The following is a 72089-nucleotide window of genomic DNA, read 5'->3' on the forward strand; positions in this document are numbered from 1 at the left end:
TTCGAAATTAACAACCTAGGGTTTAGGAGTTACATACCTTTCAATTGTTATAGCAAACAATTGATAATCCTCTTGATCTTGATCTTGATCTTCTTGGAAGCTTAGCACCACAAATGTAATGCCTCTAATGGAATCACACCCAAGAACTAGCAAGAAGGAAACTTGGAGGAGAGAGGATGGAGAGAGTATGCAATTTCGGCCTTAGGGTTTCTTCCAAAGAAATCAGTGACCTCAAATGTGAGCTAGGAGGCTCCTTAAATAGCTGAAGGATCTAGGGTTTAGGGAAAAACCCTAGTTATCCTTTGCTTAGGGCCTAAGCAAGATCCAAAGGCCTTATTTGGACCCCTTGGACGAAATCTCTAGGGTTTCCCCTAAGAATTTCGTCCACCTCCTTCCAAGGGGGTTCTGGAACCTTCCACTCAACTATTAGTTAATTGCAAACTAGTCCCTGCACTTTATAATTAATTCTTTTAACCCCAAAATTAATTCTGATTAATTTCTGGCTATCTATTAATTAAACATAATGATTTCTAATTAATATATTAATCTTTTAACATATTAATAAATGATTTATATTAATTCATTAATCTTATAAATTAATATCTCTCATTTCATAATTTCCTTGTCCAGTTGCTAGGTTGAGGGCAACCCAAAAGGACTGTGCTGCTATCAATTCAAGTACATACCAATTATAGTTATGGGCTTAGACACCTAATCCAACAGTAACAACATTTGTCATCCCAGGTCTGTCGACCTGACTGTAGCTCAGTTTAGACGCCTGAAAGAATGACTCACAAATTGTCATCACTCTCCCCAAGAGACTCTGTTTATAAGCTCAGGACTTTTGCCCATACTTAGATAAGTACACAAAAAGAATGACTCACAAATTGTTTGTCGTATTACGAGTAATAACTGAGAATCCTTTTTGTTTATAACTTAACCTTGTAAAAATAGTTTTCGTTTGTCCCTTAACTATATTCGTTATAATTTGTAAGTTTGTTTCCGTTTTGTTATGAAAACTATTGTGTTCTAACATGTTTGTAAATGTATTGTTTCTCTGATCTAGAAAATAGAATGAATTGATTCCCTAAACTATACCTATTATAGTTTACTAGTAGGTTGGTATGTACTGTAAATGATTTGAAGAAAGACTCATTTGCCCAATGTATGCAACTGAGTTAAGTATGTACTATGAAAATGGGGTTTAATATTCATGTATATATTTAGCAAGTATAACTATGATTTAGCTGACAGTCGGACTAGTGATCCTACCCTAAGCACACAACCAAACAAGGAACAGGAGTCAATGTATTTAGCAATAGTCCTAAGTCCGTTAAAGCATACTTATACATAAATATATAAATGAATATGATTTAGATAATAAACAGCAATCTAAAATAGTTTAAAAGAGTTTTTGAAATGATTTTAACAACTTATAAAATCATAAGAAATCCTTTGTTTGTTTGTTTTCACATGTAAATGTTAACACAATATAAATTGTGTTCTACTTGTATTCCCCCCTTAAAAGCATTTAAAAAGGTAAATTATAGGGGTATGAACTCACCTTTTGTGGGTGATTCGTTTGAAGGTTCGATATAGGATGATATTTCCACGAGTTAGATCCCGAGACAAAACAAGTCCTAAAATGCATTTGACGTAGTATATATATGTATACAATTAGTGTATAGAATCATAAATACGTTAAGGAAATCGACTAATTTGTAAGTTTATCTTACAAATAAGAGTGTTAGAAGCCAAATGGAAGGCTGCAAGGAGTTCACGGCCCATCCTTGGAGTTTACAGACCAAGAAGATCTTGATGTTCTTGGGTTTGCGGTTGGATGTTCTTGAAGATATGAAGTAGATTCAAGGGTTTATGGCCCAAGGATCTTTGAGGAAATGAAGAACACTTGAAGATCCAAGCAAGATCCTAAGAAGATTCAAAGGATGAAGGATGATCCTTGAGAGAGAAAGAGTGTTTGCGGTTTAAGTTCTTGAGAGGGGAGGGGTGTGTTTTCGGCTGAAAGTGAAGAAGTGAGGAGGAGTTCACGGTCCGGCCCCTAAATAGGGTCAAAATTGATGGGAGATCTTTGTTGGAAACCACACCGAAGGGATAAGACCAAGTGTTCTCGGCCGTGAACCTCGTTTGCGGCTGCAAACCGTTTGCGGTCCGAGGGGTTACCGCCGAAGCGAGGGTTTGCGGCTACGAGGGTTTGCGGCTCGGATGAAGGTCCTCGGTTTTTAAGTGTTTTAAGTTTTAAATTTCTAAAACACTTTTAACTAAGTGTTTTAACATGAAAAGGCTATAAATCTAACCTTATGATTACATCAAAGCACAAGTTTGACTTTAGTTGACCAAATTTAAATTTTTACAAGATTTGGAATTACGGGTTGTTACATCATCCTTGTTAATGCAATGGATGTTGTTGCTTGTTTTACTATTGTACAATTGTTGTGATACTGAGCATGTCGTCCTCCGCCCCCGAACGTTTCCGTCGTTCCGGTTTGGGGGTGTGACAATTCTCACCCCTAATCCTCTCCAGCTTCCAATGTCCTGACGCATACCCTTTGCCTGGGCTTCCCTGATCAAGCCCACAAGTGGATAATCCACTGAAATCCTCATACATGTCACTGGAGTAGAAGATCCAGCTGACTTGCGGCTCAGAGCATCCGCAACCATATTCGCTTTACTTGGGTGGTAAAGGATCTCACAGTCGTGGTCCTTGACTACATCTAGCCATCTGTGATGTCTCATGTTCAGGTTTGGCTGATCCACGATGTGTCTCAAGCTCTTGTGGTTCGTGTAAATGGTACAGCGGACCCCATAGAGGTATTGTCTCCAAATCTTGAGAGCGAATACCACCACTCCCAACTCCAGATCATGAGTAAGGTATCTCGTCTCATGCGGCTTCAACTGTCGCGATGCATAGGCTATCACCCGTCCTCTCTGCATGAGGATCGCTCCCAGTCCTGTGATGGATGCATCACAGAACACTATAAAATCCTCAACTCCCTCTGAAAGAGTCAATACTGGAGCCTCGCATAGTCGTTGTCTGAGGGTCTCAAACGCCCTCTGCTGCTCGGGGCCCCACCAGAAATCCACCCCCTTCCTCGTCAGACGAGTGAGAGGTACTGTAATCTTGGATAAATCCTGTATGAATCTCTGGTATTACCCTGCCGATCCCAAAAAGCTCCTGATGTCTGAGGGAGATTTCGGAACCTCCCACTACATAACCGCCTCGATTTTGGCCGGATCGACCAAAATCCTCTCTTGGTTAACGAGGTGTCCAAGGAACTGAACCTCTCGTAACCAAAACTCGCACTTCGAGAACTTGGCATAAAGCTGTTCTCGTGTCAGAACTCCCAATAACTCCCGTAGATGCTCCTCATGCTGCTCTTGGGTCTTGGAGTACACCAAGATGTCATTTATGAACACTATGACCGAGCGATCGAGCATAGGTCTGCATACCCAATTCATCAGGTTCATAAATACTGCTGGCGCATTAGTGAGCCCAAACGGCATCACCACGAACTCGTAATGTCCATAACGAGTTCGGAACACGGTCTTCTCCACGTCCTCCTCCCTGACCCTAACCTAATGGTACCTAGACCTCAGGTCTATCTTGGAGAACCAAGATGCTCCCTGCAACTAATCGAAAATATCATCTATCCTCGGGAGTGGATAACGGTTTTTCACCATTAACTTGTTCAACTCCCGGTAATCAGTGAACATCCGGTGTGAACCATCCTTCTTCCTGACGAAGAGTATCGGCGCTCCCCACGGGGAACTACTCGGACGAATGAACTGCTTGCCCAACAGTTCCTGCAGCGGTGATGACAGCTCCTGCATCTCTGGTGGTGCCAAACAGTACGACGCCTTGGCGATAGGGGCCGCACCTGACACAAAGTCGATCCTGAACTCGACCTGCCTCTCCGGAGGCACTCCTGGTAACTCCTCCAGAAACACGTCGGCAAACTCTCTGACCACTGGAAACCTCTGATACCGAAACCTGATCCCTGACCCACGTATCCACCACATACGCTAGATAACCCGCACACCCGTATGAATGTAATGTCGAGCCCTGGAAGCCGAACAAAACCCTGATCCCAATCTGGTGCCCTCGCCATAAACAATCAGTTCTCCCCCACTTGGGGTTCGAACTACCACTCGCTGACCCTCACAGTCGATCATGGCACCGAAGCGACTAAGTCAGTCCATACCCACAATCACACATACGTCCCCCATGGGAATCGGAATCAGGTCTATCGGGAAAGATACTCCAAAGATCTCTAATACGCAACCCCGATAGACCGAAGAAGCGGAAATCCCGTGTTCATTGGCGATAGAGACTTGCAACGGAAACTCTAGCTCTCTTACTGGAAAACCAAACTCCCTACTAAATGTCTGAGAGACAAACGACCGACTCGCCCCCGAGTCAAATAATACCAAAGCAGGTAAGGAGTTCACTAAAAACGTACCTAACCACAGGTACAAACATATAAGCATAAAACATATATAGTCAGTAAGATAAGGGATATAAACATATCAGCAACCACATCTGGTGCTGCTCTGGCCTCCTCTGCTGTAAGCTGGAAGGCGCGTCCCTGGGCCCTCGGGGGCGCTACTCGACCCTGACTCCCATCAGTAATCCTCAATGTAGCCGGCACTAGAGCCTATGCCGGCCTGGCTGCGAGCTGTGGACAGTTGGTCTTCACGTGACCAACCCGATGACAGTGGTAGCAGATTCTCATATCCTGAACCGAGGCTAGCTGTCGACACTCCCTCGCAAAATGCCCCTCCTATCCGCATTTGCGGCACGCGCTGTTAAACCTGTAAACCCCCGAGTGACCCTTCCCGCACTTGCCACAAGTGCGACCTTGTTGTCCCCCTGATCTGGAATCAGCGGTCTTATACCGCTTTGGCGCCGGCTGTGACTGTGCTGGGGCCTGCCGCTGCTCCCTCAACTATAGCTCAATCTCCAACTCACACCGCCTAACGGCCTCCTGTAAATCTAGAAGCGTGTCACAACACCGGGTCGCCACAAACTGTCGCATATCAGTCTTGAGCATGCTCGAATAACGTGTAATACGGGCCTGCTCAGAAGCAAACTCTGGGCAGAACATCGCCCTCTCAGTAAACATGCGGGTGATCTCCGTCACTGTCTCCCGATCCTGTTTCAAATTCAGAAACTCCCGAGCCAACCGTTCCCGCTCGACTCACGGAATGTAGCGAGCGCGGAAAATATCCCCGAACTTCTCCCAAGTAACAGTAGCTCTCTGATCATCCGAATACGACCAGGTCACCAACCTCCACCAGTCCTTTGCCCCAGTCCTCAGCAGGTTCAGGGCACACCTGACCTTTTGGTCAGTAGGACATGAACACGTGAAGAAACACCCCTCCACGTCAGACAGCCACCTCATGGCTTTGATGGGGTCCTTAGTCCCATTAAAAGTAGGGGGCTTTGTGTTGTCGAAGTCTTGATACTGAAAAGCCCGACCGACTCCCAACCCTGTCGCCGATACAGCTGTTGTGGCTGCTGTGGTAGCCGCCTCAGTGAGGGCTGCATATTGATCATCAAAATACTCCACCATAGCGGTCTTGATAGACCCAAACATCTCCGGCAACTGAGCCTGGAACATAGCAACAACCTCATCATGCAGAATCTCCCGGATCCTGTCGTCCATCTTGTCTGGCCTCATCTGGCCGATAGTCTCGGGCGCTGTCGGCACCTCCTGTCTGCCCTCTCCTGATCCTGACCCGGATCCAGTCACAAATCGTCGTGTAACCACCATGCTGAAAAGATACCAAAAGATATCAGATATCTCACATAACAATCCGGGAACCAACTCCCAACAAAACCCTAGGGGTTGTGACTTCCTTGCTACGCGTATGGGTCCTGTGTTTTCAGTAATACGGGCCCATACTACCTTCCACACCTACCCATATTTGTCTCAAGTATAATCATAACGCCCTAAAACTATACATAAGCATGGTATGCGCTCAGTCCTCACTCCTATAGGAAGGCTAAATATCTCATAACCGGCGGACTCATCCCAAACAACCCATCCATGAAACTTCCACCAACCCTGCAACACTTGTGTATGCTAGCCATACATAATGCTGGACCCTATAGACTTTCGAATACCTGATCCTACACTGAGCCCTTCATCAAACAAGAATAGGAAATAAGGCCAAACCAAACATTCTCAGGCTATAAGATCTTAATTATGTACAGCCGTAATGCATACACTAAGCAACTACAGTAATGATGTCAATTTCATACAAGGAAAACCCTAGGCTACCAAGCATCATATAATCAGACAATTCTATCATGCAATTCCTGAAGATCCCTAGCCTAGTACTAGCATGTTGTTCTAACATATCACAAAATCAAATAATCCGTAAGGTATTTTGAGGTCTATCCGCGAGCTCCGACTGCTCGTACACTTGCATCCTCCTTTATTATTTTGAAAACATTTTAAGAAAATCGTTTTAAAATCTTGTCCTCGGTTGGAGACTGGAGACACGCGAGTGTTTCCTCCAATTCACTCAAACCGAGGCTCCGATACCAACTTGTAACATCCATAAAAATCATGCCAAATTTAAACTTTTTAAAACATGTCAAAACCCATGATAATAGTATAATGTCAGAGTATCCCAGAATCAAATCATAAAATCATATATAGTGAGGAGCTGTACGATCACGCCTTCGCCTTCCCGCGATCATCAGAAGTACCTGAAACAATAATCGATAAATGTAAGCTCGAAGGCTTAGTGAGTTACCCCCAAAATACTAACGCCATAACACATATCCATAACATAATAACATAATAACGAACAACATGCATAACGAGCCATCAGCCTGACTGGACCGCCTCGCAGGCCTTCAACCTATCTGGACCGCTCTTTGAGCCTTAGGCACGTCTGGACCGCCTCACAGGGCCTACAGCCTATCCGGACCACTCGCCGGGCCTTCGGTCTGTCCAACATGCCCTCCTGGGCCTGTGGACTATCCGGAACACCCTAGGTATCTTGGCCTACAGCACGAAGCAGGACATGCCTCAACCTTTTTCCCCTAAGCCAACTAACGTGTGCACATACATATCATACGCTAGTTAGCAAGTACAGATAGTCATACAGATCTAACGGATCACTAATCATGGCAACCATCCTATAACCAGGATATCGATCTAACCGATCACTAACATAGCATCATCATATATACCAGGATACCGACCTAACCAGGTCACTAAGCATATCACCATCCTAACTACCAGGATGTAAATCAATAAGCATATCATGCAATAAACCCGGATACAAATCTGATAAGGGCCGACATTGGTGCCTTAGACCCTGTTGATATAGTAAGGATAACTCACCTTACAAGTATCTCGAATCGATAAAGTGAAACTCCCCCAAATGCAGCTCCAAGTCCAACACCTACAACCACCGGTGACTCCCTTCCATAAATTCCCAAATTACCAAAATACCCCCAGAGGTCAAACTGGTCAACCCTTGGTCCAAGTCAAAGTCAACATTTAAAGTCAACAGTCCATGTTGACCTTGATGGGTTTTAGGTAAAACAAATAAACTAGAAAAACAATTCCTAAGTTCACATGCAACCTACTTTGGATCTATGTTTTAACTATTGAACATACAACTTTGAATTGCAATACAAGAACCCTAGAGGAGAGAGGCTATTATCGAAAATAGTAAACTAGGGTTTAGGGTTTACATACCTTTCAATTGTTATAGCAAACAATTGATATTCCCTTGATCTTGATCTTGATCTTCTTGGAAGCTTTAGCACCACAAGTGTAATGCCTCTAATGGAGTCACACCCAAACTAGCAAGAAGGAAAGTAGAAGAGAGAGAGAGAGAGGGAGTATGCAAAATCTCGGCCTTAGGGTTTCTTCAAAAGAAAGAGTGACCAAAAACATGAACCAGGAGGCTCCTTATATAGCTGAGGGATCTAGGGTTTAAGGGAAACCCTAGTTATCCTTTGCTTAGGGCCTAAGCAAACCCAAGGGCCTTATCCAAGCCCCTATGGACGAAATTATTAGGGTTTCCCCTAAAGATTTCGTCCACCCTCTTCCAAGGGGGTTCTAGAGCCTTCCACTCAACTATTAGATAATTGCAAACTAGTCCCTGCACCTTATAATTAATTCTTTTAACCCCAAAATCAATTCTGATTAATTTCTGGCTAACAATTAATTAAACATAATGATTTCTAATTAATATATTAATCCATTAACATATTAATAAATCATTTATATATATATTAATTTATTAATCTTATAAATTAATATCTCTCCTTTCATAATTTCCTTGTCCAGTTGCTAGGTTGAGGGCAACCCAAAAGGACTGTGCTGCTGTCAATTCAAGTACATACCAATTATAGTTATGGGCTTAGACACCTAATCCAACAGTCTCCCACTTGGATAAGTCTGTAACTATAATTGCTAGTATGCCTTCTAAATTTGACCAGCAAATTGTAGCTTCCAAAAGCTGCTGCCGAACTCTGACCCAGTCAGTTACGTGTCCTAAGATAAGTGATCATATAACCCTTCGTTCTGCTTGATATCCCCAGACAAAAGACATGGAATGTAATCAATCTGTTTGTCCAGAATCTATGTTTCCCGATTCCTGATTTGTGATGATGTAGGACTTCTAATCGAACACATCAATTTAGTCCTGGCTGGGCCCAGCACATAAGTCAACACCAAATCATCGAGGGGCCCACAGATATCGCTTTTCCTGTTAGGGCAAAAGGAACGAATAAACGTTGACTCATATGCTTGTATCTTTTACTCATCAAATTATGCATGACAATACGTTTTATAACACCAAGTTACTGATGCGTTTTCGTATCACCAATGCACAACCGACTTGTAAATTACAACTCATATATCTTCGTTTCAAGATTATAAGATATTATCGTCTCAGTATTACTCGTGATGAATTCCATGAAGTAATACTCTGAGCGTGGGTTTATCCAATACTCAAATCTCAATTTCTGAGTACTCATGAACATTGCAGCAATTCTATTGCCATGTCTATCCTTAGACAATCTGCAATCCAATTCATGACAGTCTTAATTCACTACTTACTTCCAAGAGTACGAGCGACTGTGGAGTTTGAATAATCTCATTATTCAGGAAGTAAAACATGCAAAATATGAAACACAGTAATAAACAATTGACAAAAGGTAGTAGCCAAACTTATAAATAATACTTTATTATTTAATCACCAAAAGTCAATTACATTTACTTTGTTACAAGTTTCAAAAACTAATCTAACTACTAAAACTAATATCATCTTTCAGTCCTATGCTCCGAGCATGCTGAATATGCTTAGCCCTACTCAGACCCTTTGTGAGGGGATCTGCTGGGTTATCTTCAGATGACACCCTCTTTACTATAAGATGGCCTTCTTCAACTCTATGTCTAATGAAATGGTACTTTCTGTCGATATGTCTGGTCTTACCATGATCTCTCGGTTCCTTTGTCAAGGCAACCGCTCCTTCATTATCGCAGAAGAGTTCCATAGGCTCCTGGATGGTTGGAACAACTCCGAGATCCCCGATGAAGTTCCTCAACCAAGCTGCTTCTTTCGACGCTTCACTTGCTGCAATGTACTCTGATTCACAAGTAGAATCAGCCACCGTATTTTGCTTGGAACTCTTCCAAGTAACTGCTCCTCCATTCAGTAAAAATACCCAGCCCGACTGAGAACGGAAGTTATCTCTATCCGTCTGAAAGCTGGCATCACTGTAACCATCTACTCTCAAAGTATCACTGCCACCAAGCACAAGAACCCAGTCCTTTGTCCTTCGCAAATACTTGAGTATATTCTTAACTGCTATCCAATGAGCTCTACCTGGGTTTCCCTGATAGCGACTAACCATGCTCAAAGCAAATGCCACATCAGGGCGAGTACATGTCATAGCGTACATGATCGATCCGACAGCGGAAGCATAAGGTACACGACTCATGTCATCTATTTCAACATCTGTACTCGGGCATTGAGTCTTACTCAATTTGGTATTACTCTGGATAGGTAGCTCTCCCTTCTTGGAATTTTCCATACTAAACCTCTTTAGTACCTTATCCAAGTATGTGCTCTGACTAAGTCCAATTAGTCTCTTCTTTCTATCTCTCAATATTCTAATCCCAAGAATATAGGCAGCTTCTCCAAGGTCTTTCATTGCAAAACACTTTCCAAGCCAAGACTTAACCTCTTTCAAGGTTGGAACGTCGTTACCAATGAGTAATATGTCATCGACATATAACACCAGAAAAGTTACTATACTCCCACTAGCCTTGATATACACACAAAACTCATCTTCACTTCTAGAGAAACCAAACTCTTTGACTTTCTCATGGAAGCAAAGATTCCAACTGCGAGATGCTTGTTTCAATCCATAAATGGATTTCTCAAGCTTGCACACTCTATTGGGAAACTTTGCATCAACAAAACCCTCTGGCTGACTCATGTAAACATCTTCAGCCAACTTCCCATTAAGGAAAGCAGTTTTGACATCCATCTGCCAGATTTCATAATCATGAAAGGCAGCTATGGCGAGCAATATCCTAATAGATTTAATCTTAGCCACTGGCGAAAAAGTCTCATCATAGTCAACCCCTGGGGTTTGAGTAAAACCTTTTGCAACCAGTCGAGCCTTGAATGTATGCACATTCCCATCCATGTCTGTCTTCTTCTTGAAGATCCATTTGCACCCAACTGTCTTGCGACCTGGTGCACTATCAACCAAATTCCAAACTTGGTTGTCATACATGGACTTAATCTCGCTGTCCATTGCCTCTTTCCACTTGGAAGCCTCTGGGCCTGCCATTGCTTCCTTATAAGTGACTGGTTCATCTAAGTTTACCAGTGTTCTGTCACTTATGAATGTGTCACCATCTGAAGTAATATGAAAACCATACAACTCAGGTGGCACACTCACCTTAGTGGATCTTCTAAGAGGTAATGAGTTATCAATTGGTTCAACAGGAACTGTTTCCTCTGGTTGAGTGCTAGTGTCATCTAAGGTTCCTTCATTGGCTGACTCTTGAATTTCTTCAAGGTCAATAGTGCTCCCACTGTCCTCTTTGAATATGAGCTCTCTTTCAAGAAAGACTCCTCTTCGTGCTACAAAGACCACGTTCTCACTAGGCCTGTAGAACAAATATCCAAAAGACTGCTTTGGGTAACCAATGAAAACACATTTCTCACTTCTAGCTGCTAGCTTGTCGTGAGTCTCTCGTCTTACGAAAGCTTCACAACCCCAGACTTTAATATGTGCTAACGAGGGAACTTTCCCTGTCCACATTTCGTGAGGTGTTTTGGCAACCTTCTTTGTAGGGACAAGATTGAGGATGTGGGCGGCTGTCTCTAAGGCATACCCCCAGAAGTGAATAGGAAGCGAAGCCCGACTCATCATAGAACGAACCATGTCTAACAAGGTTCGATTGCGCCTCTCAGCTACACCATTTAACTGTGGTGTCCTAGGAGGAGTCAATTATGAGACTATCCCACATTCTTTCAGATAGTCGTTAAACTCGATACTAAGATACTCCCCGCCTCTATCGGATCTAAGTATCTTTATCTTTCTGCCCAATTGATTTTCGACTTCATGCTTAAACTCTTTGAACTTTTCAAAAGTTTCTGACTTATGCTTGATCAAGTAGATATATCCATATCTGCTATAATCGTCAGTGAAGGTCACATAGAATCGATTAGCATCTCTTGTAGTTGATCTGAAGGGTCCACACACATCTGTGTGTATGAGATCCAACAGACCTTCACCTCTTTCACATGACCCTGTGAATGGTGATTTTGTCATCTTTCCCAAAAGACAAGACTCACACATATCATCTGACTTTAGGTCAAATGATTCCAACACTCCATCCTTTTGGAGTTGGGCTATGCGTTTCTTGTTAATGTGTCCAAGACGACAATGCCACAAGCATGCCTTGTCTACACTATTAGACAAGTCAATATTAAGTACACTATTTCCTAGGCTATCAACACAAGTCACTGTTTCATACACACCATTACAAGGCAAAGCTTCAAACATAAAAACACCATTCTTATAAACAGAAATTGAACCATTCAAATCATTAAAAGAATATGTAAAACCTTGTCTGAACAATGCATGAAATGAAATAATGTTTCTCGTCATCTCAGACGAATAGCAACAATTTATTAAATCTAATCTAACATCATTACTAAGCAGAAGCTGATAAACTCCGATCTTGGTTACTGGTGAAGACTTTCTGTTTCCCATGATCAGGTTTATCCTTCCTCGCTCTATCTCCTCACTTTCCTTTAGACCCTGTAAATCAGAACAGATATGAAAACCACATCCTGTATCAAGGACCCATGAACGAGAAGATAATGAGTTATTAGCAGAAATAGTGTAAATACCTGTCGAAGATGGCTTCACTTTGCCATCCTTGATATCTTGCAGATACTGTGGGCAAGATCTCTTCCAATGCCCCTTTTGGTTGCAGTAAAAGCAAACTGCCTCTTTTGGATCAGAAACATGGGGAGTGGAACCATTGGGCTTAGCCTTTGGGCCATTACTAGATGACCCAGCTTGAGCCTTGCTCTTCCAGTTTTGCTTGGGAGGACCTTTCCTCTTTTTCCCCTTTCCCTGTCCAATAGCCAAAACAGGGGCACTAGCAGGTGTGGAGGGTATACTTTTACCTTTCATCCCTGCCTCAGCTGTCTGCAACAAGTTGTGCAATTGGGCCAAGGTCTGCTCAGTATTGTTCAAATGGTAAGTTAGAATAAACTGACCATAACATTCAGGAAGTGAGTTCAAGACCATGTCAATGGCCAATTCCTCATCAAAGTGAATATTGAGCTTGACCAAACGCTCTATGTAGCGTTGCATTATTTGCACATGTGACACAACTGACTCCCCATCTTTCATCTTGCAAGCCATGAGTGACTTGACTACTTCGAACTTTTCTTGACGAGCTCGCTTATGGTACTTTTCCATAAGGTCCTTGTTCATCTCGAAAGGCCAGTAGTCCTCATAGTACCTCTGCAGTTCTGGGGACATAGTTGCCACCATGATGCATGCCACTTTGGTAGCATCATCGTAATGTTTCTTGTAGGCAGCAAGATCTTCAGGAGTAGCTTCATTCTCATCAAGCTCTTTGAGCTCCTTTTCAAGAACATATTCTTTGTTCTCGAAACGAAGAGCCATCTTGATGTTGCGCATCCAATCGTTATAGTTTGAGCCATCCATAACGACTTTGGAGCATATATTGAGCAAAGAGAAGTTTTGGTTGGAGGAGGACGAAGCAGAAGTGTTTCCAGGAGTAGACATCTGAAAAGAAAGAAAGTTTTAGTTAGATTTCAAGATACCTTAATAGAATAACCCAAAGATATAATATCAAGGTTAGGATCCAACTATGAAGATTCACAACTTAGAAATGGGATGCCGAGATCCAAGTGCAAATTTCATAAAGGTAGGTGAATGACGATTCACCAATTCCACCATTAGACGAAACAACCGAAGTGAAATTCCTAATTCTTTTGAGATACATTGAAACTATTCAATGGCATGTTTTATTCTCAGATTATGCTCTTCTATTTGTGACTGGGATGCCGAGGATCACAAACAAGATGTGAATAACCATGCAAATGTGCTTGGTAACCTCATTGTCTTTATCATTAACTATTGATGTGCTGGTAAACCACACACGCTCCATCAAAATGACAATTATGAGATACCCATTACTACTCTTTATTAGTGCCTTTTAGTGTGCTGGTTAACCACACACGCTCCACTAACGACCAATAAAGCATAATGTGCAATTTCATGGATTAGCATACTTTTCACATTTTTCCTAAAGTAACTAGAGTTGGGATTTTGAAAATAATGTTCTAGTACTTTCTTTAATATCATTATACTTTTAATGAGAAGTAGTTGTCCTATCAAATCCGTTCTGCTAACGACCCTCCACTAATCAAGGAAGCGGTGGGTGAGAGTGGACACCCATTCAACTACCATTTTATAGGCAGTTTCCTTATACCCCCCTTATAGATTAGCTTCGTGAATGAGGCATACTAGCGATTTGACTGACCATATTCTTATACATATAATATTAAACCTTTAATTATAATATATAAGGTGTGTTTTAAAACCTTTTAAAACTTCAAGGGTTTATATAAATTTCGAAATTTAAGCTATTAAATTCAAATTTAAATAAACCAATTAACTAGATTTAATATTTATCTATTAATTAACTATCAATCAAATTATTAAATCTTGTAAGGATTATCTAATTAAATTAATCAATTAATTTAATCCTAATCCTTATCCCTCTAATTTCGAAAAATAGGGTAAGGATAATTATCCAATTAATCTAATTAAGTAACAATTATCCAAAAACAAGAAACCCTAGTTATCCTCTTAGCATATTTCGAAATTCATAAGGGAGGAGGCTAGGGTTTTCAAAACCCTAACCCTAATTTCGATTAGGGTTCTTTGGAGGCTAGGGTTTTCGAAAAAACCCTTTGATCCAAAACCCTAGAAATCGAAAAATTGGCCTTTAGGGTTTAATAGCTATAAACCCTAATTTGCAATTCAACAATTGTAGCAATTCAATTTAAAACAACAATGGCTCTGATACCACTGATGGGTTTTAGGTAAAACAAATAAACTAGAAAAACAATTCCTAAGTTCACATGCAACCTACTTTGGATCTATGTTTTAACTATTGAACATACAACTTTGAATTGCAATACAAGAACCCTAGAGGAGAGAGGCTATTATCGAAAATAGTAAACTAGGGTTTAGGGTTTACATACCTTTCAATTGTTATAGCAAACAATTGATATTCCCTTGATCTTGATCTTGATCTTCTTGGAAGCTTTAGCACCACAAGTGTAATGCCTCTAATGGAGTCACACCCAAACTAGCAAGAAGGAAAGTAGAAGAGAGAGAGAGAGGGAGTATGCAAAATCTCGGCCTTAGGGTTTCTTCAAAAGAAAGAGTGACCAAAAACATGAACCAGGAGGCTCCTTATATAGCTGAGGGATCTAGGGTTGAAGGGAAACCCTAGTTATCCTTTGCTTAGGGCCTAAGCAAACCCAAGGGCCTTATCCAAGCCCCTATGGACGAAATTATTAGGGTTTCCCCTAAAGATTTCGTCCACCCTCTTCCAAGGGGGTTCTAGAGCCTTCCACTCAACTATTAGATAATTGCAAACTAGTCCCTGCACCTTATAATTAATTCTTTTAACCCCAAAATCAATTCTGATTAATTTCTGGCTAACAATTAATTAAACATAATGATTTCTAATTAATATATTAATCCATTAACATATTAATAAATCATTTATATATATATTAATTTATTAATCTTATAAATTAATATCTCTCCTTTCATAATTTCCTTGTCCAGTTGCTAGGTTGAGGGCAACCCAAAAGGACTGTGCTGCTGTCAATTCAAGTACATACCAATTATAGTTATGGGCTTAGACACCTAATCCAACAGACCTAACTCGTCGAGTGCAGCTAGCAAGTCGTCGAGTTCCTTAAGGGTCCAGAAGGTCATAAAACCCTCACTGACTCGCCGAGTTTACTACCAACTCGTCGAGTCTATGTGTATCCAGAAGTCGGGGAAACCCTAACTGACTCGTCGAGTCCTCTACTGACTCGCCGAGTCCATGCAGAAACCAAACAACGGGAAAACCCTTCCCAACTCGTCGAGTTCCTTATCCGACTCGTCGAGTTCATACAGTCCATTTCTTATCCAGATGATTTTGAGCCAATCCAAAGCTCCAAATGGTAGATCTAGCCTCCTAGGGCCTAGTTATCACATAAAGTTGCAAACTTTACGTGCATGCAAGGTGTTGAAGGCTAAAATCAAACTAAAGAAGAGGTTCTAGGTGAGAAGAAGGCATTATCTTGCTAAAGGCTGGAACTTTATGACTATAAGGGGCTAAAGGAGTCCATATTTGAAGTTACAACTTCAGATTTTGTCCCAATCCGGAAATACCACCACAATACATCAAAAAGGGTTCTAAACCCATGAAACAAGAGATCTAGCTAATGGAGAGCCAAGGTAACAACTTGTTACCTTCAAAGTGATGCTAAGATGAAGTAGAACTCGGATCCACAGCCTCTCTTTGATCCAACTTCTTGTATTTCAAGCTCTTCCCACCACAATCCACCTTCCAAGCTTAATATCACACCAAAATGAAGTGTTAACAACGATTTAGGGTTTCTGGACTCACAAGGGTGCTGTAAGGGAGGCTAAGGAGGCAAGTGACCCTTAAATAGGGTGTAAAACCCCGGGAATTAGGGTTTCTCATTCCAGCTCCAACTCGTCGAGTCGGGTTCACCAACTCGTCGAGTTGGTTACTTAAGCCACGTTGCCAACCGCGTCCCTACTCGATGAGTCGAGGCACCAACTCGTCGAGTAGATCTTCTGAGATGGACATAAAATTGTAAAATTATATACCTGGGAGTCGGGGTGTTACAGAGTAAGGTCATCGTATAAGCCTCCTGATTGATGAAGATACCTTCCTGACTCTGTCTTATATTCAAACCAAGGAAAAAGGTAATCGGACCCATGGATCTCATCTCAAATTTCGGAACTCAGCAGTTAAGTTGGGGTAAGTTGATCGAAAAATGATGTCATCAACATAAATTTGGACGATCATAAAGTGGTCACCATCTTTCTTGCGAAAGAAGGTTGGGTCGACCGATCCTTGTTTAAATTTGGCATGTTTCAAAAAGCGAGTAAGAGTTTCGTACCAGGCCCCTGGAGCTTGCTTTAGACCGTAAACTGCTTTGTCTAGAATGTAACAGTGGTTTGGATACTTTTCGTTTATGAACCCTAGTGGTTGTTCCACATATATTGTTTCTTCTAGTTCCCCATTCAGAAAGGCACACTTTACATCCATCTGTTATACTTCAAAGTTCTTGTGTGCTGTGTATGCCAGAAATATGCGAACAGATTCCAACCTTGCAACTGGTTCGAAGGTTTCTTCGTAGTCAATCTGTAACGCCCGTAGATCCGGGCTAGTCAATTTAGAGACAATGAGCATCAAAAATGAGTTTTTGATGGGATATTATTAAGAAGTAATAATCTTAGCCAAGTGATAGTATATGTTACAAGGGTTTCGTATATATAAAGAACGCCGAAATCCTAGTTATAACGAAGAAGTTATGGCCTGTCGAAGTTTTTCGACAAAATCGGCACGGCACCGGGAGACGTAAATAGTAAATTTTCGATAGAGGAGTTTTTAGCCTTAGTACTCTAAACAAAAGTTGTAGTATACGTTAAACCGAGAACATACAAAAAAAGAACGCCCAAATCTGACTTCGTATGAGGAAGTTATGAATTTTCTAAGATTTGACATAGCAGTGCACGGCCCGAAACTCGAATTTTAGTTCGAGCGGTTTTTGGCTTACGCGACCTAAATAAGAGTTGAAGATCTCATTAATAGGAACTCAACGGTAAAAAGACAGACGAAAACGGAGTCTGTATGAAGGAGTTACGAATTGTTCGCGGTCATTTAACGGTCTAATCTCCTCCTATTATTAAATTCAATATCGGTCGAGATTTAGCCGACGGAGTCTAAATGAAAGTTGTAGATCTTGTTTTTACCTACGCGTGAAAAAAAAGAACGTCGAAAACGGATCTCGTTTGCGAAAGTTACGGGGTTTAGAAGTCGACAGGGTGTTGTGCGAAATCGGGTGACGTGGCTGATTATGGGCCAAGGCTTTCTCCCCAAGGCAAGCCACCAGAAGGTGACATGTAGCATGGACTCGACGAGTAGAGCTGTTTTCCAGCCTATAAATAGAGGTGTCGGGTTCCCTTATTCTTCACACCTTTCCAAACCATTCTTTCTCTCTCTAGACTCTCTCTCTAGCCCCCAACCCCCCCCCCCCCTTAAAGTCTAGGTAAACCCCCTAGCACCCGAAGGAAGCTCCGAGGCTCCCGGAGTCCCGAGAAAAGAGCCTTTCGGCTCAGAAATGCTGCTCCAGCGAAGCCCGGTTTTGAGAAAAACCCGATGTTTTGTCGAGGGAAATTGTTTTAAGAAGTAACGAACCGTTGTCCGAATTCAGAATCACCACCTTATCAGGTAAGTGCATAGTTACTTGCATCTTACACATAGATATGAAGTATTTTAATATAAATTACGTGCTATGTGTGCATATTGTCTGAATACTTGCTGTCTATGCTGAGTGAAAGATTTGTATACATGTTTAAATGATTTAAACTGTATATGTATTTTATATCTACAAAATGTGTTGGGTAAAACATGGGTAGATGAAATAGTTGTTGTTTGATAACACGATGAAAGACATCAATGTTGGCAGTGATCCAGTCATCTAGTGGAGTATAGATGACGACCACAGACTATACTAGACAGTCCAGTGGAACGCTAGCAGGCTCGTAACCTGTAGGTGTTTTTGAACTAGGTGCTCACTAGATATTTTTGAACTAAGTGTGTTCACTAGGTATTTTTGAACTAAGTGTGTTCACTAGGTATTTTGAACTGAGTGTGTTCACTAGTTATTTTTGAACTAAGTGTGTTCACTAGTTACTTTTGAACTAAGTGTTTACCAGATGTTTTGGACTACGTGTTCACCAGTTGTAATCTATAAACCTTGGTAACGATGGACTTCGTGCCAAATTACTTAGGATGATCCTTAGGAATAAATGAACGAGGAATATCTGATTCTTAGGGTAGATCCTTAAGAGTAAAGAAGATAATGGGGATGGGTAATTAGGTTGATTGTTTGATGTTTAAACATAATAACTATATTATTGTGGGTTGAAAACCCTATGTACTCACCAGGTTTCCAAACCTGACCCACTCAAGCTTATTTGTATCACAGGTGTCGATATGAAGCTACTTTACACTGAGAGATTTAAAAGAGATGTAGATCACTAGTGTAAATGAATGTAAGTTCTGTTTATGCTTATGTTTCTGTATTGACGATGACATCCTAATGTTTTGAAAATGAATGAAATACATTTCTTCGGAAATGATTTGATAACGTATTTATCATGTTTTTCTGGGAACAAATTCCGCAACATTTTTATTAAAAGAGGTACTCTGATTTTTATAAAGCATAAACAAAATCGGTCTTTTCTGGCCGTGAAAATGGGGATGTCACACAATCCCTTCTTCCTGACAATATCCCTTAACAACGAGTCGCACCTTGTTCCTTATTACATTTCCCTCTTTATCCATCTTGTTACGAAATACCCATTTTAGACCAACAACGGATGCATCCTTTGGAGTGGGGATAAGTCTCCAGACCTTGTTTCGTTCGAATTCATTGAGCTCCTCCTGCATTTCTTGCACCCAGTCAGAGTGATCAAGAGCAATTTGAACATTTTTAGGTTCAATTTTGGAGATAAACGAATTGAACATGCAATATTCCACTTTAGAGAACAATGCAGTTCACTTCGCCTGTTGTTGTGCTCTCGTAAGAACTCCTGAAGACGAATCTCCTATTACTTGAGTTTTTGGATGATCTTTTGTCCATTTGGTTAATGGAGGGTAATTGGGGTCATATGTTGGATCCAATTCAATATTCACTTCTTCAAACTCAGATTGAACATCCGAATTATCATTCACATTTTCATTCTCCCCCTCAAATGATGTATGTTCTTCTTCATTCGGAATGAGATTCTCCCCCTGGAGAGGACTTTCATAGGTTTCTGAAGGAGTTGAATGCTCCCCCCTGCAAAGGTGAATTAGGTGTATAGGTTGATGTGAAACCCTCCCCCTGTGGTGTAGCATTCGCACCGTGTGATTGAGACGAAATTTCAGATCCTTTTGGACTGGGAGGCTCTTGTTCCATATCTTTTGCAGCGTCATCAATAATCTTCTTTAGTTCGTCTTCCTTGTTGTCTGCTGCTCTAGATTCTGAGGAGATGGCCTTTTCTGGCTCGTCGAATAAGTTCATGAACTCCTCGTAGAGATTGGAGAGTGGAATTGCGACTGGATTCGTTTCGGGAAAGATCTCCTTTGATTGATTGTCATTCTTCTGAAACTTCTTCAAATAATTGTCATCGAATGTGACATAGTAGGTTTCTTCTATCTTTTTGGACTTTTTGTTGATAACTCTATATGCCTTAGAAGTTAGAGAATATCCCAAGAAAATACCTTCGTCAGCCTTCACATCAAATTTGTTCCTTTGCTCCTTAGAATTGAAGATAAAGCACCTGGAACCAAACACATGGAAGAACTTGACATTAGGTTTGCGATTATTGATAATCTCATAGGAAGTGACAGAAAATCGCTTAGTGAGGATTGAACGATTTTGGGTAAAGCAGGTTGTTCCAATAGCATCCGCCCAGAAATAAAGCGACAGATTTGCGAATGACAACATGGTTCTCGCAGCTTCGCACAACGAGCGATTTCGCCTTTCAACGACCCCGTTTTGTTGAGGAGTATTAGGAGCTAAAAAGTTGTGAGATACTCCTTTCGCAGTAAGAAATTCTTCAAACGCTTGGTTTTTGAATTCCAGACCATTATCGCTGCGAATGTTACGAACCAGCTTTCGCAGTTGTATTCCAATCTGCTTTATAAAATCCTTGAGTTTAGGAGTAGCTTCTAATTTCTGATTAAGAAAATGCACCCAGGTAAATCTGGAAAAATCATCAACAATTACGAGAATATATTTGTTACCACCAATGCTTTCAATTGCAGAAGGACCACAAAGGTCTATATGCAAGAGTTCAAATGGTTCTATGACTTTCGTATTCACAATTTTTGGATGACTCTTCCCGCTCTGCTTCCCCATTTCGCAGATTGCACACAAATGTTCTTTATCAAACTTCAGTAGTGGAAGTCCTCACACATGATCACCAAGAAGCAGCTTGTTGATGTATTTGAAATTGAGATGCGAGAGTCTCCTATGCCACAGCCAGCTATCATCAGTAGAAGCTTTCGTAAGTAGACATATGGTAGGCTTCCCTTTAATGGGATTCAGATTAACTGGATACATTTCACCTTCGCGCTTTGACTTTAGGAGCACTGATTTAGTCTTCTTTTCAATTATCTCAGATCCCTCGTCGTCGAATGAAACTTTCAATCCTGTACCCACCACCAGCTGCGAATCACTTATGAGGTTATGTTGTGTCACACCCCCAAACCAAGGATGGCGGAAACGTCCGGGGGTGGAGGACTTCATGTATAGTATCATAACAGCAATTGTAATAGTAATTCAAGCAAACACAACCAACATATATATAATTGAAAAAATATTACATCATTGTATGAATTACATGTTTACGAATCAATTACAATATGTTGATAAAATATGAAATAGTAGACGCCTTAGCGTCCCATCCTCAAAAGCACTTGATTACCTGTTTAATGATTTCCTGAGAATACAAGTTGTTTGAAAAAGTGTCAACACAAAGGTTGGTGAGTTCATAAGCTTTTCATTTGTAAAAGTAGTATTTGTGTTAGAAAAATCCAATATTTTCCTTAATGTGTAAATGTAGTCTTAAAACCCAAAGACCGAAATGTACAAGTAATTTGTCATATTTATAGTAAAACAATGCAAGTTTAAATCGACATAAACTCGTTAAATTTTAATGAAGTTCCCGTAAATTCCAATGTTTGTTAATACTTTATGTGAGTTTATTATAACCATACTATGACCAAGGTTGCCTAAAACGACGTTCTTCAGGCGTCGGAAATGTTATGACATTTGTCACCCCAGACCTATCGGTCTAACTGTTGCATGCAGTTTAGGTGTGGGTTTGTCAAACCCAATATAGATCTATACACAAGTATCACGCTCTCCCTCAAGGAGACTCTGGTTACAATACAGGACTTAATGGTAATTTGAAGTAATTGTCTCACAAAGTCATTAATGGAATTTCGTGTTATGAAAACTTGGTACCGTATGGCCGTACCTTGCTTAATGAAAATATCATTTGTATAAATGTACCCTTTTTAAATGTATGTGTTATGTAATGTATCATAAACTATACCTATTATAGTTTATCAACCAAGGGTAGTACGTGGTAATGTATGCAAACTATATTCAAAATAGTTTATTTAATGTTTGAATGTATCGATTGTACTTTGATTATAATCACTTGTTATTCTTTATATTTTATATGACCAAATCCATTTGTAAACTGATGTGTGTCTAAATATTAAGATAAAATGTCATATATTGCAGTAACATATAGTCACATAAAGATATACACCTTGCTCAACATGTTACAAGATGAAATGAAATTAACAGCAACTTTTCGTTAAAAACAGTTTCTGTTACCGTTCTTAGAAAATTTATAGAAAAATCATCACAGCTCTAAATCCAAATCCGCAAATTTTGAGAGTTTGGAATATGAGTCTAGTTTGTTCGTGAATTTTATCATGATTTTTAGTGATCTCTAACAGAGGTGAAAATGTTCATAATCACAGACTGGTCGGGGTTTGCCTCTGAAATGACAGGCAGTTTTGTAAAAATCACCATTAATTGTAGAAAAATCATTTGGAGGTGTGCAAGTAGTCATTTTAAAGCTAAGAGTTTGAACTACTTGCATCTGAAACAGTTTTGAAAACTAGAATTTTTAAGTTAGCCAAAACAGTCCGTGATTAACGTCCATCTTTTCTGATGCAATCTGTTAGAAAAAGTTTAATTGTGTTCTTGATGATTTTACTTGTATTCCCCCCTTAAAACTTAAGAAAAACATGTAAATGTATGGTATGAACTCACTTTATGTGGTTTCAGTGGATGAAAGTGAGAGAGAGGAAGTGTTCAACTCAAGAACACTAAGAAGATGTCTTGATGATTCGAAAATCTAACACCGAATAAGATGGAACTTGTGTAAGATATCAATGATTTGAGTAGAATGGAGTTTAATAATTATGTGAATGATGAAGATACTTACTAATTGAAGCAAGAAATCCCTGGAGAAAGCCTTGAAGTTCTTGAAGTTGAGAGAAAAGATGAGAGAATTTTGGAGAGTGTTCTTGGTTGCTAAGTGTAGAATGAAAGAGTTTTTATGGAGGATGAGGAGAGAGGATCAATCCTCCAGCTCTTAGAACGTGGGAAGAGCTGGAGATTGGTTGTAAAGGTCCACTAAGGAGACAAGGAGTAGTGGGAAAGAGTGGATGATCATAGAGTGAGGTGGTGGTGGCTTGCTTTTGTCATAAAATAAGGAAAAGCAAATATTCCCTCAATAATTAGTCCAACCACCAATTCTTTTAATACATTTTTATAAAAACCCTGGAGATTTATATATTTTGGGGCCTTAGTTTATAAAATAAAGTTTTGGGTGAAAATCCCACGTTAAAATAATGAAAAACGGAGTTAAAACGAAGTCGTAGTCGAAAAACCGGAAAAATTATGACACGCAAACATGCATGTCGTCTTCTTTTATGACAGGGGCTTCCTTGATACTCATTGCGTGTCCTAAACACGCGAGTCGTAAGTTTACGACAGACAAATGTGTGTCGTCTTCCTTTATGACAGGGACTTCGGTCCTGAAGCTTCAGTTTTGGGTCCTTAAGCCTATTTTACCCGTTTTTACCCCGTTTCAAGTGGTTTTTGACCCAGTTAAGGGTCGGGATGGCCCGAATGATTACAAAAAATTAAAGGAACTTTTGAGAGAGATTTGGGAGAGATTCGGGAGAGATTTGGGAGAGATTTTAATAGAGAGAGGTTGAGTGAAAGAGATTGTGAGAGGTTTCGTTTGTGATCTTTTTGAGTGTCCGGCTTCGCAACGAAAGGTCCATAAACCCCGTTAAGCCATGATTTAGTGTCTTACACAATCCCGATGATTGTGCAATAGTGTTTTATCGCTTTGGTTTGTTGTTTAGCATTGTTAAGGCTAAGGAAAATCAAACACATGAACTTTCCAAATGATGATTTCTCATTAAAATAGCGAATTGTATAGTGATTACATAACGTAAACCCTAGCATACAAGGGTTATTGGAGTTGACCGGTTTGACTTGTTGACTTTGAATTGACCAAAATTTGACGGTTGTCACATCATCCCCCCGTTAGAAGGAATTTCGTCCCGAAATTTTCATTTTGACTGGGATTTCAAGAGTTTGGGAAGAGATGTGGATACTTTTGTTTCATCTGATCCTCGCGTTCCCAGGTGAATTCGGGTCCTCGTTTAGCGTTCCAACGTACCTTCACGATGGGAATACGACTTTGTTTCGTTCGTTTGATTTCCCGGTCCATGATCTCCACAGGTTCTTCCACGAAGTTGAGGCTCTCATTGATCTCGATTTCCTCGAGTGGAATAATGAGAGTCTCATCGGATAGGCACTTTTTCAAGTTCGAGACGTGGAAGGTAGGATGCACATTACTAAGTTCGCGGGGTAGATTGAGTTTGTAAGCTACGGGGCCGATTCTAGCGAGAATCTCAAAAGGTCCTATGTATCTTGGATTCAGCTTCCCACGCTTTCCGAAGCGTATCAAGCCTTTCCAGGGTGAGACTTTCAAAAGGACTCGGTCTCCCACCTGGAATTCCAAGGGTTTCCTCCGCTTGTCCGCGTAGCTTTTCTGTCGGTCTCTTGAGGCTTTAAGTCGTGCTCGGATTTGTACGATCTTTTCGGTGGTTTCGCGGATGATTTCTGGACCGGTGAGAGTGCTATTAGAGACTTGCCCTCTAGCTAGCTGTGTATCCCCCACCTCAGCCCAACACAGGGGTGATCTGCATTTGCGACCGTAAAGAGCTTCGAATGGAGCGACTTTGATGCTAGTATGATAGCTGTTATTGTAGGAGAATTCGATAAGCGGTAGATGGGTATCCCATGCTTTACCGAAGTCTATCACACAAGCTCTTAACATGTCTTCCAACGTTTGAATGGTTCGCTCGCTCTGTCCGTCGGTTTGTGGGTGGTAGGCCGTACTCATGTCAAGCCTAGTTCCCAATGATTTTTGTAGAGACTGCCAAAACCGTGAGGTAAATCTACTATCTCTATCGGAGATAATGGATATCGGCACACCATGGAGTCGTACAATCTCTCTGATGTACGTTCTAGTCAGCTTCTCCATCTTGTCGGTTTCTTTTATTGGAAGAAAGTGTGCTGATTTGGTCAATCTGTCTACAATTACCCATATTGTGTCAAGACCGCCCGATGTCTTAGGCAGCTTGGTTATGAAGTCCATTGTTATTCGTTCCCACTTCCACTCAGGTATATCCGGCTGTTGTAATAGCCCGGATGGTTTCTGGTATTCGGTTTTGACCTTAGCGCAAGTCAGGCACTTGCTCACATAGGTAGCAATCTCAGCTTTCATGTTCGGCCACCAGTATAATTTCTTGAGGTCCAGATACATCTTATCCGACCCGGGATGGATGGAGTATCGAGTCTTGTGTGCTTCATTCATGACGACATCTCGGAGTCCACCGAACTTCGGTGTCCAAATCCGGTTCATGATATAACGTGCTCCATCCTCCTTGACTTCTAAGTTTTTATCCATTCCCCTTAATGTCTCTCCTGCCACCTTTTCTGGTTTCAAAGCTTCCAGTTGAGCTTCCTTGATTTGTATGGTCAGGTGGGAATGGATTGTCATTGTTAAGGATTTTACTCGGCGGCCCGAGTACTCCTTCCTGCTTAGAGCATCGGCCACTACATTGGCCTTGCCCGGATGATAACGAATTTCGCACTCGTAGTCATTCAACAACTCCACCCATCTCCTCTGTCGCATGTTGAGCTCTTTCTGATTGAGGATATGTTGAAGACTTTTGTGATCAGTGAAGATAGTGCATTTCGTGCCGTAGAGGTAGTGTCTCCAGATCTTCAAAGCGAATACCACTGCTCCTAATTCCAGGTCGTGCGTAGTATAATTAACCTCGTGCGTCTTAAGCTGTCTCGATGCATACGCGATAACCTTCCCTCTCTGCATGAGCACACATCCGAGGCCTTGATTCGAAGCATCACAGTACACTACGAAGTCCTCGGTTCCCTCTGGGAGAGACAAGATCGGTGCGCTGCATAGGGCTTGTTTTAACGTTTGGAAAGCAGTTTCTTGTTTATTTTCCCACTTGAATATCACACCTTTCTGCGTCAAAGTGGTGAGTGGTTTCGCAATCTTGGAGAAGTTTTGTATAAATCTTCGATAGTAGCCAGCAAGCCCAAGGAATTGTCGAATTTCGGTTGGCGTCTTGGGTGCTGACCAATTCTCGATTGCCTTGATCTTGGAGGGATCCACATGTATGCCTTTCTCACTTACCACATGTCCAAGGAAATCCACTTCTCTAATCCAGAATTCACACTTAGAGAACTTAGCATAAAGCTTCTCCGCTCTTAGCGTCTCTAGCACTTGGCGTAGATGTAGGCGATGCTCCTCCTCGCTTCGCGAGTAGATCAAGATATCGTCGATGAATACGATTACAAACTTGTCTAGGTAGGGTCGACACACTCTATTCATTAGGTCCATGAATACCGCAGGTGCGTTTGTTAAACCGAAGGACATCACCACAAACTCGTAGTGTCCATAGCGAGTTCTGAATGCAGTTTTGGGAATATCTTCTTCTTGAACTCGTAGTTGATGGTAGCCTGACCTTAGGTCGATCTTTGAGAAGAAATTTGCTCCTTGGAGTTGGTCGAAAAGGTCGTCGATTCGGGGCAGAGGATATCGGTTTTTGATGGTGAGCTTGTTTAGTTCCCGATAATCGATGCACATGCGAAAGGATCCGTCCTTCTTCTTTACAAAAAGGACTGGTGCTCCCCAAGGTGAGAAGCTTGGTCTGATGAACCCTTTGTTCAAAAGCTCGGTTAATTGACTGGACAACTCCTGCATTTCTGATGGTGCGAGGCGGTATGGAGCTCTGGCTACGGGGGTAGCTCCGGGTATTAAGTCAATTCTGAAATCGACTTGTCGTGCGAGTGGTACACCAGGAAGATCCTCTGGGAACACATCCGGGAAGTTACACACTTCGGGGATGTCCTTGATGTCTTTCACGTCTTGTTTCTTGTCTACTATGTGGGCTAAGAAGGCGTGGTACTCCTTCCGGAGATACTTTTGGGCTTTGATGCATGAGATGATTTGTAAATTCGCACTAGGTTTGTCACCATAGATAAGAAGGGTTTCGTCATTTGGTAGATTGAGGCGAACGACCCTTTCGTAACATAGAATGTCGGCACGGTGAGGAACTAACCAATCCATCCCGATGATTACGTCGAAGCTTTTTATGGTGACTGGCATCAGGTCAATTTTAAATGTATGGTTGTCTAGAGTGAGATTACATTCTGAGTATATATCGCTAGTGCTTTCTATTTTCCCATTTGCCATTTCTACTACATAAGTATCCTTTAGTGATTGGGGATTTTGTTCAAGTAAATGTTTATATTGGTGGCTCACGAAACTCCTCTCCGCTCCACTATCGAATAGTACGCATGCATAAGAGTTATTGAGGAGAAACGTACCGGTAACCACCGTGGGATCCTCGACTGCTTCCCCGTGTCCTATTGCCAGGACTCTTCCTACTCCACCAGCATTAGGGGCTTGTGCTTTGGGGCAGTCTCTTTTGAAGTGACCTGCGTCTCCACAGTTGTAGCAGGTCCGGGTTGCCCCCGTACTGGCGACTTGGTTGATTGGTTGAGCCGGCGCTTTACAGAAACGAGCAGTGTGCCCCTTCCTGTCGCAGTTGTTACAGTGCATCTCCCTACAAGCACCATTGTGGTGAAAGTTGCACTTGTTGCACTTAGGTAGTTTTCCCGCATATGGCTTCGGTGGTGCTGGAGTGGTAGCAGTAGTGGCAGCATTAGTGGCAGCATGGACAGCAACAATTTGTTGCTTCTTAGCGGGGTCCTGTGCTGGTTGGCTCTTCTTTTCGTTCCAGAACTTCCTTTTGTTGTTTCCCCCTTTTGATTTATCAGTGGTGGTGGTTGTAGTATTATGACCGGCTCGGTGGTCAACAAGTTGTTGTGCCAGCTCCCTGGCACTGTCAAAAGTAGTTGGCCTTGAAGCCAGGACACTACTTTGCACGTGGAGAGACAGTCCCCAAAGGTATCGCTCCACCTTTTTCTCCTCCGGAGTAACCATTGTTGGGCAGAGGAGAGCCAATTCATTGAATCGGGTGGTGTAGGTTTCAAGGTCAGAGCCCGTCATCCTGAGGTTCCAGAGTTCTTGTTCCAGCTTTTGAATTTCACCTCTCGGGCAGTACTCCTTCATCATCAACGTTTTTAGTTCTGCCCAGGTTATGGAGCTAGCCACTTCGAGAGTAAGTGACTTAACCCGGCAGTTCCACCAAGTAAGGGCCCGGCCGGTGAAGGTTAAGGTTGCGAACTTAACTTTGCTCGCTTCGGGGCAGGAGCACACCTGAAAGACTACTTCGGTCTTTTCAAACCATTGCATCAACGTGATGACTCCCCCGCTTCCATTGAAGTTGTCGGGTTTGCCATTTGTGAAGTCCTTGTATGAACACTCTTTTGCACGCCACGTACTGTCTCCGTGGATAGAGTGTGTAGCTCCCGATCCCGAACCACCAGCTCCGTTGGTCCCTATATGTGACATTGCGGCCGCTACGGCTGCTGTTACTGCAGCCTGGAACATCGCGGGATCAAACTGTGGAGGCGGCGGCGGAGGAGGTGTTGCTGTGTTGCTGGAAGGTCTTGGTCTTCTTCTTGGCGGCATGGTTCTGTCATAAGTCGTAAACCAATGTACTTTTAGTAAAAGTGTATTTATAGGGAGAGAAATCTTTTATACATAAAGTATATTATTACGTTGTTTTCCGGTATGTTTACGATACATACGATTTTATACTTTTTATTGACCCAATACATTGGGTTATGAGGTAAAATGAAAGTATAAAATATTTTTATTATAGTAACACAAAATACTCCTATAGTATTTGTAAATGTTTAGTTTTGAGTTTTTAAAGCATTTAGTTACTTTATAATATTCATCATACTTTTAATGAGAATTTATAAGTCCTTGTCTTACCCGTTCGGCTAACGACCCTCCACCGATCAAGGAAGCGGTGGGTGAGAGTGGACACCCATTAAGTTGCCATTTTATAGGCAACAACCTTATACCCCCCTTATAGACCGGCTTCGTGAATGAGGCGTACTAGCGGTAAGACGAGTTTGTTAGATTTGTTGTCCATCCTGACCATCCCCCGGTATATGCAAGTCAATTCCCGGACAGATATAGTTGATCAGGCTATATCCTTCCCAGACTTGATTTACATATACCAAGGCATACCCATAATGTACAACTCCTCTTCTTTTATTTTATGTTGTTGTAGTTATGACACTATGTGAGCATGTATGCATGTATTTATACTTTTTAATAAAAAGAATCATTTATTTTCTAAAAGTATATTTATTTGAAAAATGCACAAATCAGAGACTATTAGTCCCAATTGTGTTTATAGTTTGTATATCTTATGTGGTTTGATATACTTAATTCACTATAAACTGCGCTCTGATACCAATCTGTCACACCCCCAAACCAAGGATGGCGGAAACGTCTGGGGGTGGAGGACTTCATGTATAGTATCATAACAGCAATTGTAATAGTAATTCAAGCAAACACAACCAACATATATATAATTGAAAAAATATTACATCATTGTATGAATTACATGTTTACGAATCAATTACAATATGTTGATAAAATATGAAATAGTAGACGCCTTAGCGTCCCATCCTCAAAAGCACTTGATTACCTGTTTAATGATTTCCTGAGAATACAAGTTGTTTGAAAAAGTGTCAACACAAAGGTTGGTGAGTTCATAAGCTTTTCATTTGTAAAAGTAGTATTTGTGTTAGAAAAATCCAATATTTTCCTTAATGTGTAAATGTAGTCTTAAAACCCAAAGACCGAAATGTACAAGTAATTTGTCATATTTATAGTAAAACAATGCAAGTTTAAATCGACATAAACTCGTTAAATTTTAATGAAGTTCCCGTAAATTCCAATGTTTGTTAATACTTTATGTGAGTTTATTATAACCATACTATGACCAAGGTTGCCTAAAACGACGTTCTTCAGGCGTCGGAAATGTTATGACATTTGTCACCCCAGACCTATCGGTCTAACTGTTGCATGCAGTTTAGGTGTGGGTTTGTCAAACCCAATATAGATCTATACACAAGTATCACGCTCTCCCTCAAGGAGACTCTGGTTACAATACAGGACTTAATGGTAATTTGAAGTAATTGTCTCACAAAGTCATTAACGGAATTTCGTGTTATGAAAACTTGGTACCGTATGGCCGTACCTTGCTTAATGAAAATATCATTTGTATAAATGTACCCTTTTTAAATGTATGTGTTATGTAATGTATCATAAACTATACCTATTATAGTTTATCAACCAAGGGTAGTACGTGGTAATGTATGCAAACTATATTCAAAATAGTTTATTTAATGTTTGAATGTATCGATTGTACTTTGATTATAATCACTTGTTATTCTTTATATTTTATATGACCAAATCCATTTGTAAACTGATGTGTGTCTAAATATTAAGATAAAATGTCATATATTGCAGTAACATATAGTCACATAAAGATATACACCTTGCTCAACATGTTACAAGATGAAATGAAATTAACAGCAACTTTTCGTTAAAAACAGTTTCTGTTACCGTTCTTAGAAAATTTATAGAAAAATCATCACAGCTCTAAATCCAAATCCGCAAATTTTGAGAGTTTGGAATATGAGTCTAGTTTGTTCGTGAATTTTATCATGATTTTTAGTGATCTCTAACAGAGGTGAAAATGTTCATAATCACAGACTGGTCGGGGTTTGCCTCTGAAATGACAGGCAGTTTTGTAAAAATCACCATTAATTGTAGAAAAATCATTTGGAGGTGTGCAAGTAGTCATTTTAAAGCTAAGAGTTTGAACTACTTGCATCTGAAACAGTTTTGAAAACTAAAATTTTTAAGTTAGCCAAAACAGTCCGTGATTAACGTCCATCTTTTCTGATGCAATCTGTTAGAAAAAGTTTAATTGTGTTCTTGATGATTTTACTTGTATTCCCCCCTTAAAACTTAAGAAAAACATGTAAATGTATGGTATGAACTCACTTTATGTGGTTTCAGTGGATGAAAGTGAGAGAGAGGAAGTGTTCAACTCAAGAACACTAAGAAGATGTCTTGATGATTCGAAAATCTAACACCGAATAAGATGGAACTTGTGTAAGATATCAATGATTTGAGTAGAATGGAGTTTAATAATTATGTGAATGATGAAGATACTTACTAATTGAAGCAAGAAATCCCTGGAGAAAGCCTTGAAGTTCTTGAAGTTGAGAGAAAAGATGAGAGAATTTTGGAGAGTGTTCTTGGTTGCTAAGTGTAGAATGAAAGAGTTTTTATGGAGGATGAGGAGAGAGGATCAATCCTCCAGCTCTTAGAACGTGGGAAGAGCTGGAGATTGGTTGTAAAGGTCCACTAAGGAGACAAGGAGTAGTGGGAAAGAGTGGATGATCATAGAGTGAGGTGGTGGTGGCTTGCTTTTGTCATAAAATAAGGAAAAGCAAATATTCCCTCAATAATTAGTCCAACCACCAATTCTTTTAATACATTTTTATAAAAACCCTGGAGATTTATATATTTTGGGGCCTTAGTTTATAAAATAAAGTTTTGGGTGAAAATCCCACGTTAAAATAATGAAAAACGGAGTTAAAACGAAGTCGTAGTCGAAAAACCGGAAAAATTATGACACGCAAACATGCATGTCGTCTTCTTTTATGACAGGGGCTTCCTTGATACTCATTGCGTGTCCTAAACACGCGAGTCGTAAGTTTACGACAGACAAATGTGTGTCGTCTTCCTTTATGACAGGGACTTCGGTCCTGAAGCTTCAGTTTTGGGTCCTTAAGCCTATTTTACCCGTTTTTACCCCGTTTCAAGTGGTTTTTGACCCAGTTAAGGGTCGGGATGGCCCGAATGATTACAAAAAATTAAAGGAACTTTTGAGAGAGATTTGGGAGAGATTCGGGAGAGATTTGGGAGAGATTTTAATAGAGAGAGGTTGAGTGAAAGAGATTGTGAGAGGTTTCGTTTGTGATCTTTTTGAGTGTCCGGCTTCGCAACGAAAGGTCCATAAACCCCGTTAAGCCATGATTTAGTGTCTTACACAATCCCGATGATTGTGCAATAGTGTTTTATCGCTTTGGTTTGTTGTTTAGCATTGTTAAGGCTAAGGAAAATCAAACACATGAACTTTCCAAATGATGATTTCTCATTAAAATAGCGAATTGTATAGTGATTACATAACGTAAACCCTAGCATACAAGGGTTATTGGAGTTGACCGGTTTGACTTGTTGACTTTGAATTGACCGAAATTTGACGGTTGTCACATGTTGCAAGCCTTCCACATATGTGACCTTGCGAATTGAAAATTCCCCATTAGTGATCATCCCATAACCCTTGATTTCTCCAAGTGAATTGTTGCCGAATTTCACTTTTCCACCATCCTTTAATGCTCGAAACTATCGCAGTTCTTCCTTCCTTCATGTCATGTGACGCGAGCAGCCACTATCAATATATTATTCGGAGTCAAACTGCTCGTCACGAATTACCTACAAAAATCAAAGAGATTTAGGAACCCAAAGTTGTTTGGGTCCACGTGAGGCTTTCACAGAAACAGGAAAAGTAATAGTAACATCAACTAAATAAGATCTTTTGACCAAGGTGGTGTTATCTTTTCTTTTAATTTGAAAAACAGTGATCCTATTATCTTTTAGGTTCTTATCCTTTGTGGATATTTTCCTTTGCTTATTTTGGATCTGTTGTTTGAAAACTTTCTTCTCAACTTTCTTTTCGGACCTCTTAAGTGGAATTTTGGGCTCCGAAACTATCTTTCCTTTGCCTTTAACATCTTACGATGTTTTGGCTGAATGTGAAACATTCTTGTTAGGATAGAAGTGAGACTTTGTCTTCTCCATAGGTTTCGCATGATTTGAAAAAGGTGGTTTTTGAAAAACTTTTTGTTTTGAAACCTGTGGAGTCTGATACGGAGTTCGTGGAGGACCCTTAGGGTTCGCATGTGAAGAGACTTTCGCATTTGGATTGGATTTAGAAGAATTTTCTTGATAAACAAAGTTGGGATTTTTGGATCTCTAGAAATGCTTTCTGTCCTTCAGATTTTTGTTATATCTCGCATTTCTTTGACGTTTTTGAGCTGCGAACTGCTTAGAGGATTTATGAACATTAGCCCTAGATTGCGGCTTTCTAATAGGAGTTTTGGTCTGTACGGATGATGTGTCACTTGGAACATTCTTGGTTCCACTTGGACTCCCCTTTTCGTAGCTTGAGTTGACTTTGTTCAGTGGTTCTGTTACGCATCTGCCTTTCGTCTTCTAAGAGGTCATTTCAGATAGACCTTTGGTTTCATCTGCATTGTCGATTGGGGCTGACTAGAAATATTCATCACAACCATCTTTATTGTCGTCTTCAACCATGGACGTTAGTTCCGCTGTCTGATTTTTATTTAGTCCCTTGGTTGCGAAAACTTGATTGGGGACAGTTTGAACTTTTGGAAACACAGTTGCTTTTTCTTTTAAAACTTTGATTTAACTTCAGAAAAACGTGCAAACTCAACTGAATTTTCAGAAATTAAGACTTTCGCAGGTTTAGGTTCACTTTTAACAAATTCAGAGCAATCAACCTCATCCTCCACATAGATTTCACTCATATCACTATCATCGTCGAATTCAGATGTATTTTCAACATTAAGTTTATTTTTTGAACTCAACTTAGTGTTTAATGAGTTAAACTTCTAAACAGTATCAGATTTAATTTTCTCTTTGTCATTTTCATCCAAAAGCTTTTTCAACATATTTTTGTGATCTTTGGACTGTATGTAGGATTCAATTTTGTCCAGTCCTACTCTGTACGCATCTGAGACTTCGTCAGATGAGACGATAAATTCGCACCTATAACAATCTGCGTCGATTTCGTCCTCTTTCAATTCGAGAAAGGGGAAAATCATCTTGTGAATTTTCTTTCCAATTTCACAATCAAGATGTAACTGGGTGATATTGAAATAAAGATGTTTAGCAATTAAACAAAAATGTTTCGCTGTTTCAAAAGCCCTAAATTATCTCTTTGTAAATAAATCAACTCATCCCTAGACTTAGACAAATCTGACTCCAACTTTTCAATCCACATGCGTCTGTCTTCACTTTTGTTCGAAACCCTGCCGAGTTGATCGGTTAAGTTAGAATTCTTCAAATGGGTTCGTTTTAGACTATCACTAAAACTTGAAAATGTAAATCTTAGGTATTTTAATTCAGTTTCATACCGGGAGATGGGAATGTTTAGAGATTCGAGAATAGAATTTACCTTATTTATCACCTTCTTGCATTCGCTAATCTGCCCAGGGACGGGTTTCGCTGCGAAACAGCTATCGGACACACATCCACCTTCAGTAGCGTTTCCTCTAAGCTTCGAACCTTCATTTGTCACCACAAAGCACCTTCCACTGAACTACGGATCATCACCTTTTGCTACAAAGATTTTTCCATGAGTTGGTCTACGAACCTCTTCGTCTTCAGAGTCAGTTGACCACTCTTCAACCCTGCCAAACTCATCATCATTTTCCTGCACAATTAAAGCAGGTTTAGCATCATCAATACTTTTCTTCTTCTTGGCTTCCTCCAACTTTCTGAGGAAATAAGCCTCGTCATCAATCTCTTCCTTTTTCTCATTCATTCTCTGAATCATGCATTCCTTTGCTAGATGATTATTGCAATGACAATAATTACAGTCATAGCCGGAGTCACCTACAAGCTTCTTCTCTTTCTTTGCTTCTTCCTTTTGAGAGTTGTTCGCACTCTCATCATTTACCTTCTCAGAACTATAACTCCCCTGCCAGTTTCGGTTTTTGTTGTGACCGAAATTCTTCTTTGCGAACCTCCTTGGGTTGGACACCATAATAGCATATTATTCCTTTGAGAATTCACAATCTGAGAGATCTAACTCCGAATCATCTTCAACAATCTTCTTACCATTGGCTATAAGAGCCAAAGAACCCATTCCAGAAATAACCTTTCCTTCACTAGTGACCTCGTCTTCATGTGACCTCAGAATACCAACGAGTTTTGCCAATGAGTAATTTTTGAATTTCTCGTGTCCTTTGACTGTCGACACCACAACTTTCCACTCCGATCTTAACTCGATCATGAACGTTACCTTCTACTCAATCAGTTCACGTTTGATCTTGTGCTTCACCATCCTGCTCAATAGATGGTTGTAGCGGTTGAACGTCTGGTCAAGCTTCTCCTCAGGCTTCTGAACAAAGGCTCCAAACTCCGAAAGTAACAATGTCTGGATGGAGTGTTCAAGATCAGCATCGCTTGAATACGGTTCCATAAGCATGTCCCATATTTCTTTCGCAGTTTCGCAGGAACTCACTAAGGGAAAAGTGTCGGCTGGTAAAGAAAAACAGATGATTCTCATGGCCTTGACATTGTTGATTAGCTTGTCTTTTTCATCATGTGGTATCTTGTCTACTTCAAGAATAAGAGCGTTGTACTCAGCTTGAGTTTTAATAACCCTTTTTGTACCAGAATAAGCGAACGTATCTTTAGTTATGGCATCCCATATCAATGAACCATGGTCTTCAAGTCCTAGCACGTAATCTTCAAAGTGCAGTGCCCACACTTCATAGTCGTTTGGAAACATAATAGGGATCCTTGTTGTAGATCCAATGCCACTTGAGAGATTGATTGAGTTAGCGTGAGAATCATCAGACTGAATGTTGTCGATTTTAACTAAAACATATATGAACCATATGTGTAAACCTAGAATCGAGTTTAGGGTAAAATAAAGATCAAGATTCAACGTCTGTAATCGATGAAATCGAAGAAGACGGCAAACTCAGATCCTATTAAAGCGGAAATCCTAATAGCTCTTTTAACAGAAGAGATACGTATGGATTACATAGTCTCCTGCTCCGATACCAATTGTTAAGAATAAATCTAGAATGATCGATGATTTCAAACAGGTAAACAAATTAAGAACACAGAATGAATATCAAATGTGTCGAATGATTTATAATCACAGCCTTAGAAGAGCTCGATTAAGAACTGCTACTGTAAAGGCGTGTAGGGTTTACAAGATTGACAAAACGACAATTACTAAATCTAGTGCATGCATGTACCTTAAATAGCTAAACCCTAATAATAAATAACGGGTGGACAGGCCCAACCCGGATACAAATTATACTAAACATTAAGCACATAATGACACAATACTAAATACCCAACACTTCAAGCCCTAACTTAGATCTTATGATGTAGAAGCATCAACATGAGAACTTTATACCTTTAGATGCTAGATCTATCTGAATAAAGCTTGGATCCAAAAGCTCCAAGCCAACCAATGACTCTTTAAGAAGCTCCTTCGTCCTCCTTAAGCACTAAAACACACTTAAATCACTAAGCCAACACTTCAACCAATGACTCTTTATGAAGTTCTGTCTATAAAAAATATCATAAGGTTAAAAGTTAAATTTAAAAACAAAACCAATGGCATAACATATAGAGCGTGTTCGACATGTAGCGTTTGAGAGCTTCTAGCTTCTAGCGTTTGACAAAACACTCCGTTTTTAACAGAAAGTCTCGTTTGACACTACAAGCTTCTAGCGTTTAGTTTAAACAAAATATTCCAAATCCAAATGTTACTTCATGTAGCGTTTAACAAAACGCTACAAGCTACCCGCTACCTGCTACATGCTAAAGCTATCCGCTACCAGCTAGTTTGTCGAACACCCGAAACCATCGAACGCTTTCAAAAGATATCTTAAAAATATTATTTTTCATAAACGATAGTGTTTTTGAAATTTTGTCTTAATTGTGTTCTAGAACCTAATCTTAATTAGATTTTTGACTTTGACTAGTCAGCACAAATTCCATATGGGTCCTCGATAGACGATGTCGTTGCGTGAATTTCCAGAAACACCCATCACCTAGTACCCACAACCCCACTAAATCAACTCCTTAAATAGTAATTTTCACCCAAATATTCCGGTCAAAAAGCGGTCGGCGTATTAGAGCTGCAAGAACACGCTTCAAATCAGATGAGATACCTTTAAGTACATTGCACTACTTGCGTTGGATTCAAATTCAATGGAGTCGGAGAAAAATTTACAAGAAAGTATTGAACCGAAAACATCAGATGAAGTTGCGAAGAAGCTGAAGAAGATAAACAGAAGATCATTGATCCTGAATAAATTGAGGTGTTTCGGATCAACGGATTATGGGTACCCGACGGTGGATGAAGTTGACGGAGATGGTAACGTCGATATGCAGTCGGCTTCCACCGACAAGAAACACTCGCCGACTCACCTGGTCGTTATGGTTAATGGTCTGATCGGCAGGTAATGGTATGCGTTATTTTTAGATACACCAAACTCCAAATCCAAAGCCTGCGTATCTTGTTATATATGTAACATAATCGCAGATTTTTAAAATTTCGAGGACCATTGACCACCACAAATGCCAAATCAACTATATGACATGAATCTGGATTTCAATAGGACAATTAGGAAATACAAGATTACAAGTGTGTTACCAATATGTGTATTAGTTGATCATCTGGTTGGTCTCTGAATTTGGCTTAGAAATGGATTAATTTTGACTTTTTTTTTTTTTTTTTTTTTTTTTTTTTTTTTTTTGTGCGAACGATTTTACTGTTGATGGAGGAGGAGTAGGTTTATATGATTAGTTGATATTTCAATTAACTTTATGTTAATTAGGATTAATTATGAGAGGTGAAAATCATAATTAAGGGATGCTGTTTTAGCAAAGATAGATGGTAAATTAGATATAGATGATAATTAGTAGAAGAAAATCAAACATTTGTGATGAACTAGTTTCTACCATGATTTGGCGTAGCTCAACCTCTGTTGATTATTAGAATGTGATAATTGGAATGCCTAGTCTTAATTATAAGTTTGTTGCAGTGCTCATAACTGGAGATATGCTGCAAAACAGTTTTTGAAAAAGTATCCTGATGATCTTATAGTTCACTGTAAGCATTTTTGTAGTGTTACTACTTCCTTACAGTCATACATATATGGTTGATGGATTATGCAATGTATGTATAGATAATAGATATATGGTTTGGATGACTGTGATATATACAGGCAGTGAACGCAACTCTTCATTGTTGACATTCAATGGTGTTGATGTGATGGGAAACAGATTAGCCAATGAGGTTGGTTAATTAAATTTATCCGTTTCTTTTTTTCTTTTGGGTTTGGGTTTGGGTTTGGGTTTGCATAAAATTAAATTAAAAAGAATCTGAAGTTGTGTTTATGCAGGTGGTATCTGTTATAAAACGTTATCCGAATCTTGAGAAGATATCTTTTATCGGTCACTCACTGGGTGGCCTGGTAGCAAGATATGCTATTGCTAAGCTTTACGGAGTCCATACACAAGATTCAAGAATTGGGGGATTAGTGCCTATAAACTTCATTACTGTTGCAACACCACATCTTGGTACAGGTGGACATCGACAGGTCCCATTGTTTGGTGGGTCCAACACTGTTGAGAAAGTAGCTCACCAAATATCATGGGTTCTTGGAAGAACAGGGAGGCACTTATTTTTGACTGATAAGACTCACCCACACCCTCACCCTCCTCTATTGCTTCAGATGGTCGACGATTCTCAAGACTTGAAGTTCCTGTGAGCCTTCATATTCCATACATGGGAGATATTATATGAATTGCTTGTTACTTTCACTAAATCTAATCTTAATTATGCAGTTCCGCGTTGCAGTCCTTCAGGCGACATGTTGTGTATGCAAATGCTCATTTTGACCGTATCCTATTCCTATTTCCTCTGCAACTCATGTGTTAATCTAAATCCACAAATTATTACAATCACATGATTAATACACTAATCTTTGAAAAAGACTTGACTAAAACTAATCAAAGAATAATTCACATGTAGATTTGTTTTCCTCAGCTTAGTTATATATATACAGATATTGTGGGATGGAGTACGTCATCGATTCGTCGTCGAAACGAGCTGCCAAAGGTATTACTATTTATAAATTATAATATTAATTCATTGATTGATTATTTGAAATAACTTGTAATGAATAATGAATTATTTGGTTCCAGCGTAAAAATCTTGTAAGAAGCTGTAAATATCCCCATATATTAAAGGGGGACAGGGACACTACAAAAACCGTAAAACAAGAAAGCCCTTTGCTATTATTGCAACCCAATAATTTCAAGACAGCCACAGCCTCCATGGAAGGTACTCCCTCCACAGTCCACAATATTTTTTTAGATTTAATGGTCACATTTTATTCATCATTTGGATTTGGTGCAACTGCTGCAGAAGCAATGATGAGAGGGTTGACTAAAATAAGCTGGGAAAGAGTTGATGTTAGTTTTAAAGGAAGTAAGCAAAGATATTTCGCCCACAACACAATCCAGGCAAGTTTTTTATAATTTAAATAAACACATCATCTATGTTGGTTACCAATTAACTGAATTCTTATATATATTATATTATATTATATTATATTTTTGTATTATAGGTAAACAGTCCCTGGATAAATTCTGATGGGGCCGACATCATACAACATCTGGTTGACAATTTTCAGTTCTAGCCTGTACTCTAGAGAATTAAATTAATGCAACTTTTGAAGAGGTGACTACACTTCAACAACAGATTCTTTCATCCAATTTTGGGGCTCTTGCTCTTGTTCTTGTATATATTTATAGCTGCCAATTTTGTAATCTGTGGGTCAAATGTGATTATCATGCTTAAGTCTAGGGATCTTTCAGTTGTGAAAAATAAGTTAAGCCAAAAGTAATTTTGACTCTAGCCCACGCAGCAGGTGTTTCTTTTGCAACTTTGGTTCCAGTTTAGTTTTCTTCTACTCACTTCTTGTTAGGCAGTCTCATGGCCTAAATAATACAAGCACTGTTTTCGCCATTCTTGTGATTCTTTCATGAGTTTCTTTCTTCTAATTATGGAATTCAAGATACAGAAAACTTTTTGCCATTGGGTTTGATTTTATATATCTTACTGTATTATTATACAAACCTTACTATTTCGAAAAATAGAATTAAGACGTCCGAGTGCTTAAGCTATTAGTACAACTAACCATCACTAATTACAAAATATAATGCATTAAGTACAATGTTTAATATATATTGAAACATTCAAACCTATCGTCTTATCTTTCCTAATATAGTTCTGGATTTAAATTTTAAAAAAATAAACCTTTTGACTAGAAAGAGTCAACATAATTTTAAAATTTGGGATTTTCTTTATACACACCAACCTATCTCACACATCAATCTAACCTAGCTTACTCTACCAAATCTAATTTAGATTATAGGGTTTTTTTTAATTACACAATAATCTAGACTATTGATTAAATTTGATAGGGAGTACTTGAAACCTCTGGACTTTTTTTTTTTCAATTCGACTTCTTTTTTTTTTTGTGTGTTCATAATTTACACATTTTTTTAATATTATAAAATCGATGCATCTGCCGTTTTTTTAATACCCACCTTTTTAACCCACTATTTTTATTTGTAACATCCAACCTTTATAAGTATATTTTATATAAATATTAAATATGTTATACTTTATAATATATTTTAACTCTAATACAATTTATAATTAAAGTCTTGAATTATAATGTAACAAAAAATCGTAAATTTTAAACGCCATCAGTTTTTATTCTTTCGACTAATATACAATTATATGCAGTAAATAAAATGTAATATTTGTACGACTTTTATCGTAATATTTAAAATAAAAAAATTGAGAGAGTGAAGATAACTAAATTTATAGTTTTGACTTTTGACTAAATTTTATTGGGAGCTGCCACCTCCGGCGACCACTATCATCATTTACTGCCGGCGACTTAACATCGTCACTAACCACTGTCGTGACCAACTCCGACAACTTATCTCCGGCCACCATGTCGAAAATAACAGGAGAGAGAGAGAGAGAGAGAGAGAGAGAGAGAGAGAGAGAGAGAGAGAGAGAGAGAGAGAGAGAGAGAGAGAGAGAGAGAGAGAGAGAGAGAGAGAGAGAGAGAGAGAGAGAGAGAGAGAGAGAGAGAGAGAGAGAGAGACGATGGTTCTTAAGCGGCAAACGATGGTTCTTGGGTGGCAGAAGATGGTTCTTGGCCGACCGACAATGGTGGTATTCGTAGGGGGTGATCGCCAGTGTTTTTATTGTAAGGTGACGACAGAATGTTTGAGGGTGGGTGATGTTAAGATTTTCTAGGGTTTTATTTTTCTTTTATAAATAGGTAATGACCTAACAAAATATGGGCTTTAGAGCTAACAAAATGTGAGCTTTTTATTTAAACGAAATTAGTCTTTTTTTAAATTTTTTTTTTAATTTATTAAATTTATTTAAATTAGTTTTTTAGTTTAGTATTAAAAAAATTATTTTCTATATTTGTAATTTTAAAACGTTATACAAAAATAATTTTAATAATTTACATACAAAAAATATAAAAAATATACATAAACGTTTTGTTTAACATATTTTATGTTATAGGTTTGAAAAAAATAAAAAAAATATATTTTTATTAGTAAAATAATTAATTTTTTTTTTGGTTATAATGAAGTTAGTAAAATAATAATGTAATAATTAAATAAAAAGTTAATGTAATAATTATGTTATAATATAGTAATGATAAAAATAAATCAAATGATTAGGCTGGATAATAAAAAAGATAGACTATTAAGGTGGGGTGGAAAAAAGTAAACCTAATGATATAGGCTAGTGTTGTAGATTGGTGTGTCCAAAGTAGGACCCTAAATTTTTTATTAAAAAGATCCATGGTATGTCGCCGAGATATCCTTATGCCTTCAGCAAATTTAATGGCTCTACCACCTACAAAAACCCAATGCTCACAATTGCACCATTACAAGATTTTGTTCACCGGTCTTCAACTTCTCTCTCTCCCTCACCAAACCATAAAACCCATAGAAACCCTATTTGTTCTTTGATTTTCTAACTATCATCTCTCTTTGTGTTTCGATTTGACTTTCACCTATTTATGTTCTATGTTTCATCATATCTCAGTTGGCTCATGTTTTACCGTATAGGACTTCTGTCGCCCGATTTTGGCTTCTTGCATTTTTTGATATCTTTGGATTTTGGGTTCTTGCACTTTTTGATTTTCTGTATTGGTTTTGGATTTCGTTTGGTTTACTCCCAAACTTGAATTGATCACAATTGAGAAGGTATTTTTCGTTACAAAATTCTTTTCTTTAATGGCAAATTCACCTGGAATTTAATTCCCTTGACACCAACATCAAAACGAGGAATGATTACCCCATATTCGATCATGTTGAGTCTCCAATGGTGATGACAAGCTAATCGCTACCTCTTCCGCCGACAACACCGCCCGCACATGGTCCAGCTCCGACGGATCTCCTATCCAAGAATTCATCGGACACGAACAAGGAATCTCAGACGTCGCATTCTCATCTGGCGCTCGGTACCTTGCCACCGCTTCCGATGACAAAACCGTACGCTTCTAGGATGTATCCGCTAGCTCACTCGTCAAAACGCTAACTGGACACACAAACTACGTCTTCTGCGTGAATTACAACCCTCAATCGAACATGATTGTCTCCGGTTCTTTCGATGAGATAGTTAGGGTTTGGGACGTGAAATCCGACAAATGCTTGAAGGTACTTCCTGCGCATTCTGATCCCGTAACTGCTGTGAACGTTAATCGAGACTGGACATTAATTGTGTCCAGTAGTTAAGATGGATTGTGCAGGATTTGGGATGCATCCACAGGGTATTGTATGAAGACTCTGATCGATGATGAAAACCCCCTTGTTAGCTTTGTCAAATTTCCCCAAATGGAAAGTTTTTTCTTGTAGGTACCCTGGATAGTACATTGGTGAGTGAATTCTTATTTCTTTTCCTTGACATCAGTAATTCATATCTTGTTCATAGTATTCACAATGATAATCTTTTCCCTTGAATCTGATTGGCCTTATATTCACATTGAATCCCACCAATTTCCCTAAAAAATGTCATTTTGTTTTGATGCAGAGGTTATGGAATCTATCAACTGGCAAGTTCTTAAAGACTAACAATGTCCACACAAACTCAAAATACTCCATGTCATCAGCATTTTCAATCACAAATGGCAAATACATCGTGAGTGGCTCAGAGGACAATTGTGTATACTTATGGGAACTTCAAGCAAGAAAAATAGTCCAGAAACTTGAAGGTCACACAAATGCTGTAATAATAGTTGCTTATCACCTAATTGAGAATATGATTGCTTCAGGTGCTCTTGAAAATGATAAAACAGTGAAGATTTGGATTCAGGAGGTCAACAAAATAGAGGATCAAACAGATGAAATTGAAACAATAATTCAATAAAACAGTAAGTAATTTCATGGTTTCTATATGAGTTCAAAGTTGATTGCCATCTTTTGTTTTTCTCTTCGAATTACCTGTAGTTTTTGTATTCAGATTCTGTAGTTTAGTTGGTTTCTTTTGATCATGGTCTCATAATCAAACTAAGTATTTTGGGTAATGTTAATTGTATTCTAAATTTGAATCTTTTAAATCATGGACTTTAAACTTGGGAGTTTGTTTGGTGTAATTGAATGGATTCACAAACGAATGAAATGAAGAAGATAATGGAATAACTCATGACATTCTAATATTCTATTATGGGTTAATGACTTAAAATGGTAACTAAGTTTCATTTTTGTTAAAAAAAACACCATTTAAGTATATCCTATTCACAAAATACCATTGAACTTAAGTTTTCGTTCACACAATACCATCTAAATTGACTTTTTGTTCTTCTGTTCCCTTGTCTAACTGGTTCAGCTGGTTTTGAGGTATAGTTTACCAGGAAAAAAAATAACACTTACTGTGGCTTTTTAGTCTACTACATGGAATTAATGTAACTTGGGTGGTTTGAATATGGTTGGAAAAAGCCATCCCCACAGACCATTTTTTTCAAGATAGGTTAGTTTGGAATCGAAGGGAAGAATCTGCTAAGGAAGTCTCGGGTCTCGGCTGGAACCGGCGAAGTGGTGGCGACGAAAAAGAGTGGTAACAGTAGGTAGGTTCGATGGTGGTGAGGTGGTTTTCGATGGTGGTTTCAGGTGCTAGGTTCTCGGTAAAAACGAAGAAAGAAGCAGCAGAGAAAGATTGAAGATGAATGAACGGTTGATATTTGGATTCTCTTGTATTTTCTTTTTGTTCAAGGTTTCGATTGGAAAAGATGAACAGTAGCTTCAGTTCTTGATGATTCCCGCAAAAACAGGTAAGAGGTGGTGATGGTGTTCGAGTTTTTGAAGGTAGTATCCCGTGGATTTCAAGGTCTCCGGTTGGACTGAAACGAAGAAGGCAGCATGTGAGTTTGTTTGGAGGTGGTGCGAGAATGAAGAGGTTGCGAGGGTGAGTCTCAGGTCTCGGCTGGAACCAATGAGGTGGTTATGGGTTTTGGTGGTTCTCGGCTATGGGTTACTGAGGTTTGAATATGGCTTGAAAAAGTCATCCCAACAGGGGCTGGAAAATCGGTTAGTTTGTTGATGTTTCTTGGAGCAAAGCAAAGCAGCAAGAGGTGGTTCCGACTTCTCAGTGAGCAGCATCATTTTTTTTGTTGGTTCCTTTTATGATTTTTGTTGCAGGTTTTTAGATGGAGAAGACGATGAACAGTAGCATGCAAGGGGTTGCTTGGTTGTTGGATCGAAAAAGGAAGTGCGCAAGGGGGAGGTACAGCAGGTCTCCGGTCTGACAAAGGTCTCCGGTTAGAGCTAGAACGAAAGCAAGCAAGAGATGAAGAGGACGATGAACAGTAATCGTTGAAAGAAAAGTCAATTCAGATGGTATTATGTGAACAATTTGTTAAGTTGGTTGGTCACTTTTAAACAGGATATATTTTGTATAATATTGAAACTTAATTACCTTTTTAAGTCATTAACACTTCTATTATCATGTCTTCTATTGATTTGAATAATGAAATTGTTATGTTTTTGTTTGTTTTGAAAAATTGATTTGTCATTCAAACGTATAATATGTTGTATACAATTAGAAAAGTAAATGAAATTAAAACAAACGGTTCAAACAAATCCAAAAATATACATCACCTATACTCTACTATTAAGAACACATATTAATGAATGCTTGGATTTCAATGTACAACCTGCAAACGAATAAAACTTTAAAATTTTGCAATAATGAAAATTATATTAACTTTTGATTTATATTGATTTATAGTTCATCATTCATTTTAATTTTTGTGTGGGTTAAGTTTATGTTTAATTTTAACAACTTGTTTTGAAGTGTTTGATTTTAGGGTTTCACTTGGAAGGATGGAAGAAAAGAAAAGAGGGACACATCATTGTTTTCATTATCTTACATTCCTACTACAATTCTGCTGTATTGTCCAACTATCCACCTAGGTAGAAACTATCTATTGAAATAAACTATCCAACACAAAACAGACTGCCAAAAAGCCGTAATGAACTAGCTCGTGCATAAAGGAAACTAATCGTCACATTAAACTATATGCCGAAACAAACTATTCGCCGTCCGCTGCTTTGCGCGGGTAACGGCTAGTATATATATATATATATATATATATATATATATATATATATATATATATATATATATATATATATAATTTGTAAGAAAAGATTAAAAGTTGGGTCAAAATTGTAAAAAAAAATTGAAAGTTGAATAGGGCAGTGTCAAGATTAGATCTGAGGCAAGTGGGCATGTTGTGACTGTCAGCTAAGAACTTAGACCTGACAAATATGTCTTGTGTTGAAACAATAAACGGGCTGATTAGAGTTAGACTTTGTGTATATCATGTCGGGCTAAAAATTTAGACCCGGAAAATGTGTTGTGTCGGGCTCATGTCATATTAAAACAGTAAACGGGTTGAGTGAGCTACACAATAACCCGACCTATTTAATTATCGTGTTGTGTCATGTCAATCTGTATTTCTGTGTTGAGTTTCGCATTAGGTTTAGACCTTGAAATATGTTATATGTCATTTCATGTCAGGTTAAAATACAAAACATGTCGAAAGAGTATGAGTTTGGTATGTGGAAAAAAACTGAAAGAAAATGTAGTAGGCAATGTCGGTGGCTGAACGTGGTTGCTTCTCTAAGACTAATCGGTGTGGGCAACGCCCACTCCCGTTCTGATGATGTGGCCCCCGGAAAACGTTGTGGTAACGGCTGCGCACCGCCCCGCCTAGCCGTTTTTGTGCGTTATGTGGCCATCCGTAGTGTTGGTAACAAAGGGCAACGGGAGTTTTTGGACGAATGTGACCATTGTAGGTCCGAAAATGGTGAGAGTTACCCTCCCCTGTTGTTGTACGTACCGGTAATAGCGAAGAAGACAAGAACTTTTCGATTTAGGTAGTTTTGGCCCCTCAAGTTCCACATATTATGAGTTAAACCCCTAGCCAAATTTGTCTTACAAATCTAAAAAAAATACCACTTTTGCCATAGACTTATATAATCTATTTATTATTATTATTATTATTATTATTGTTGTTATTATCATTATCATTATTATTAAAATAGCATGTTTTATTAATTTATATTTGTTTTTTATAATTATTTAACAAACGAAAAAAAATGATGATATGAAAATTAGAAGGTGTTATAACATATTGCCTATTTCCTCCAATTCGTGTTATAACAACATGATGACATGGATGGTGGGATGACAACTTTTAGGTGTGATAACATTGATAACATATTGCTCATATCCACCAACCTAAAAAAGAGGATGAATGGATTTAGGGCAGTGGCGAGTCTAGAACGTAAAACCACATGGTTCACTATTTAAAAGAAACCGATAAAAAAAAATCAAACAACAGTAGTTGCGGGTTCGGGTCAGACCGGGTCTTATAAGCCAAAAAGGATTTAAAGTTCTTATAATTTTACCACGGGGCTGTGGCAGAGGCCGAATGGGTGGTTGTTGGCGCAACTGATCGGCGATTGTACTAATAGTGATAGTTGATTGTGAAGATTTCAACGAGATCGAGGACTAAAGAGAAAACGCTATTCTTAATGTCTACTGTTGATGCCGTTCACACGATTTTAATTTTTTCTGTATATTTTTTTAGAAAAAGTTTAAGTTGTATTGGGTTACTCTTGTTGGATTATACCTTAAAAAATATTGGGCTATCAAAATATAGATTATCGGTCGTAAAATTCAAATTAATACATACCTTTCTTTTGCGAAAAATATTAGATAGTTTACTAAAAATAATTAGGATAGGTCACCAATTTTAATCTTATATATATCTTATTATAAGAAAAAAAAAATAGGTGGGTCGACCCACCAAAGATATGTCTACCCTCGCCACTGATTTAGGGTTAGATGGCTGGGGTAAATGTTTTGTTTATTTTATTTTTTGTTAATATATATATATATATATATATATATATATATATATATATATATATATATATATATATATATATATTAAACTCGAGAACACATTTCATTGTCCTTCATTTCTTTCCTCCTCCTTAAAAAAAAATAAAAAAAACACCAAAACACAACTTTCATCCTCATTCCTTCCCTTTCCCCTCTTAAAAAAATCATAACATGGTGTAAGGAAAGAAGAAAAAGATGAATCCTAGGGATATCCTAAAAATGCGACTAAATTATGACTTTTATATATCTAGAAAAACATTATATATAAAAAATAAAAACCTTGAAGACTTTGTAAATAATAAAAGTTGGTTGCACATGGCTTTATGGACTTGTTTTCGCCATCACGGATCTTCTTCATCCTTGTTATCTCCTTTGTATGACGTAATGTTCACTCAGTGGCGGAGCTACATGGGGCGTTGGGGGTACTACAACATCCCCAAAAAAATTGTTTTATGTATATAAAAAAAATTATTTGTAAACATGTTCTATGTTATTGTACCCCAGCGAAAGAGATTATATCATGTTTTTTAATGCCCCAAATATGATAACTACATAGAATATTTATTGATAATGTTTGTATCCAATATAAAAATTTCTGGCTACGTCGCTGTGTTCACTACATTGAAGAAGGTTGCTGATACATTATAATGGCATGGAAGGTCAATTTTAGTGAGGTAAAGGATTCTCACATATCACAATTAAGAAGATAAGAAAAACAAATAATAATAATAATAATAAGTAAAAGAAAAAAAAACTGATTTTATTTCTTTATTTCAAGAGTCAACACAATATTTCTGATTTCTACATATACAAAAAGAAGTCTCTTTATCCAGCAAGTGTGTTAGGTCTGTTTTGATAAGAAAGAAAGACTATAGGAGGGGGCTGAATACAATCTTCGAACACTCTTTTGAAAATGAAGTGACGTAAAAATAAAGGTGTTGTTAACTTTATGATTGATTAATCTATAGATATGAGATAAAAGAAGAGCAAAAAGGTTCCTTTTACATTGGCTTTGATAGAAAAACTTAATGGTGTAAGCTAAAAGCAAAAGGACCATCATGCAAAATTTTGAAACAACAAAAAATCTCATAAGGACTATTCGTGATTCTTGAAGTCTTGATGCAACGAATGCATTATATATATGCGGCAGCAGGTGATCTGATCTCAAAAGATGGCAAGGAGAAACGTTATTGTCCTTGGGATCAAGACCCCCAACCCCACTTCAGATATGTAACTTTGGCAGTAAATGTTAAGCAACCCATGTCTCAGTTGATACAACAATCATCAACACAACAACAGCAACTAATGCATCTTCTTTTAACATTTTAGATCTCAACCAAGTCACGTATACATATCAATATATCATCAACAAAACAGATTTTTTTTTTTTAAAAAAAAAAAAGGTAAAACCTATAGTAAGGGTTAGACAAACAACCAACAAGCATAGAACGTAGTAATATCAATATGTGGTGTTAAGCTAGACACACACACACACCTATTAATTTGAAATTTGAAATTTGAAATCAAATATATACAAGCAAAGCAATGATGCATTTGGATTTGGTACATTACATAATAAAGGGGAAGAATAAAAGAAGGCGTTGACTGATGGTGGGGCCATTTTCCTTGAGCTTGGCTTGGCCACCACAGGCGGATGGGATGGGTGACTGGCAATAACATAACATTTTCCAGCATCTTTTTCTTGTTCATGTTGTTGTTGTTGTTGTTGTTCAACAGGTGGTGGTTTTATTGGAGTGATGGGAGGGATGATTAAATTCTTCTAAGGTAAACTAGTAGTAGAAGACCGTTTCTTGTACTTGCTTTTAGCCAGGTTGAGTAAGAAGTCTGTAAATATATGCTCGTATTCTGGCATTTTACCATACCCTGCAAATAACACATATCATCATATTTTTAATTTGAAGTTTAAACGACAATATGAAGATGATTTAAAAAAGAGAATTACCAGGAAAATAATTTATGTCAATCACATAAAACCGGTCTCTAGTCCCATGTTCACGAATCATATCCAGGTTGAACAGATGAAGACCCTGAGGCATCACATCATGTACATTGCTCACAATTCAATTATAATTTTTTATTATTTAAAAAATAAGCATTGAAAAGAGATAATTTAATTTATACCAGTCGACGACGAAGTTCTCTAGCCAGGCGTTCAAGCAAGGCTCGTGGAGGAAGCTCTGCCACAATAAATGAGGAAAGGTAGGTTTCTCCCAAAAACATGATTATATATATGATATGATATGATATGCAAGTGAAAGGGAGTAAATAGCATACCAGCAATACAAGGGTCCAAATCAGCAACTGAATCGTCTGCTGACTGGGCAGCACATGAGACCCTTGGAAAGCGGAACACGCCGCCAACGCTTCTCCTTGACAGGTCACGCTTGCTGACATCAGGTAAAGAGAATCTCCTCACAACCTTAACCGCATCCCCAACTATGTACACTTTGAACACAACACCACCTACCACCATAACACCACCAATTATTTTATCCATACAATATTCAAACAAATTCAATTACTTACCATGGTTAATAAACTCTTGGAGAACAAGGGGAGGCTCTAGCTTCTCAAGGGAATACTCATCATAAGCAAGTGACAGCTCATGCGACTTGGCAACCAAAGGCTTTGCAACTGAAACAGACCGCTCATTATATCAGCATTATTCTTATATATAATAATATTAATATATCTGCAAAACATACCAAGAGGTAGGGCTAATCCTGCCTGCCTAACAGCATCAGGGATAGATGATGGATCTTTCTCTATCACCAGTTGTTTTGGGACACCTACACTACCTGCATTTTGCATATGTTATACATTATGTCACAACAACAGACTTTGATTCTTTTGAGATGGATTGGATGAAATTTTTTACCATATGCAGCATCAGATAAATCAAGATCAGCAACGTCCTCAAGCATCGACTGTCTATTGTAAACATGTTGTATAGCACTTGGAGGATCCAACACTGTAACTTCTGGATGTGTCAGCCGATAATCCTTCACAATCAAACAAAGGGTTAATTACATTACATAATGCATGGATATCCTTTTCCTTTTTCTTTTTCTTTTAGTAACTCATATCTAAAACATAACAACTTTACCATCCAACACAAATTTCACATAGCCACCCACCCATGACCCACGTATGTTATTGTAATGGTAATCCCATCAACTTATCTAATACCAATACCACGAAACTTAACTAAGGACTAATTAAGCAAGCAAGTAAACTCCTAGACTCAGGTTTTTCAATTTCTCAACTTCATTCATCATTAGTTCATGTGTATGTATTTTTATGGTTACCTATTTTTGAGTAACTATGAGCTTGGCCAGAGTTACCCCATAGCAATACCATCTTGTCTGCATTTTTAACTGTCAACCATGCAATTTTGGACATAATAAGTTCCACCATACAGATTACAGATACAATACATACAATTTTAAACTTAAACAGACATCTTACATAAATAACCTATATATATATATATATATATATATATATATATATATATATATATAATGTGAACAATCTATGACAAGTAGGATTTAATATATCGCACTAAACAAGATTGTGAATAAGAACCAACCTCAAGAATTTGCTGCCATTCCTTCCCAGACAACTGGAAAATAAAGAGTCGAATCAAATAAGTATCATCATCAAATATCAACTATATGTATATGTATATATCTCTGGTATGTAAATGCGAGATGTGAAAAATAAATAATAAAAGAATGAAAAGTTGTTCACCATGCAATGCATGTGATGTGGTGGTTGACATATGTATTCAGATTTCAGACGAATATGGAAGAATAGGCCGCACTGACCTTATGCAGCACAATGTCAAAAGGACCTTGATCTGAAAGAGGCCTCGTTTGATCAATAGCAACAAAAAATATCCCCTTATTCCTGCATATGAATTATGAATCAACAAAACCATGAAAAAATCAAACCAAAATATTCATTCCAATAGCCAATAGGATCATTTGTCACAAAAGTCAACTGTTGCATAAGATACTCAAATACTGATTCCCCACATGTCTGTCAAAAGAATATATGAAATTCAAAAACAAGAATCTTTCTTGAAAAACAAAAGAATCCCACTAACCAACAGCCCAACAACTCTTTTGGAGGGCGGATCGAATCAAAGCAAAAAAATAATAATTTACATACCACTACCACATCAAAAGAACGAAAAAAGAAAATGGTTTTTATATTTTTCAAAGTATTCCAAACCCAAAAGTTTGCGAGAACAACAAAAACACTACGAAAATATAAATTCGATGTCTTGATTTTTTTATTTTGCATTTCCAGAAGCAATCCTCAATAAGGAACGATCGTATTTACGAAACGAACGTGATCCGATACTTGTACAAACACGTATATGAAATTAAGGATTTTTTTTTTTTAATTTGGTGAATAGCGGGTGATATGGGAAAATTGAATTAAAAATTTACCTAGCCAAACCTTCAAACTTTGGCTGCAAAAAGCTCTTGATCTTCTTAGATGTAAGAGCATAACCTACAACGACAACCTTCATCGATTTTTCTTGAAACCCCAAATCAACGATTGAACCACAGCTACTCGATTCCATTTCCCTTTCCTCTTCGCTCTCATACCCAATCATCTCCTCCTGCATCAACCTCATTATTCGAAACCCTGGTTCCAGAACTTCCTCGTCAAATTTCAATTTCTTCTAGCGATTTTTGAACAAATTGATGAAAAAGAAGCCAATCTTTCTCTAAAATTCAATCAAAATCGGATCCCAATCGTTTTTTTATTATTTATAAACGAATTAACGAGAAATGTAGGAAGAAAGATCGGGAATTTTCAGGCCAGATGAAAAAATTAAGCGATAAAAATTGCGAATGGAAAGGGTGAAATCGAATTTGAAGAAAACACGCAGGCAGGCAGATCATACGTGAAATACGTGTGTGTGGTTGCAGTGTATATATAGACAAACAACCCACACCTCGGAGAAGTTCCGCTGTCCACTTGCTCACTTCTATGGAAGGTAAATGGACATAAATACCCCTCATGATCTTTTCTAGATCTCTGACGTGTCACCACCCATTTTGGCATTTCCTCATCACACCCAGAATTTCATATTTACAAAATCAATATTTTTTATTAAAATGATATTCAATAAAATAAATTTGATATTAAAAATTTTCAATAAGATTGATTCGATTTGATTTCAAGGGAGGGGACTAGGGAATCAAACTTGATCTTTGAATTAAACAAATCAATAATCAATAATATACAACCACAGAATTTATAAATAACAAATCTCAAAAACATTTTTACCTTTTCTAATTGTACTTTTATTTTCTAATGAACACATCAGGAAAAAAAGAAATCTTACTATATCTACATGTAGATTAAATTCTTTTTTTTTTTTTTGTAAATTCTTAAAGAATTATGCACATTTGACTTCATACGTGAATATGATTTAAAAAAATCATGTTTTGAATATTCATATTTGAATATGCTTAATAATAAAGATTTACTAAGATTATTCCCTTTATTTTTATTTTTTTTAACGGCAAAACAATATATATTATATTAAAAACAAAAGCCAATGGGGAGTTTGTCAAAACATAACAAAATTGAAAGAAAAAAAAAAGAATGCAACAAAAAATCACAAAAAAGAAAAATAAAAAAGCACTCCCAAAATTGAAAGAAAAAAGAAGAATGCAACAAAAAGTCACACAAAAGAAAAATAAAAAGCACTCCCACGCCCTTAAAAATAAAACAGGAGACTCATGTTTGCAGCGGAGGATTAGTCGGTGCGCGAAAGCTGGCCCGGAAACCCTCGTTAGAGAAGTTCCCTTTCCAAAAAAAAAAAAAAAAAAAACAGGAGCAGCTCCACCAAGCCACCATGAATGAGAAAAGGCAAGTCAACCAGGAGCAAAATGCCAACCCAAGGAAAAATAGTAGCATCAGGAGAAAAAAGAATAGGCACCAATCATGACATCCAAATAGCCCCACTTCTCTCAATAGTTGAATACCTTAAGTAAATAACAAACAAGAAACAGCAGCCACACGCCTCCCACGTAAAAAATCAACAAGCTTGACAACTTTTGAGGGGTAGAGCTTGAGAAATTGATAGACAACAGCCAACTACGGGATTTGAAAAAGCAAAGTCCTTACTTTGACTTACCCAAATCAAGTCAAGGCGACGAAGCTCCTGATAGACTCGAAGCTCTTCATAGTCAGGCGTGGTATAAAATGCCTTCAACCACTCGGCCATCTCTCCTGCATAATGATTATGACCCAAAAAACTAAAATCGAGTGAATAGTGAATCATTCTGGAAATCAAGACAAACCGGGCACTACGGTGAGACGTGAAAACACCTGATCCCATTCCGACCTCTTTCTATGTATCAGTGAAGACTGAATTTAGGATTTGGCAATTATTTGTGGAATTCCTTCCTTCTTTCTTGACGTGACAAAATTCTTTATTTATTTCAAGAATTTCTTTCAGATATGACGGAATTGATATCGCCGTGAAATCTTTCTTTTGTTATTGCTTTCTTCTAACTCCTTACGTATACTTCACTCGTTGGGAAAGTTTATTGGCAACAGGTCGACACGAAGTGATTCATCATCCTCAAACGTCCTCCCTTTCCTTTTGTATGGTACTAAAACGGAAAAGTGGCTCCTCTAGTCGAAAAGAAAGAATCACTCACCTCACGAGGCTAGGTGGAATATAAGAGAAATTTTGAATCAAATACGAACGTATTCTTAAAAGAAAATTAGAGGACATAATAGTTAAAGGATACTTTTTAGCTCCAAAGGCCTATTACTTCTGGAATGAGAAAGGAAAGGATACTGTCAAGTACAAAGGGCTTGCGAATAAGGAAATCACTCCAGAATGGTTTCTTTCACAGTACGTTGACCCTGATCGTACGTTACAAGTAGCGGTGGAAGCCAACTTCAGGATTGAGTGAGGCCTTTCTAATGAGATGTGATATGTCTAGGGCTAGGAGAAATGTTGTCAATGCTTTCATAGATGCCATACAACCATCCCTTCCCCTCCTAGTCCAAGAAGAGCTTCCCCTCCTTCTAGGCCCTAAAAACCTTGCTTCCTAAGCATACTGATAAAGAATTAGCAGAGTCGTCTCCCTCCTCCTAAAAGACAGAAGCGGGCGCTTTCTCAATGAGAGAGATCATATTGTGGTAGAGCTCCTTCAAGCTCGAAGACAAAGAGAAGCGGGCTTTTTTTCGCCGGAAGAGGGGCATGTTGACACAATCCCATTTCTTTCTCCCTTTCTTTCCGTTGGTCAACAATCAACAAAAGAGGGACATCCACAGAAAGCAGCATCCAAGCAGAGAGGAAACATCAAAAGAAATGGCAACAAAACATCTCTACACCAGAAGAATCTAAGCAGGGGTAAAAAGGTCCAAACTTTGAGAACTCTCCATACTACAACCTTGAATATTAATAAGACCAACTGAAAATAGCATAACCGTAAAGGACCATCATAGCGTCATCTGGAAAAAAAAATATACCTTGAGAACTCGTATAGAGGCTAATCAGCAAAGACAAAGAAGCCGGAAAACACATCAACCACACATAGGAAATGTACCTGCAAGAAATGAGATTATGAGAAAAAGGACCAAAGCCCCCCAAAGACCACACAAAAGAATATCTAGACGTAGCCTCAATCCTACCAGATATCTACCATGTGATCTGAAACACACACCAAACATACACTTGTTGCAAAATAGATATGACACCAAGAACACCAAAGAAATGACTCAAAACCCAACCCACCCTTGTACCTGATTACATAAAACAATTTATAATCGGAGAAGAACACCAAGCTGCCCACTCAATAAACTTGCAATTGGATCTATGTTTAATCCAGTTAAATGTATTAATACTAATATTGTCGCCCTCCTTTCCTTCTTGAAAACAATGGTATTGTGCGCCTTCCAAATAAACTAGAGAGTCGTATATGCCAAAAGTAACCGAAGCTTTTTCATTTTTTTTACTTCCAACATTCACCTCGAGCATCTTCAACACATCATCACAAGAACTCGGCTGTCTAGTGAGAAGACAGGACCATTGCACCTTCCATCTGTTAGAAATTGGGGGTAAAAGATTGATTGGAATCCACTGAAAGTCACTATCAAATTAAAGTATTTCGATGGTACAAACCGAAAGTCCAATTAGATAAAAATCAGTGGTTCTAAACAAAGAGAACGAAGAATGTATATTCTTGTTGTGTACCATAATTCTAACCAAAAACGAATTAGTAACCTCTATGTCTGAAAAACTGCGTAAATTGTCACAAGACAGTTTCCAGATTGTCACAAAAACTGCTATAAATTGTCACTAAAATCGGGTTCAATATTAGGTTAAAAAAATTGGGTCAATTTTCATAAATTCAAATTTCCATACATTTTTTAACAAAGAAATATTAACCCAAATAAAAAAAATTCCAAGCTGACATGGGCTCTGCCCATTGGACCCCGCTAGGGGTTGCCACCCCATGGACCTCGCTACCAGAGGCACTGCCCTCGGACCCTCGTAGGTTCAGGGGCTTCACGCCTAAATGACAATGTACTTTGAATCTTGATCAAACTCAAACAAGTATGCACTCCGCACCACACTTAATTGTTCAAAGTTTATTAAGATTTTATTTGTTCAACAAATTAATCTCATTATACTTAAATAATATCAGTGATACCAATCACCAACACCATCTCCCATAAAGCAAAGAGAAAAAAAAATGCAGGAGAAGAAAACATGATCTTATTTTCATAAATTGATTTTGAACAAAATCTCGAAACTTATATATGTAGCCACTTATTGATCTTAAAATGCACATTCAGGATATGAATATTACTCAACTTCAGTTTGAATGTAATATGGTTTGATTGATGGTCTCAAAATACATATTCACATGTAAATATTTACTCAAATATGGATGGCGTATGATCTAAACAGTTGATCGGGTGAATGTCTAAAATACATACTTCATAATTTTAGGATCGTTAAATATGTATCAAAGTTGGTTTTATTTGTAAACAAAATATGAATATATATATATATATATATATATATATATATATATATATATATATATATATATATATAGAGAGAGAGAGAGAGAGAGATTTCAATTGAGAAAAAAAACAAGAATGGAGGAAACATTCTCAGTCAATCATTTAATTACCTATTAACTCATTTTCACACGGTGACATACTCGTAAATATCACAAAATAAGTAAACGGTCAAGGGCACTTGCGTAATTTTATCCGACATCAAATCTTGTTAGGAAATCATCATTTCCCTCTATTGAATAGCATCGTTTCTTCATAACATGAACAAACCATTTGCACAACGATTCATTTCTTCATTCCGATCAAAATAGTTACACTCACAGTTTTCGAACAAAAACCCTAGAAATCAATCGCACGAAGAATAAATCGAGGAAATTGTCATTTAATGAAAACCTAAACGAAACAAATTGTTTACAATGAGAGGTAATCATTGGTTATATATATGCTTAAATATATTTATTTTTTTAAATAAAAAACAAAAAATAAATAATAAAATCCACTTAAATGGTGTTCCATTGACGTTCGTCGCACGTGATTAAATCCTCAAGTCCATATTAATTATCACGGACATGCGTCGCATGCAAACACGCTACACCCATGTATTGGGTTTGACGTTTATGCCCTTGACGAAATGAGTGGTAGCGAATTATCCTCACAGTCATCACTACCGGTGTCGGATTATATATATATATATATATATATATATATATATATATATATATATATATATATATATATATATATATATATATATATATATATATATATATATATATAGGAAAAGTGATTATACCCTTAAGCGTATATAAGCTTAAGTACCCAAATTCACTTTACCACGTCGTTTTGTATCATATAATACATTCTAATTGTCCAATGTTCTTATAATTTAACTTCTAACTTGATTTACTTCCATGATTTTTATAAATTACACATTTATCTTCCTCTTATATAATTTTCATTTTGAATTATAATATATATAGTCTAGTAGGTGGTCGGCAAAAACATGTGATGTAAGATGAAGATAATAGTGAAATTTCGAAAATCTTGAAAGTAAATAAAGTTAGGGGTCGAAGTTTAAGAACATTATAATGAATATATCAAACAAAACGACGTATTATGGTGTGTTTGGGTACCTAAGCTTATATACCCTTAAAGGTATATTCACTTTTCCCATATATATATATATATATATATATATATATATATATATATATATATATATATATATATATATATATGGAAAACAAAAAAACCCGAAAAATCATAAAAATGCATAAAAAAATACTTAGATATCACAAATCTTTTTTTTGACTTTATATTCTTAAAAATCGCAGCTTTTTTTATAAAGTCACTAAAAAATAAAAAATCGATTTATTATTTATTATTTTTTTATTTTTTTTGGTTTTGTTTTCAAAAAAAATTTCAGCGAAATTATATAAGTAGTTGCGATTTTTAAGAATATAAAATAAAAAAAATAAGATTTGTGATTCCTAAGTATTTTTTTATGCATTTTTATGATTTTTAGGTTTTTTATAAGGTTTTTTGTTTTCATTAAAACCTAAACCTATATATATATATATATATATATATATATATATATATATATATATATATGACAAAATTACAAAAATGGTTCTTGTGGTTGTCAAAACTATGTGATTTTGGTCCAAAATTGTTTTGTGTTGCAAAAAATGGTCCAATTTTTGATACCTTGTGCATTTCTGGTCCAAAAATGATAAATTTAACAGTCTCGCTGTTAACCTTTTTAAAACACCAATTTTACCCTCATAGACTATTTTGCAATCAAACTATAAGGATCATATATGCATCTCTTCATTTAAATTTTATTCAGTTATTATACATTAATTCTTTTTTAAATTTCTTTTTATTAGATTATTTATTATTATTATATTATTATATATTAATAAATATTATTTTTAATATATAATATTTATATATTAAAAAAATATTTGTTTATTATATTATGAGTTTATAATTAGTTAATTATTTTTTAATTTCTTATTAAGGGTTTATTTCTCTTTTATTGTATTATTATTTATTAATAAGTATTATTTTAAATATATAATATTTATATATTAAAAAATATTACTTTATTGAATTATAATTTCTTTTTTATTAGATTAGTTTTTTATTGGATTATAATTTATTAACAATTATTTTTTAATATATAATATTTATATGTTAATAAATATTATTTTATTGTATTACTATTTTTTAATTCTTTTTAATTTCTTTTTCATCATTTTCTTTATTATTTTAAATCAAAAAACCTAAAAAAATCCCACTCACCACACATCTCATGTAATATGACATAGTAATCCGACTCTTTTTTGGCATGATACGTCTCCCCATCGCACATACTCTTAAGTTATTAATCGCACGATCCTCACCATATTGTTTGGCTAAGTTCTTTTTTATTTTTGGACAAAACCACCACCATCCTAATTTATTTTATAAAATTATCACTCATCCCACCACTACCGGACTGGGTGATGGTGGTGGTGTTGTCAAAAATATGTTATCTTCCAAATCTTTATAATAAATTAGGATATGTTGTTAGGTGTGATTTTCTTTGGGTTTTTTATTTAAAATAATGAAGAAAACAATTAAAAACAATTAAAATAGTAATCCATTAAAATAATATTTATTAATATATAAATACTATATATTAAAAATAACCTTTATTAGTAACTTATAATCCAATAAAAAAGAATTAATCTAATAAAAAAGAAATTAATAATCCAATAAAATTAAATAATCTATTAAAAAAGAAATTAAAAAATAATTAACTAAATGTAATTAATAATCGAATAGTAATATTTATTAATATATAAATATTATATATTAAAAATGATATTTATTAATATATTACTATAAAAAATTAATCTAATAAAATGAAATTAAAAAAATGATTTAATGTATAATAATTGAATAAAATTAAAAAGAAGAGATGCAGAAAATGTCCTTGTATTTTGGTTGCAGAAATGATACTTGAGGATAAAATTGTCATTTTGAAAAAGTTAACAAACAAGTTGTTAAAATTAACATTTTTGGACCAAAAATGCACAAAGTATCCAAAATTGGACTACTTTTGCACTACAAAACATTTTTAGACAAAAATCATATAATTTTAACAAGCACATGGACAATTTTTACAATTTTCTCTCTCTCTCTCTCTCTCTCTCTATATATATATATATATATATATATATATATATATATATATATATATATATATATATATATATGATCCGACTATATAGTATTTAAAATAATCATAACATATTAAAAAATAAAACAAAGAGTAGATTTTAGAAATTGTCTGCATGTTTTGTAAGATACAATCAAAAATTGTCCATGTGGTTGTCAAAATTATGTAGATTTGGTCCAAAAGTATTTTGTGGCAAAAGTGGTCCAATTTTGGATTCTTTGTGTATTTTTGGTCCAAAAATGTTAACTTTAACAGCTTGGCTGTTATCTTTTTTAAAATGACAATTTACCCTTATGAACCATTTTTGTAACCAAACTACAAAGACCATTTCTGCATATATTCTTTTTAATTTTATTTAATTATTATACATTAATGTTTTGTTTAATTTCTTTTTATTAGATTACTTTTTTATTATATTATTATATATTAATCAATATTATTTTTAATATATAGTATTTATATGTTAAAAAATATTACTTTATTAGAATATTAATTACATTAAGTTAATTATTTTTTAATAGATTATTTACCTTTTTATTGGAATATATTATATTAATAAATATTTTTTTAAATATATACTATTTATATATTAAAAATAATATTATATTAGATTATTAATTTCTTTTAATTTCTTTTTTATTAGATTATTTTTTATTGGATTATAATTTTTAATAGTTATTGTTTTTAATATATAATATTTATTTATTAAATAATTATTATTTTATTGGATTACTGTTTTTTTTAATTGTTTGCTTTCTTTATTATTTTAAATCAAAAAACAAAAAAAAATCCCACCCACCTCATATCTCCTAATTTATTTTTAATATTTGGAAGATAACATATTTTGAACAACACCACAACTATCACCCAGTTCGGTAGTGGTGATGTTATCCAAAAAAAAATTAATTCAATCAAAATTGAATTAAAAAAATAACTAAAAGAAATTAATAGCTTAATTAAAACAACTCATTTTCATCATCTCCGTCTTCAAAATCTTCCTCTTCTTCGTTATCCTCCCCAATTCCCTCATTCTCGTTATTAGATATTTGGTCATACGTATTTGTAGTTGAGTTTACGCAGAGTTGTTCCACACTAGTTATAACAAGGGGTGACTTAAACCGCTATTCAACCTGAAAGATTTCATATGCTTCTATTTCAGCTTTGGTGACTTTAAATACCCCTCTTGGTTTTGTCTAGATAACCGTCCACTTATCTTTCATCTCTTTTTCACTAAATGGTATGATGTATAAACACTTGTTTTGCTTTTAATGCCAAACAAAAAGGGTCGTCTGTTCAAAGTCGAGAATTGGGTTTGATATCAATCAACTAGTTTTTGTTTACCATTACACCATCTTTGTTATCAAACTAAATACAATTAAACAATACAATAGTCGATGGCTCGCTGCCATAATACCCAATCTCTAAGATCTCTTGCAATATGTCGTAGTAGTCTGACTCTTGTTCGACATTATACGTCTCCCCCATCACACATACTCCAAATTTATTCATCGCACAACCATCACCATATTGTTTGGATTAATTATTATTTTTTTGGACAACACCACCATCACCCTAATTTATTATAAAAAAATATCACTCATCCCACCACTACCAGACTAGGTGATGATGTTGGTGTTGTCAAAAATACGTTATCTTCTAAATATTTATAACAAATTGGGAGAAGTCGGGTGGGTGAGATTTTTTTTTTTTTTTAGTTTGTTGATTTACAATAATAAAGAAACAATTAAAAGACTTTAAGAACAATTATCAAATAGTAATCCAATAAAATAATATTTATTAATATATAAATACTATATATTAAAATTAATAATCATTAGTAAATTATAATCTAATAAAAAAGAATTAATCTAATAAAAAAAGAAATTAATAATCCAATAAAGTAATATTTTTTAATATATAAATATTATATATTTAAAATAATATTTGTTAATAAATAATAATTCAATAAAAAAGAAATAATTTATTAAAAAATAATTAATTAAATGTAATTAATAATCCAATAAATTAATATTTACTAATATATAAATATTATATAATGAAAATAATATTTATTAATATATATTAATATAATAAAAAGAAATTAAAAAAAAAAGAATTAATTAAAAGAATTAATGTATAATAATTAAATAAGATTAAAAAGAATATATGCAGAAATGGTCATTGTAATCTGGTTGCAGAAATGGTTCCTTAGAGTAAAATTTTCATTTTAAAAAAGTTAACAGTCAAATTGTTAAACTTAACATTTTTGGACCAAAAAAATGCACAAGGTATCCAAAATTAGAATACTTTTGCACAAAAAAAATATTTTTGGACCAAAGCCAAAATAATTTTGACAACCACAGAGACTATTTTTACAATTTTGTTTAAGATATAACAAGTTTAGTCCAGGCCATTTCAAACCTTTGTGATAGGTCAATAGGCATAATATTTAGACAAAACTGCAAAAATAGTCCTTGAAGTATGCATTTTTCTGAGGTTTAGTCCAAACCTCGCCTAATTTGGCTTCATGGTCATTTTGAGCTAGTTTCGTTGTGTTTTTGGTCCTCCGAATAGTGAAATGACTATAATACCTTTGGGGTATTTATTTTTCCATTTTTATTTCATTTCTTTTTAAATCTAATACTAATTTATTTATTTTAATAATTAAAAAAAATAAGATGGGGCCCACCTTCTCTCTTTCTTTCTCTCTCTCTCTCTCTCTCTCTCTATATATATATATATATATATATATATATATATATATATATATATCCTTTGAAACAATAAAACTTCGTTTCACCATCATCTTTATAGATCAAATACCAACATCATTCAAATTTATCTTCACCTGCATCGATTATCAAGAGAAAAATTCACAAATCTTAATCCATTTCAGGAATCATCATTGATTATCACAATCACTGTCCAAATCGATTTAAAGGGTAAGGATCGATTGTCAAATAAGAATATGAATTTGAATTCGGTCATAAGAACATAGATTGATCAATCTAAGTACAGATAAAAATGAAGAAAAATACGATTCCAATGTATTAGATTAGTCTAACAGGAAACAATAATGAATCAACATCAGAGGAGGTAGAATCGATTTACAAACTCTAAATCAAATCGTGAATGATAAAACAAATCATGTGATCTAATGATGCTTAGATGGAACAATCAGATATTATTATCAAGGAATCGATTGGGATATCATTACTAAGGAATCATATATTTTGCAAATTAGCTCAGATCCTCTCCTTATTAATACCTCACGAATCAGAGGAAGAAGATGGGGGCTCCATTGTTCATCATCTTCTTTGTGAACTGCATCTTTAGCTCTATCAATCAAAAAACTGAATCGATCCCCAAAACATTTCTCTTTCCTTTTGATAAACCCCAACACACCACAATCCCCCACCATCAGAGTTGAGTTCGCCACTAATTTGTCCCTTGCTAGAATTCGTCCCTCGCTTATCTAGGGTCTTCATCTGTCAAACAACCATCTCAACTCGAAAAAAAAATCAAAAGGAAAAAAGCAAGGTGTTGGTTTGTGTATGATATATATTGATTGATCTTCATCACCTAACAAACACCACATCTATATGCCACTTGCAAACTTGATTTCCCCATCATAATCTGTTGGGTTTTGAGCATTCTAACACTCCTAAGGTGTACATGCAACCCTAAATATCTTGGATCTATGTTTTCTCTATTATACATGCAAATATCAATTTTCCAAGGTATTACCCTAACTAGCATACAATCATATGTAATAGGATAACCAAACTAGATAGAATACATATCTCTTTGTTGTAGCTTGATGCCATGAAGCTTAAGAGCCTAGTGCCCCAAGTGTGACACCTCAAATGGTTCACACAACATCATGAACATCTTGGAATAACCATGAGAGGGGATACTTGACTCATAGAAATCGGCTTGCCCTCTTGTGTATGCACTAGTGCCAATTTCACCAACTAATGGGGTCTTTATATAGTGTGCACATTAGGGTTACACCATGTAACCCATGACTTTACCCATTCCTTATGCTCCATGGGTTTTAACCTCCATGGAGTATCCATGGGTCACCACATGGGTTAAACCCAACATAAGGAATCATGGATCATAAGCCCACATATATAAGAATGAATGATTTACACAATCAATCCCCATATATTTAATTAGTCTCTTTTGATCACTAAATTAATTCCAAATTAATTCTTGATCAATACTAATTAAATAATATGATTTCATATTAATATATTAGAACTTATAATATATTAATATGTCACAAATATCCTCTTCTCACAAAAGGTCTATCCAAATGTCCCGATGCCATGCAACCCAAATGGACCATGTCGGGTCGGGTCAAGTACATACCAATTATAGTTATGGACTTAGACATTAATCCAACAGTCTCCCACTTGGATAAGTCTAATAACTATTATTGCAAGTACGACTTCATAACCCGACTAGCAATCGTAGCTCTTAAAAGCCGCAGTCGAACTCTGAACAAATCAATGACGCGTCCATTAGATAAGTGATCATATAATACTCCATTCTAGATATCATATGGACCGAGACATGGATCATAATCATTCTCTCTGTCTATTTATTGTTTCCCGATTTCTGATTTATGACGATCGACTAATTGAACAAATCAAATCAGTCCAGGCTTGGCCAAGCACTTAGGGTGTCATCACTAAATCATCGAGGGGCCCACATATATCGCTTTTATCCCTTTAAGGATAAAAGGAATGGATAAACTTTGACTCATATGCTTGTACTAACTACTTGTTGTATCATACACAAAGGCACGTTTTATAACATCGAGTTACCAATGCGTTTTCGTGCAATCAATGTATAACCAACTCATAGTCAACAACTCATATCTCTAGGTTTGAAGAATATAAGATATTATCGTCTCATGATTCACTTGTGATAAAATCCATGAAGTGATTCAAATGAGCGTGGGTTTAATCCAATACTCAGAACTTATGAGCACTCATGAATGTTGTAGCAACTTATGCTATGTCCAACACCTTAGACATCTACAAATCAGCTTCATGACAGTCTTGCCTTAATACCTACTTCCAACGTATTATCGACTGTGGATGGTTTGAACAACTTAGTTATTCGGGAAGTCAAAACATGCAAAGTGAAACACAAGAATAATACTAATCCTATATGGCCCCAACACTTTGAGTGTAAATAAAACACCTTTTATCTAAGCACCATATTGATTACTCATTATTCATTGTATAATATTTCGATTTATCAACTTAATACTTGAATAAAAAACAATAGTCATGCCTGTTGGAACCTGAAAGTGAACCTCTAGCAATCCTAAGTACATATTCCGAAGGCTGTTGGTTCCGAAGGAAGATGTGTTCCGGAACCTGTCCGGAGCTGAAGGAAAGGAGTAAAGTATTTTGAAGAGGAACACATTCCGGAGCTAATCCTGAAGTCCGGAATGCATGCTGATCCGGAACCAAAACTTTCATCTCCGGAACATTGCTTGTCCGGAATGAAGTTATTTTGTCTCTTATGCATTTATTACTCTTGTCTTGTATTTTGATGTAACGTTTCATAGGACTTAGTCTAAAGTTGATTTAGGACAATCAGAATGTCAGACTTGTATCTTTTGTCCGGTCCTATGTAAACACTTAGGTTAATTCGCTGTAACATTCTCTCCTTTATCTAGGAGCATTCAATACAAGTCAACAACAGATCTTTCTCTCACTTTTGGCATTTACACTTATCACATTATGTCACACCCTCGAACCGGACGGCGGAATCGTCCGAGGGCTCGTGTGACTATCAATTGTATATCATCACAATGAATATAAATGAAACGTAACAAACACCATCATCATACATTCAAAATTACAACCATCATTTCTTACATCGAGTAGTGGGTTATAAGTTACATGCCAACACAGAAAGTACATAATAGCAAAACAAGTACAAAAAGTTGTCAAATTCTTGAAGTCCACCTGTTTAACGGTTTCCTGAGAATACAAGTTAATTTGAAAAGGTCAACATATATAATGTTGGTGAGTTCATAAGCATGTTTAAGTAAACAGTTTTGTATAGTTTTGTAACACCAGAAAATCCGATATTTTCTAAAAAAAAGAGTTGTGAAGATTGTGTTCGATCTTGTAGTAATGCATGTGTGTTAAGGTATAAAAGTACATTCCCGAAAATCCTATATTTTCTTATATAAGTAGAAGATATTGATTTGTTAAATGTTTTCACCAGAAAATCCGATATTTTCTTATTATAAAGAATGAAGCAGTCTTTATCGCCAAAGACCATGTTACATTGATGAAGTATTCCGTAAATTTATAATGGAGTTATTCTCTAAGTGAGTCGCTATAACCATACATAATAATGACAAATTCGCCCGTAGTGACGTTTAGTAAACACCGAAGAATCCTAAGATAAAAGTTTGTCACCTTAGACTGGCCTAGTCTAACTGTAGCGAACAGCTCAGGTGTGGGGTGTCACCACCGTATAGATCTATACACAAACTCTCGCTCTCCCTCCAGGAGACTCTGGCTATAACTACAGGCTACGATCGTACACTCGATAGGTGTCAACCGAAAAATCTCACTAGAGTCTTTACCAAAATTTACGTGAATATGGAATTACACTATTAAACATAATTAATAAACTTTTGAAATCATTGACATGTAAATGGACATCAAGGGTCCAAATGACATGTAATGTAAATTCCAGGCCCAATAGACATGTAAAAGGACACTAAGGACCACTAAACACGCAAAAGGACACTAAGGCCCACTAAGCATGTAAAAGGACACTAAAGCCCACTAAACATGTATATTCTATTTCAGGCCCAAAAGTGAATGAGTATTTCAAGACCCAATATACTTGTAAAGGGAAAACTAAGGCCCACTAAACTTGTATATTACTTTCAGGTCCAATACGAAAGTAATTACCGTGTTTAACCCGTTTTCTTATTGTTCTGTTCGTTTTATACCAAGTATTTGCCAAATTGTGTTAGAAGGACCACTTTTGTAAAAATGATACTCTTGGCCCAATAAGTCAAAAATTTACAATTAAGGTCCAATCTTAGTAAAAATAACACTTAGTCTCCATTATGTTGAACACTTGCTTTTATGACTAATTTTTGGTAAAATAACATTTTTAACCCATTTGTGTCAAAAATATCATTTTTGGCTTGATTGTTGTGAAAATACACATTTTTCTGGTTTTGGGCTTTTCGGACCTAGTTTTTGGAAAATTTGTAGAAAAATCATCGTAAGTCGAAATTTGGATCCGTAAATTATGGAAGTTTGGAAACTTTGTCTACTTTGTTAAAAAATTTTGTAATAATTTTTAATGGCTTCTAACAAGTGTGAAATTGCTCACCTTTACAGGTTGGTCCGAAATTATTTCAAATCTGATAGGCAGTTTTGTAAAATTCGCCAAAAATTGTAGAAAAATCGTATGAAAATGTGAGAATAGTCATTTTAAAGCTATAAACCTGAACGTTTTGCATGTAAAACAGTTTTGAAAAATATTATCATTTAGGTGGTCAAAACAGTTCGATATTGGACCAAAACTTTTCTTTTAAGGGCTGATTTTTGAGTTTAGTTTATAGATCTTGGAACACAACACTCATTTTTACTATTTTAAGTGTATAAATCCCAGATCTACTAGTTTTCATGTATTATATGTGATAACACATACTTTTATCAAGATTTTTATGAAGATTCAAGTGGTAAACTTCATATTCTTAACATATTTTTAGATTTATGAGGTAAGCAACACATAATCACCAAATAAATCATGTAAAACACACATAGTCATGCATATACACATAGATCTACACAAGACAACTTGTATTCTCCCCCAAAACAAAGTAAAAACCGAAAATAGGGGGTATGAACTCACCTTGGGATGATGGATCGGTTTTGATGAAGAAGTGGAAGAAGATTTTTGATCCTAGCAAGCTTTCTTGAGTAGATCTTGAACTTAGATGGTTCTAAGAACATGATCCACAAAAATATGGATGTAAGAGGAGATATTTGAAGAGATCAAGAAGTTAAATCATAGATCTAAGCAAAAACTTACCAAAGATGATGATCTAGGTGAAGATCCTCTTGAAACTACACCAAAACTCGAGAATTTAGAGGAAGGAGGACAAGTTCTTGAAAGCTTTCCTTGGAAGAAGAAGATTTCGACTTAGGTGGTTCAAGAGTGTGAAGATCTTGATGAAAAACTCTTGAAAACACTCACCAAGTCACGAAATTTTTGAAGAGTAAGGAGGTTTTTCTTGTGAGATTTGAGAGTGTTTGAGAATGAATCATTTGTGTGTGTGTGTGTGTGTTTCATGCTCTTGGCCGTAAATAGAAGGAGAGAGGGAAGAGGAAGGTAAAGATGGGATGGATACTTGGATACATGAGACGTATGAGTTATTTAGTGGGTAAATTGCATGGAAGTCCATTATACAATAATGATGTGTCTAATGCTAGTTAATCCCCTTATTTTCCTTTTTTTTTTTATTAAACATGGGCCGATATTTGGGCTAGGGGGAAGGAGGGTGAATTAGCTGGGCCAATTCTTCCTTTGGTTCAAAATTATGAAGCCCATAAAGAAAATTTTCGGCCCATTGGGCCTTTTGGGTAGTTCACGGCCCAAATAGTATAAAGAATGGGTTTTATGGTCCATAAAGGTTAATTGGAGTTGTTATGGCCCAATAAGACCCATTAAGGGTAAACTAATTTATTTTGGACCCAAAATGGCCCAAAATGCTAAGTTTTATGGAAGTGGGTCCAATTAGAGCCCATTTAGGGTTCCTAGGCCCAAGATGATGAAGTTGGAGATTTATTGGTCCATTAAACCCAATAAGGGAATCCTAGTCCAATGAACTTGAGTCGGGATTTCTAGGGTTTCCAACCCTTATTTGAACATATGAGATATATTTGAATGAGAATAGAGTATAGTATTCACTTAAGTTATTACACTAGGTGAATGATTGCATGAGAGTAGAATTTCCTAGCAAAAATGCTAGTTGTGACATCATCCCCCCGTTAGAGGGAATTTCGTCCCGAAATTCTTTCGAAAGGTAGGTTCATGAATGAGAGAATAGGTGAGGGCACTTCTGCTCCATCTGGTCTTTGCGTTCCAATGTGAATTTCGGTCCACGCTTAGCGTTCCATCGGACTTTCACAATCAGGGTGCGACTTTGTTTAGTACGCTTCACTTCCCTGTCCATAACCTCGATCGGTTCTTCGACGAACAGGAGATTTCTCGTTTATCTCGATCTCTTCCAAAGGAATGACAAGAGTTTCATCTGATAGGCATCTTTTCAGATTCGAGAAACGGAACACGGGGCGTACGTTGCTGAGTTCAGTAGGTAGCTGCAGCCTTTAAGCCATTGGACCAATCCGGGCAAGAATCTTGAACGGTCCAATGTATCGCGGTTTCAGTTTTCCCGTTTCCTAAAGCGAATCATTCCTCTCTAGGGAAAGACCTTCAATAGCACCCGATCTCCGACTTGGAGTTCCAAAGGCTTTCGCCGTTTGTCAGCATAGCCCTTCCGTCGGTCTCGCGATGCTTGAAGTCGAGCTCTGATTTGGATTATCTTTTTTGTAGTCTCTCGAATGATTTCTGGTTTTGAAGTCTGCTTGTCTGATGATTGTCCTTTTGCTAGTTGGATGTCCTCTCACCTTAGCCCAACAGAGGGGCGATCTGCATTTACGAACATAGAGAGCCTCGAAAGGAGCAATTTTTCCTCTAAATACATAGGATCCTTTTACCTGTCTTTTTTACTAATTATCCCTTGAGTTTTTTAAGTTGTACAGTTTATTCTTCACGACTATCAAGATCAACCATCATCCGGATTATCATTTCGGAACAAATTTCAAAGTGCTCCGAAATTTTTTAAAAATCTGCTCTGGAATTTCAAACTTGCTCCGGAAATTTCAAAGTGCTCCGGAATTTTTAAAAATCTGCTCCGGAATTTCAAACTTGCTCCGGAAATTTCAAAGTGCTCAGGAATTTTTAAAAAATCTGCTCCGGAATTTCAAACTTGCTCCGGAAATTTCAAAGTGCTCCGGAATTTTTAAAAATCTGCTCCGGAATTTCAAACTTGCTCCGGAAATTTCAAAGTGCTCCGGAATTTTTAAAAATCTGCTCCGGAATTTTAAACTTGCTCCGGAAATTTCAAAGTGCTCCGGAATTTTAAAAATCTGCTCCGGAATTTCAAACTTGCTCTGGAAAATTCAAGTGCTCAGGAATTCTCAAAATGCTCCGGAATTTTCAAATATGCTCCGGAATTCTTCAAAATTGGTCCGAAAACTCCTTTTATCATCTATTCCGGAACATTCTTTTTTTCCTCCGGATCATGCACTGTCCGGAACAATTCATCCGGAATACCAAGAGATAATAAGGTGAAAAGGTTTTTCTCAACGGTTACCTTTTAGGGAGATCCTTATCTAATCTTCCTCGATTTGCGTGACACGATTGCACACCCTCTATGATGGAAAACGAATTGACGGTTACATTCCCCTCTTTTAGACCAATTACCTTGCCCTTTCGCCTCAAGTGTCTAATCTCAATTTCCCAACATTAATGCGACCCGATGGATCTCGGATCCTCATCATTACCTTTTTTCGACCCGACCCGACTTTTCCTACCTATAAATACCTTTTCACATTTACCTTTACCTCTTTACGATCTCTCAATTCACCAACCTCTCTAAAACCCTCATAGTTCTTCGTGTTCTTCAAGCCTTCATCATCTTCAACAATGGAGTGCTCCAAGAACTAGGCCTCTACTGCTCAAACTCCAAAGAAATCCATTGCCAGGAAGAAATCATCGAAAGGATCGAAGGGATCATCATCGTCGGCAGATCAAGAACCCTTTCTTAGGGACACTACGCAACTGTTTTCCTTAAACCCCCTTGACTATGACGAATCAATCAGGATCATGATTGAGTTCCTTGCTCATCATCCTCTTTCCATTCCACTTACCAAAATCCCAGATCCTCCACTCCCTCTTTCTCATCTTCATCGTGCATTCACAAGCATCAAACTTCAAAATGATGTTCTGTTAGCCTCCATCATCGATGATCACACCATTCCCGTATACAAAGCGACCTTTCTCAAGGCCATTGGAATTTCACCCAACCCTGCTGGTTTCAAAGTGGTGGAACCAACTGCTGAAGAGTTCCAGACGTTTCTTAACTTCATCGGATACAATCAAGACTATAGGGCAAAGGATTTTAAGAAGACTGCAGTTTCAGGGCTCTGGACCGTTCTTATGCACTTCATCATCCGTGGATTATCGGGAAAGCATGGCGGCACTGATACTCTAAGCAAGGACTGGCTGAATGTGGTATTCATCATCTATTCCGGACGAAACAATGCTGTCGACCTTCCGGAAGTGTTATGGCAAGACTTTTGCAAGTTTTCCATCAAGAGGAAACCGAACGAAATTTAGAGCCCTAGATTTTGGGCCCTGACGATAGAACAGATCTTCAAGGAACTTAACATCCTCATTTCGGTGAGCACCATTCCTCCGGAGGTATGTGTATCTTTCAAACTTGTTAAGACCTATAGAATTCCGGACCAATCATCTTTTGGTCCGGTCAGACGACTTCCGGACAATATGTTGGCCCTCATTCCTTCCGGATCTCCCTTTCTGAAACACCATCTTGAGACCTCGGTTGTGTTCGACCCAACACAACCTGCCCCGGTCTCAGTTGAGCCTATTCCGGAAGAGGCCACTCACACTAAGTCCGGACCCAAGGTTAAGCAACCGGCCAAACAAAAGGCCTCACCCACCAAACCCAAGACCAAAAAGAAAACCAAAGTCAGTGCCCCCTCTCAACAGGAGGGCACTCATGACATTCTGGCTGATTCTGGCCGTCCGCACACCCCTCCTGTCCACTCATCTGAGGTACCCCTCAATGTTTCATCATCACAAGCACACACTCACGGGGAGTCTACACATATTCCACCCTCACCCTCCCAAAAGGGTGATGTCGGTGTTGAACAAAGTTCCTTGCAGCCCCCTGGAACACAACCACGTGTCACATTTGATAATCCCATTATTTCTTCCACACGCACACACTCCGGAACCGTTGTTTCGGAACCCAAGCATCCGGAAGGAGGAGCAGTCTCTCCAACTTCCGATGCCACAACTGGTCTGATACCCGGAAGGCGTACAGGACGACCAGGATCTAATGATCCTCTGTGGGAAGATTATGTGAACATGGCTGCTTCAAGGCGTCCGGACCTGACTCGTGCTCAAGTTGAATCCACTCTCATCTCCATGAGGAACCGGGCTATCCAAAGCAACATGCCCTATGTCCTTCCCTCAGACGATGACGCCATCAAGGAACTCAC

General features: G+C 37.1%; 2 protein-coding genes, 2 long non-coding RNA genes and 1 pseudogene across 9 annotated transcripts; 2 read left to right on the forward strand and 3 right to left on the reverse strand.

The window, feature by feature from the left end:
• Nucleotides 1-21218: 21218 nt before the first annotated feature.
• On the reverse strand, nt 21219-23183 carry LOC145169464 (uncharacterized). The gene is made up of 3 exons (XR_013742511.1): nt 22907-23183; nt 22732-22816; nt 21219-21379 (listed from the first exon to the last, which is right to left on the reverse strand). It is a non-coding gene; the product is annotated as an uncharacterized LOC145169464 (long non-coding RNA).
• Nucleotides 23184-28262: 5079 nt separating this feature from the next.
• On the reverse strand, nt 28263-31484 carry LOC145169466 (uncharacterized). 2 transcript variants are annotated; one of them, XR_013742519.1, is made up of 3 exons: nt 31191-31484; nt 31016-31100; nt 28263-28616 (listed from the first exon to the last, which is right to left on the reverse strand). It is a non-coding gene; the product is annotated as an uncharacterized LOC145169466 (long non-coding RNA). The 2 variants fall into 2 exon arrangements; XR_013742518.1 differs by lacking the exon at nt 28263-28616 and adding an exon at nt 29503-29663 and having other exon boundaries at nt 31191-31463.
• Nucleotides 31485-36918: 5434 nt separating this feature from the next.
• LOC145131629 (alpha/beta-Hydrolases superfamily protein) lies at nt 36919-39893 on the forward strand. Its single transcript, XM_079066295.1, has 9 exons — nt 36919-37317; nt 37903-37970; nt 38086-38156; nt 38263-38627; nt 38708-38763; nt 38929-38981; nt 39068-39206; nt 39291-39388; nt 39493-39893. Exons 1-9 carry the CDS (start codon nt 37067-37069, stop codon nt 39562-39564), a joined length of 1173 nt encoding a protein of 390 aa, XP_078922421.1. The 5' UTR covers nt 36919-37066; the 3' UTR covers nt 39565-39893.
• A 1179-nt stretch (nt 39894-41072) lies between these two features.
• LOC145169302 (uncharacterized) lies at nt 41073-44844 on the forward strand (annotated as a pseudogene). The gene is made up of 3 exons (XR_013742421.1): nt 41073-41172; nt 42288-42846; nt 43002-44844. The product of XR_013742421.1 is annotated as an uncharacterized LOC145169302 (transcript).
• A 3988-nt stretch (nt 44845-48832) lies between these two features.
• LOC145131636 (inositol-tetrakisphosphate 1-kinase 3-like) lies at nt 48833-52341 on the reverse strand. 4 transcript variants are annotated; one of them, XM_079066308.1, is made up of 11 exons: nt 51863-51894; nt 51156-51314; nt 50995-51027; nt 50711-50779; nt 50281-50404; nt 50108-50200; nt 49929-50036; nt 49677-49865; nt 49524-49579; nt 49345-49429; nt 48833-49265 (listed from the first exon to the last, which is right to left on the reverse strand). In XM_079066308.1, exons 5-11 carry the CDS (start codon nt 50324-50326, stop codon nt 49162-49164), a joined length of 681 nt encoding a protein of 226 aa, XP_078922434.1. In that variant the 5' UTR covers nt 50327-50404; nt 50711-50779; nt 50995-51027; nt 51156-51314; nt 51863-51894; the 3' UTR covers nt 48833-49161. The 4 variants fall into 4 exon arrangements, with proteins under 4 accessions (XP_078922434.1, XP_078922426.1, XP_078922429.1 ...); XM_079066300.1 differs by lacking the exon at nt 50711-50779 and having other exon boundaries at nt 51233-51314; nt 51863-52341; XM_079066303.1 differs by lacking the exon at nt 50711-50779.
• Nucleotides 52342-72089: the final 19748 nt, after the last annotated feature.

This window comes from Lactuca virosa, chromosome 1 (genome assembly GCF_052849685.1).
Source record: "Lactuca virosa cultivar CGN04683 chromosome 1, Lactuca_virosa_CGN04683_v6, whole genome shotgun sequence".
NCBI classification, from domain to species: Eukaryota; Viridiplantae; Streptophyta; class Magnoliopsida; order Asterales; family Asteraceae; genus Lactuca; species Lactuca virosa.

Bases quoted from the DNA above. Each gene is read 5' to 3' on its own strand.
- LOC145131629 (XM_079066295.1), top strand. From the start codon at position 37,067: ATGGAGTCGGAGAAAAATTTACAAGAAAGTATTGAACCGAAAACATCA. The intron at 39,207-39,290 runs GTACTCCCTCCA...CAACTGCTGCAG, and splicing joins AGCCACAGCCTCCATGGAAG to AAGCAATGATGAGAGGGTTG. The intron at 39,389-39,492 runs GCAAGTTTTTTA...TTTGTATTATAG, and splicing joins TCGCCCACAACACAATCCAG to GTAAACAGTCCCTGGATAAA.
- LOC145131636 (XM_079066300.1), bottom strand. From the start codon at position 52,053: ATGAGGTTGATGCAGGAGGAGATGATTGGGTATGAGAGCGAAGAGGAA. The intron at 51,315-51,862 runs GTAAATTTTTAA...ATTCATATGCAG, and splicing joins AAGTTTGAAGGTTTGGCTAG to GAATAAGGGGATATTTTTTG. The intron at 50,037-50,107 runs GTATGTTTTGCA...GGTCTGTTTCAG, and splicing joins AGGATTAGCCCTACCTCTTG to TTGCAAAGCCTTTGGTTGCC.